General features: G+C 36.4%; 2 protein-coding genes across 3 annotated transcripts in view; one reads left to right on the plus strand and one right to left on the minus strand.

Annotated features, from left to right (window-relative positions):
* Window positions 1-6,242: 6,242 nt before the first annotated feature.
* LOC145680742 (S-phase kinase-associated protein 1) lies at window positions 6,243-40,958 on the plus strand. 2 transcript variants are annotated; one of them, XM_081751703.1, is made up of 4 exons: window positions 6,243-6,397; window positions 16,856-16,958; window positions 31,247-31,455; window positions 40,205-40,958. In XM_081751703.1, the coding sequence occupies exons 2-4, from the start codon at window positions 16,856-16,858 to the stop codon at window positions 40,379-40,381; spliced, it is 489 nt and encodes a 162-aa protein (XP_081607829.1). In that variant the 5' UTR covers window positions 6,243-6,397; the 3' UTR covers window positions 40,382-40,958. The 2 variants fall into 2 exon arrangements, with proteins under 2 accessions (XP_081607829.1, XP_081607830.1); XM_081751704.1 differs by lacking the exon at window positions 6,243-6,397 and adding an exon at window positions 6,576-6,734.
* A 22,313-nt stretch (window positions 40,959-63,271) lies between these two features.
* Window positions 63,272-72,089, minus strand: part of LOC145680745 (uncharacterized) — a 12,723-nt gene continuing 3,905 nt past the window's right edge. Inside the window, exon 2 of the mRNA XM_081751713.1 lies at window positions 63,272-65,055. Coding sequence (XP_081607839.1) covers window positions 64,812-65,055 — 244 coding nt within the window. The 3' untranslated portion in view covers window positions 63,272-64,811. The remainder of the gene's footprint in view (window positions 65,056-72,089) is intronic.

The following is a 72,089-nucleotide window of genomic DNA, read 5'->3' on the forward strand; positions in this document are numbered from 1 at the left end:
GTATTCCATAATAAATCACCATCTGATAAAAGTGCAGAAGCAGTATGGCAACATCTGCATCAGATGACATTTACAACGTTTATCGATGCAGTGTGATATAATTCTAAGATCTGCTTCCTCAATGTCAAATTCCAATTTAAAATGTGATTTTATTACAGAATTACAAATGGATATCGCTGGGGTCCTTGTAGAATTTGTTGTTGTGCTACTGATGTACCTAGATATGTTCAAAATTCTAATTCTTATGCCTTTGCAATTATTATATCTTTAAAATACTTTTGCAGTAACTCTTTGTTCCTAGAAGATATCCAAAATGTTTCCATCTGCACAGGACAGCCTGTACAGCCATCAATTGTTAAGAGGTCATTGTATCAGCCACATTTCTTCTCTATCTTGTTCCTTGCTTTAATGACTCTTCTAGGTAGCTGTCCAACACAAAGTCTACTCTACATGATTTCCTTTTCTTTATAGATATATCCAAGACCGTTGTGCACATTTCCTGAAAAGTTTTAATTTCTTAGTTGCTCCATCACATCAACAACAATACAAAAAGGTTTGCTGATACAGTAGCAAACATACAATCATCAGGTACCAAATTCTTGAGTAGCTCAGATAATAGTGTGTGTTTCGCAGTTGCTAAAGTGGAGATCTGAATAAATAAATAAATAAACTATTGGAAAGTGTGATATTGTACTTCAAAATTACATCAATATCATAGCCTCCTTCCTTAGTAATTTCAAGAATCCTATAGCATTTTGTGTTCTCCTTCAAAGTTTTTTTTCTACCATAAGATTGTTTATCTCTAACTCGTTGATCTCGTTTATATCTTGGTTCCTTCAATCTTACAATAGGATCAGACAGCAGTTTAGATTTATTTACAAATCTATCAAGAAAATCTTCGAAAGCTTTGACTCCTCTCTCTAGAAAACTCAAAATTAATTCTGAATCTAAAGAAGTCAGAAAGTTATGCAAGTCAAGCTCGTAAGCGATCAATGTGGTGTTAGTCAATTCCCTAAAAGTGTTGCATATAAACAGAACTTCGTGGTACACTAATCCCCATTCTGCAACATATTCTTTTTGCCGAGTTTCTCTAATTATCCCACCACTGATTTTTTCACTCCGGTTTATTGTTTGTTCTAAAGTCATACCAGTTCCACAGCACTGAATTGAGTATTTGCACGCCGAACAACAAAATGGCCTTCAATAAATCTGATGTAGTTGTTTGGATGATCACTGCTCATCAAATTCATAGTTCCCAAATACAATGAGCACGATCTGACATAATTAATATAATTGAAAGTTCTAAATATTGGTCATAACTGTTGTACTATCTCAACTGTAGTAGCCACAGTCCTTTCCTATCAGCTCAAATGAGATTTTTTTTAGAAGTGTTATCATGTGCGAAAATCCATTCCAATAACGAACCATTTAATTTCTTTTCATGCAATCTGAGACAAAAGCTCTTAATTTGTGACAGTCAGAAATTAAATCATTCAGCTTTTGATGTTCTTGAGCATAAGGCTTGTTCCTATTATGCACTTTATCTAAGAGGATATTTGCCTCATTTTTTTAATTTTTAAATATGCTCCCCAAACTTCTGAAAAAATTATTTCCATTGTATACGTTCAATAGATCTGCTACCATTAAAAATGCTTTTAACGAGCAATTGTAGTTGTTACATTTTATAATTGCTGACACGATGTTGACACCGAATACCCTTCTCTGTAAAAGTATGTCCAGTTCCAGGACCTGACAAATACTTTCCAAAGCATTTCGTAACAATTTTGGACATGCGGAACGATCCTAACATTAAAATAATATCTTTAAATTCATCTGGGTTTAGGAGTTCTATATTTGCAGCAATATGATAGATTCCTTCGTCACAAACAGTTGGTAGTGCTTCTTGTCGCAGCTGTTTACTTATATCTTGGAAATTCTTCATAACTCTATATACAGTTGCCTCATTTGTTACAGGATATGGAATAATTGCAAAAAAATCTACTTTTTTCTTTGGAACGTTGGCCGAAGATATAACAGCATTGAAGCTATTCCATGTACGCACAGTGGAATCATACTTGTTCTCGACATGAAGCAAGGCTCGGCACAAACTGACAATTTTTTCTTTGTTTGCTACTAAGTTGCTCTCTTCATATGATGTTCGCAGGTATTCTGGAAATTTCATTGTTTTGGGCAGTGTGCGAATTGAAAAATTTTCCCAGGGGGGATGAATTTCACCCATATGCGCACCCAGTCCCCCCCATAATATAATATACACTAACAACTACAAAACAGTTGAAATATGAGATCTTTCATAAATTTTCACTCAAGTAATGTTTAGGTTAGCCACTCAAAGTAAGAATTGTTTCCTTTTTCTATCTTATCTTTATGTCCATTTAAAAATACTCCAGAGGGGGGAAAAGTTATCCCTGCCAGGGATAAAATTTTTCTTCTCCAGGGTGGGAAAGATTTTTGTCAGGGGGGGAAATCCCTGGCATCCCCCCCGCCAATTCGCACCCTGGTTTTGGGGAGATATAATATCCTTTCAAGATATTATAGGTGCGTTAGCATTCTCTTGCTTTTATTATCTAAATTCATGGACGAAACACTTGGCTTTGTCGGAAGAGTCGTTGACGCATCTTGAAAGAACACCATGATAATGTCGTGTGTTCTATGTAATCCAGATATAGTATCTTTCTCATCATCAAAATTATCAAAATTTCACAGTTGACGACATTTCTCTTCATATTCATAGACAACATGATTGTTCAAATTAAGATATCTGAAGTAGATATTCTGCGTACCGGGCGTAACCTCAGAATCGCCCATAATGGGAAATTTTGATTACTGTGAACTATATTATATGTTATATGTTACACAACGTTTCCACAGTTGCCAAATTTAAAAAAATCTGTAAATTCCCTTCTCTTAAGTAAAGATAAGGATACTGGTAGCACATGAGGCATCTTCGTTTTACCAGATTATTAATAACCCACATATGAACACACAACCAATAGGTAACCTATGTTAATTTGTACAGCTTATATATTCATACTTCTTTTACCGCTATAGGCAATATGCAATTTAGGTTTTCTCCATGTTATTTTTGTTTCCTCTATTGTATATTATTTTCAATTTTTGTTTTTGAAGTGTTTAACCATTTTTCTTATTTACGAGGGCAAGTCAAGAAAGACTTGGACTGATTTTTTTTCTAGGCAATTTATTATTACTCAGCAACAGGCACATGATCCTTTTCAAAGTAGTCCCCGCCCATTTGAATGCACTTTTTCATTCGAGTCTTCCAGTCCTCAAACACGTGTCGCAGGCCATTCTTTGAGAGGTCCTTCAAAACCGCCTCCGATGCCTTCAGAACCTCGGAATTATCGGAGAAGCGGCGTCCACGCAGTCTGGATTTTAGGGCAGGGAATAGAAAAAAGTCGCACGGTGCGGTAGGCGTCTCCACCATCCTCAAACCTTTGCAACAGCTCCCTGCAAGTCTCCACTCGAACGGCCTTCTGCTCTGGTGTCAGGAGTTGCGGAATCCATCGCGCACACACTCGGCTCATGTGGAGGTGGTCATGCAAAATTTTGAAGGCACTGCCATGAGATATGCGTAGTGCGGCTGCCAGATCGTCGATACTGATGCGGCGATCTTCTCTAACAATGACTGCTGCCGTGTTAATGTTCACCTCGGTAACAGCTGACGCTGATACACCTGGTCCACCAGCTTTCGTGATTGTCATTCGGCCCTCTTTAAACTCTTTGAACCACCAGAACACGGTACTTCGTGGCAGAGCGTCATCTTTGTAGGCTGCTTTCAACATTCCTAGAGTTTCTGTTGCACTTTTCCCCAGGCGATAGCAGAACCGTATAGCTGCAAATTGTTCATCTCGTAATGACTCCATTTCTTCTACAGGCGACTTCTAGAGGCGGCGCAGAACATCACCTGCAATAAAAAGTCGTGGTCACCAAACATGCAATGATTCCTTAACAACATTTTATATATATGCACAGCAAGACCCACCCTACTTGTATGCCAAACTATGAAGCTCCAGCGTTAACAGAACTGCCGGGAAAAAAAATCAGTCCAAGTCTTTCTTGACTTGCCCTCGTAAGTAGTATATTCTTTTTTATTGTGGTTCAGTACTTTTCTTATTCTAATTGTTAATATTTTCTATATATTGGTGCTTTTTTTTTTAAAAAAAAAAATACGTAATGTATGCACGTGATTAAGTGCTCGGAGAAGGCTGCAGAGCCTTAACTTCGCCACGTAATAGAAGTCATAAATAAATAAATAAAATAAATAAATTTCCCCCCATATATGACGCTACAACATCTATAGTCGAATTTGAATTATATATGGACAAGTTAGTTTCATTTGCGTAGTGGTAGTGGAGAACTACGGAAAGAGGAGGGAGCTCCATAAGCCTAATAATAAATGTGCTTCATTGGCAATATTTGCTTTCTAATTTTTCTCTTGCTTTGTATTACACCGATCTGCATGATTGTTGCGTATGTTTTATACAAATATCTAATTTAAACTCCAGATTATTTTTGTTGGCGTACAGTAAGCGTAAGTGTTGCCAACTGCCCAAGAATTAAAAAAACAACCTATTTTCTCCTAAATTTTAGGATTTCTTCTTCTAAAATTTAGACAGTATGAGCACAAGTTATATATCGTTTGAATCTGTGTTTTATGCCCTTTCAAACGATGTATTACTTACGACAATCGGATGATTATAAGGGGCACTAAAATGCATGTCTGCGAACTTTGACGGGGGTCAATCGGCCATTTTTCAAAATGACGGATTCTGAAGTTATGCCCGGGTCACAGAATGTCTACCTCATATTTTTTTATTCAAATAATAAATAAACATGTTTTCCGCGAATATGAAGAGAAATGTCGTCAACTATGAAATTCCTACAGAGGTATTGCTAGGGACTCGATTATACAAAGAAGAGTGACAGCTGACATCCTCCGTAGGACTAACTGAAAATTGCGGGAGGTGAATACGCGTAGTACTGGTTGGGGAAGGTTAACACTGTCTAGAAAGATCTAACAAAGGAACGAAGAATTTATCGCAGTCATTGTAATGTATACGTTTGCCCTCTCACATGATGTCTAAAAATTTTCCGTGGGACGTAAAACTCAAAGATTTTCTAAAAATTTTCTAAATGCTCTAGTCCGAAATTCAGAATTTTCCGTTAAATATTTATTTTGCTTTCCGTTGTCCGTATAACAGTTTCCGCTTAATGAAGGGACTTTTACAGTTTTTTTTTTACTGCAAATTCACGGGACTGTGAAATATTTCCGTTTAAGACAGTTTTCCGTTTAATAAAGTGTCATTTGAAGGCAGATTTTACTGTATTACAATATAAATGTATTAGATATTGCTAAGGTAAACAGGCGCTAATTTACGCACTGACCTGTTTATCATTTCTCATGAATTTTAAAAAACCGAAACCTGTCCCGTTTTAGCTGAAAATTTTATGGTCACCCTACTTATGGATACATAGGCCTATACATACAGGGTATTTGATTGATGACAGTGGGAAATTACTTTTATAGTAGTGGTTATGCTATTTATCTACAATCTACATAAAGAGTGGAAAATATATTTACTCTTTATTGGATCTTTTAGAGTTTATATATTTTTCAAAATTTTTGGGTAGGCCCGTGCCTTCCCGCTAAAACCGCTACTGGTGAGTGCATGCTCACGTTCACATTTTTCAAAACGAACTAGCTCATAATAGAACACGAAAAACGAGCGCAATCAGGTAAGCTAGTTCATTTACAACCCTGAGACATACAGCTTAACGTGAAATCCGAATTATGTGAGCTACAACGTGGAATGGAACCCGTGTCTCCCGCCCCAAAGGCACGTATACGAACCATTTGGTCAACCCTGAACCCCTCAGTGGCGTAGCAGCTGCCCCCGCAACCCCCACAGTGCGGGGAGGCCCCGAGGTATAGGGGGCCCCGAAGTCTTGCGATGAATAAAGATTTAAAGAAGTAGAACCTCAACCTTACTTCTATCGGCTTTACAACTAGGGCCCCTTCTCTATACTTTGCAGGGGGGCCCGCAAAAGTGTGCTACGCCACTGGAACCCCTCTAGGAAGTTCTGCAACACCTAGTGTTGCATTTCTTATTAAACTTCTGTTTTCCCTTTTAAAACAAAAAAAAAATGACGTATTCGTTAGCGAAAGAATATATTTTAATGTTTTAAAATATAAGAATACAAATAGTTTTAGTTGTCTTTTGTTGTAATTATTTTGACTAGTTATTTTGAGTTTTCAATTTGATTAAAATTGTGCTAGCACCAAAATAGACGAACAGCGGACGGACGACGGACTGTTTCATTTGAAGAAAGTGGAAGGCTGTGAGTTAAAGGAATAGAGGTAAAAAAAATTGCTTTTGTGTCTGTAACTCTATATTCTTTTAATTATAACCTTTAGTTTCGTTACAGTGATGTTATACAATTTTTAAACTTAACTATAATAAGTAAAATATATATTTTATTTGTTGAAAGAGCTACCTTAACAACCATGTTGGAAACAAAAGCTAATCGCTGGGAAACTTCATTGGTGAATGAACGTTGAGTTGACAAAGATAAAAGTTTTAGACCTATAATGTAATGGTTTTGGTCGTGCAGAAGAACTATTTAAATTATTAAGCTCAAAGTATTTTATGTCTGGAAAACTTCGTTGATTTTGATTTCTAATTGCAGGTTACAAGGTAATGTTCACCTTTGTTCTTTTTGTTTGTGCTTGGTCTTAACCTCTGGTCATTTATAGCATTGAATCGAAAAAAAAAAAAAAAAAATGTACTAATATAGAAGCCAAGTAAATACTAATTTAAATTAAGTTTCGAAGACAATTTACCTAGCTCAATCACGTAAAAGCATCGAACGGAATGAAGGAATATTAAAATTAACCTGAAATCGTAAGTATAGATGCACAGCTTATTTTTAGGGAAACTCAGACAATTAATTTATTAAAGTAATCTGACGTTTTTCTCCTGAAATTTTTAACAAAACTTAGCTGACTACTAATAAGTACAGCAGTGATTTTAGATAGAGGTTAAGTGCCATATCGCCGGAAGGAAATTTACCGGGTCGGTAACTCTTTACTTTGGGCAAGGCAGTGATATCCTGTCACTGTTAGTATTATTCACAGGTTGTTACTAATTCCCTGCTGTTCCTTATTCACATAGATATTTTCTCACTAATGTCCTTTTTGTTCCTGATTCACATAGTATTGCCGAGCGGGCGTTAGCGAGTGAAGGCGGGTTAGAGCCCCGCAGGGCATGTTGTTTTCTGTCTTTTGTTCTTGGAAACTGTAACTGTAACAGCAGGAACCGGTTCAGATGAGCGGTTATTGTCACTGCCTTGTCTAAAGTAAAGATTTGCCACCGGGTCTATTGGAGAATTTATGTAAGTTTGTGAGGAGGGATGAGTGAAAGTGAAGTAAGTGAAATAGTAAAAGTGAAGGAAGTTGTTATTTTTGTTGGTTGTTTTTGATGATACAAGCGTCACAGTATGTGGAGGCGGAAGGACTATTTCGGAGGTACATTCCTTATGATATAGTAGCACGAAAGGCATGGCGTTGGGGAAGAAGGAAGAGCATTTCGAGGGCTGTTTAGCGGAGTATTTATTTAAGAAAACAAAAACCCGGGTAAATTGTTGTACACGATTTTCTTCCTGAAATTGGAAAAGTTTACAAGCCAAAGTTTTGAAGGTAAGTGACTTCTAACTGAACGGGGATGTATTTCTGCACGGTGCACAGAAGCTGTATTGTTATGTTAACAGTGAAGCGTTGCAAGTATGAAACTGACAAGTGCTATTGAAGTATCTATGACCGCCAAAACCCACATGTTGTCACTATCCTTGCTTACGCGTATACGCACCGTCGCTGACGCGCCTACTTCCTTCGGAGGCACCCCCTCGTTCCGCTCGGTCCCCTTGCTCCGCTCCTGCCCTCACTCTGTTACATAGCATCCGTGCTTTTAGTGGCCACCTAGCACAGGTTTGTTTTTGGACTAGGCCTAGTTTATATGCCCCTAACGTAACTTAATGTAATACAACCGAATACAGTGCATTTTGGTGCTTTTTTTAGTTTTCAAAGTGGTCCGGCGATACGGCACTAATGCCCTTGTTTTACTATACGGATCCATAGATTGTAAAAGAGGCAAGAAATATTTGGGCAAGTCTTTAATTTACCTATTTCATGTCGAGAACAACCCAACTAACCCTGCGGCGCTTCTAACTGGTTCCTACTAATACTTATATTATGATATGTATAGTAAAACTGCACGGCTCGCAACGTAATCGAACGTGACGTAATGTAATCCAACCAAATATAACCGAATGCAGTACATTTTGGTACATTTTTCGATTTTCAAATTGGTCCGGCGATACAGCAGTAATGCTGAAACAAGTGTACCTCTCCGCGAAATAGTCCTTCCGCCTCCACATACAGTGTCGCTTATAATATCAAAAACAAACATTTTCTTAACTTTACTATTCCCCTTACCCGACTTTCACTCATTCTTCCTCACAAACTTAAATAAATTCTCCAATTGACGCGGTAAATTTCCTAAAATTGGTCCGGCGATACAGCAGTTATAGTACGGTCAGTAGTTTTTATTTATTTATTTATTGTCGGAAATATTTGCGCTGGCCCACATTGACAATATTCGTTACCATAGATATGTAGTTCAAGGAGGCCATATTGTTGAAAACTTAAAGGTTAAAGTACCGCAGACTGCGGCCCCAGATATGGCCCACACGACTTTATTTTCATATATCTTACCTACAATTATCCCGGTTTCATTTTTGGCCTTCACTATTCAATATTAACTACATATTTCTTATTTTCACGCTTCTTTTGCTGTTTCCTACATCCGTATAGTATTACTGCGCGAAATTAATACCCTGAAACTGTTAAGTGTTGCAAGCTACATACTACTCATTAATGACTAAAACAATGCGGTCGATTAAATGTCTTCCCAAAGGGTGCGGTTGAAATTACAGTAAAGTTTCACCACCCGTTTGTAACGTAATGTCACGTGGTACGTTTTAGTCCACTCTGCACACACAACTTTATTGATAAATAAGGTGAAATACTTACGTTACGAAACGTAACTCAGTGAGCGAAGGGCTCAGAAGCCCCTCAAAGCTAGTTTTGTTCCACCTTGACCCCCTTGATAATACAGCAGCATATATATCCTAAGTTAGTTAATAACACAGTGGGTTTATAACACTCAGATTATGCTATTCTGCCACCTCACCTCATATTGCATTAATCCGCGATCACCTACAGTCCACAATTGAACTTATGTTTTCTCTCTTATTAATCACCCTACAGTAATGAACTTTCAAACGTTTGTTACTCTCATTAACACATTTAATCTGATTCTGTTCATATCTCTGTAAATTTTGTATTTCGGGGCCGCCGTCTGCGGCGGTTTTCATATAAATATAGCGTCCAGGACATGCGCCATAAAGACAGGACAGGAAGAGCACCCAACCAACTTTACTAGGTGGCCAGTATAAAGCACGAGTGCTATCCGAATAGAGCGAAGCTGTTGACACCGTAAGGAGCAGAAGTATCAGCGATGGTGGATGTGCGCGTAAAGAAGATAGTGGGAACACATCGTGACACTCATATTACTAGATGTCTTACCAGTCAGATAGCTTTGGGTCGTAGAGTAGGTTAGTTTGGATTATATTAGCAGAGTGATATAGTAGTGGGGTAGTTAGTGCTTTTGTGTTGCATTTAAAGGTACCTTAATATGGATGTTCGCAGTGATGTGGGTTTCTATAGCACTTGTAATGTTTTATACTAGTAACGCTACACTACAGCTTTTGTACGCCGACGAAAAATATCTAATACAGCCCTTTCTTATATGCACTTAACTTTGTTAACATAAGATACAGCTGTTCGCCTGCAGAAATTAGTTCGTTAAACTATGTCTATATCGTGGTCTTAAATTTAACCTACACCATTTTACGGGAAAAATCTATTACTTCAGGAAGAAAGTATTTAAGGTATTCATATAAAGTGGCAGACGTGTTACTTATTATAAGAAGTACAGCCCGGATTTATATGCAAAATGCATGTTTATGGCAACACGTGGAAATGTATGGAAAATGTTTTCTTCTTTCCGATGGACTTGCAAGGATTCGTTTGAGACGCATGTGTTGGTGTATATAAGTGCTTATTTTGAGTGAATTTCAATGTGCATGCATATTTCAGAGTATATCACAAGAAAGTAGGGTATATTTAAAGTGAACTGACTCACTTTGTAAACACAGGTGTAGAATAAAATGTTGTATAGAATAATAGAAGACAGTGGTATATCCTATCCTAAATTAGTCCACCTGCCTTGACCTGCACACGGTCTTCATTGCGTAGCAGAAACCATCAGATGCTAATATCTAGCAGTAGACGCGCTTGTATCAAATGTAAAGAAAGTATTTGTAAAAGATTCATCGCGCGTACGTATATTTCGCGAAGTTGCGAAAGATTTTCCAGTATCTTCTCAACCAGTGGAGCTCGTGGCTAGAAATTGTGCCGTATTATGCAGATAACTTAAATCAAGTGAAGACATTTGGGGACTCACTAAGTCCCGATGATGCAGCCGCTATTTATGTGTCTCAAAAATGTTTCTCTACAAGTGACATTGAGAACAAAGTTAAGTACATACACAACCACTTTTCGAGAATACCTGAAATTATCAGACAGTTGGAGTCCTGTAAGAATGCTTTGGAACATTCACTCTCCTTGTTGGGCGAATTATCGAAGATTTTGTCCGATGAAAGAACTCCAGTTGCGAAAGTAGCGTCAGATAAACTTTGCAAAGTATTAGGCAAAGATCCCGGGTACAAAACCATCTGTGCCATTGCAAATGTACTCAATGGTGAAAACGTGGAATTGGAAGGGAACGTAACACAAGAAGACATTTGGTGTCTTTCTAATGCACCAGGGACTTCTGTTGATGTAGAAAGAAACTTTTCTTACTGATAAACGCAAAGGGTTGACAGAAGGAAACCTAAGGAAAATGTTAATAGTTCATTGCAACAGAGATCATTAAGATAATATATTTTTGTGAGAAGCTGACATTTTATTTTCTTAGTTTATATTTCAGTGCATATATTAAATGCATATTTTTGATATTGTTCTTGCATATTTTGAGGTTTTGTTTCTGCATGGAAATCCGGGCTCTAATAATAAGGTAGAAAAAGACGTATTACCTATTATAATAAGATAGAAAAGATATTTTTAAGCGTGACTGCTACATGAGTCTCCATAATACAGCACTGTATGCGTTCCAAGTCAAACACTTTGTGTGCAAAAACTCTTTGAAGCACGGTGGTACTAATATTATATTAATCCAAGGCAGTAGTTTCTGCCTTAGTTCTTTGACTGACTAGTACGACACATTTTACAGAACGCCCACGACATTTATTTTATAGAAATTATAGTAGTGCAAGACGGTAAGATTAAGTACTTACTTTATGTAGTACTGAACCTTGTTGCTGTTGCTGAGGCGTAAACTGATACAGTCTACCTCGCAGTTGATTGTAACTGATTATTAAACCCTTCATGATTTTCAAATTTTGAAATTTCGCGACATACTCTGAGACTGTGTGTCGCTACACAGGTTGAGAACCACTTGTCTGTGACTTCGAATGGTGCCATCTCAGGCCCCACACTTTCAAATGGGTTGCGAAATAAATCGTCTTTTGTAAACATATGTAGCTATGAAAATAGGTCCACTTCAAAGCACCAGGGAAAGAGTTTACCAAGAATATAAATTTGTACCCATTTGTGAAGTTTAGCATTCCTTTTTGGGGTTAAATTTGTTAAGCACCGCCGCGATTACTTACATCATAATAAATTGAACAGAAACTAAACTAACCTAACATGCATATGTTACGTGTTCTCAATATATGGACACTGGATTGTTCAAGCACAGCAGCTAGTTGTACAAGCCATGCGGTCTGAGTGGAGGGTACCAACTACAAGAGAGAATGTGTTTGTTGTTCTGGGAAGCGCACTGGATGGCGTAGTCGTTAACACCAGCTCGAATCTCGGTTCAAGTCACTTTCTCACTCTTGACTACGAAGGCTACGAGTCCACAGATGACATCTAGTAGAAATTCGTTGTACTGATCTTGCATACTTTATAATGTTTTTAAAAGTCACTGCAGAAGGGGAGAAAATGCGCAACGCCAGTGAAATCGCTACAGAGAGTACGCATATACACATTACTAAAATAAATAGATTATTAATAAAACAATGTTACACAGTACAGAAGATCTAATTTCATCCAAGTTTGTTCACTGAGTCGGAAATACTACAATTTAATTCAATGTGAATATCAATAAAGGATGTGAACGAAGATAGGAATCATTTTTCACTCTGACTACCGTTCATACATGTTCATATTCAGAAAATATTTTTAATAAATCACCGACATTCGTGTTTCCTGAATATATAATGTATGAGAAAAGGCAAGATGTCTACAAACTGGAAAGTCAAGGGAAAATTCGTTTCGTCGGACGGTTTGTTTTAATAAATAGAGCATACTTAAAAATGTCAAAAATATCTTGAACTTAACTTCAAAGTTAATTCCACCCAACGCAACTATGCATCGTTGATTTATTACATCGAGTCCCTCAAAGGCTCTCATCTTGGGTAGGAACTGTGCTAAGTTTAAGGCGTGGTATAAAATTTGTGAAAGTTTTATAAATGAAAGCAGTATAGAAAACAAGCTTTATAATCCCACACGAAAGGACCAATTCAATTGAAAAATATTTAGAGTATGATTAGTTTACAATTTTATCAACATTTGTTACAAATAAACCAAGTAGTTCCGTTTCTACAAGCTTGTCATATTAATCAGGACTTGTATTTTTTAGTCTTCAGCGTCTACTAGGGACAGATAAGGAAACAGTACAAGAGTGTGGAGAAAAGTGACCCAAGAAACATTAATAGTTTTATAAAAGATAAAATGTGCAAAGCGAGGATTATTTGGGCTCTTCAGCTTGTGTGCAAAAGTGTGTCATTGTGTTCGTGTTCAAGATGATGATCGTTGATAGTCTAATTTCGTAAGCGTTCACTATTTGACGGGACAAGGTTTCGTGTGTAATTGTTCAGGATTAGGACCATTTTTTTCAAGAGCAGTTACTAGACTGCTTAAAAGCTTGTAAGTTACTGAATTGTTTCGGTGAAGATTTAAAGTTATTCAGATGGTACAAACAGATATACGTGCAAGATTCTGGAACAGATTTTTGTCTCTGTTCCTGACAAAAATGTCTACAGGACTGGTGTGTTTTACCAGTTTCTGAAAGAAATTTTCCTTTTGCCACTGACCAAATTGTTACAAATTTCCATAGATTGTCCAAACAATTTAAACTTCCTTTCTTATCTTCAGGGCTACACCAGAAGGTTACCGGTAAGGCAAGGGAAAAGATCGAGAAATCTCAGTATATGCAGCTTGCATATTACCCGTTGTACGATGAAACTGGTGTTGAGTCAGTGGACTGAAATACTGGAATATTTTCAGAGGGAATTGGGAGAGCTACCAAATACGAGATTTGTAGAAAGCCTGAAGAAGACTGCAAGTCATAAATTTATAAAAGGCAAAGTGGCTTTCTGCAGGATAGTAGCTGTTGAGTGCTAGTCCTTTCTGCATAGACTTGACTTAAAAATCAATGGTTCCATTCGCCTTTGATGCTGTAGAGATATTTCTAAGAGATCTCATGATTCGATATATGAAACCAGAACAACTGAAATGTACAGATCCATTGCTATTAACTATTGATGTGACAAAAGCAGAAAATCTTACTGTAGACAGTGTTGACATGGATTTACTGGGCAGGTTCTAGAACACAGGGCCCCCCTTCCCATTTAGCTGTAATAACGATAGAAAATAACGTGCCCTGCTGGGCTCTAACCCACCTTCACTCGCTAACGCTCGCTCGGCAAAACTAAGTGAATTAAATATTAAACTTTGGTGCAGAAAGAAACCAACATAGCTACTAACCTATATAGGGGACCTGTGTTCTAGAACCTTCCCAATTTACTGCCAGACGTTTTCTTGTACAAATAGGAACAGAGGCCAGGGAACAACAGAAACGGATATTTACATGACATCCGCTGAATCCCAGGGAGTAATCTACTCCCTCCCAACACCCCCCAAATTTCTTTACACACGCCCCTGGATGGAAAAGGAATTCTCCACCAAACCCAATTGTATCAATCAGTACCATATAGGTTATTTATTACATCAAGTTAAAAAAAGTTTAGCGTTTAGGAAAGAAATCAGTATTCTTGTTTATTTATTTCGCTACAAAATACGAAGCGACCTCGTTCTCATGTACGGCTTCGAGAACCACATGACCTCATTGTTTCGGGCGGTGTTTTGATCCAAAAAATTGACAAAACAGACCCGCTCATACCTACCCTCCTGGTCTCCGCGGTCGTTTCCGAGAAGAGAGATAGATGGACAGATGCAGATGACTGAAATTGGCAACGTCTTGAGCGGTCATTCACCTACCTCCTCCTCAATAAGGAAAAATGTTACAATATAGTAATAAGCCTATAAATATACCACATTCAGTTGGTAAGTGCTACTCTGCAAGTGGTGTATCAACGGACGGAAGTTAGAAGGGTGTAGTCATAACGTTTTTAGAAACTAAGAGATCGATTGAAGTAAGAACTATATGTATTTTAGGCCGAGTCTAGTGTTATGCAGAAACGCATTTGTCGCTAGCTTAATTTTTTGTAAAGTAAACTTTGAGCGGATTATTAAAATTAGGCTACATTAAAAAAAAAATGTAATTTGAAAAACTGGATTTATGGAAAACAGTTAAATCAATGAATAGTTTTCTTATGAAAGGTATTCAGAGCCAATAACGTAGCCAGGAAGGAGCAGGAGCGGAGATTGATATCAAATATTACAACAAATAATGCTAACAACAGGGTTAGAATATTAAAATAATGAAATTGCAACTATGTACAGTATTAATTACTAAACGAATGTGATTTCAGCATGGGACGAGGGAATTTTTTCCCAATTAATATTTTGGAAAAAATCACCCACTAAAACTTGCTGGGGGTGAATAAGTTGAAATAATGACAATTTTGCAAAGTAATTACTGTGTAAAATAGTGGTGGTTAATTCCTAATACAGTGAAACCTCTCTTAACGGGCATCTCTCAATAGTGGACACCATAAGAGGACAAACTTTCTTATTCTTTCATGCTGTAAATATGTGTGGTGTGGTGGTGGTGTTACGAGAGAGAACTCTTTTAGGGACACCTCTCATTTACGGACAAATAATCGTGTTCCACCGATATCCGTTTTGAGAGGTTTCATTGTATTATTTAGTTTAATAGTAATAGTAATAATAATAATAATAATAATAATAATAAATGCTCAAATGTGTAAACTTCCTTTATTGAACCTATCATTGAGAAGAGCTGATATTATTATTAATAGTAGTAGTATTGCAATAGTTGCGTAACAAAATATACTGTTTTCTTTGAGCTTGTTTAAAAATGTATATCGCTATTCTCAGAGCACCCCCTCTTTCATTTTGAACACCCCCATGTAAAAATTTCTGACGTACTTGCTGGCTGAATCTTGATTTCCATTATTGCCAAACTTCAACAGAGAGGTTTTTAAAAGTTCAAAACTTTTTAAAGATCTTTCGTCCGTTAGATCCTCAGGTAATTCAGCATTCACGCTATGTTGGTCAAAAAAGCTTCTCACTTATAAATGATCTTCGTACGTCTAACATCCTAGCTGTGTGCTTGCTGAAAACTTTAGGGTAGAATACATCTCATATTTAAGTCTAAACACAGTAGAATTTGAAGTTTTCCCGAGTTGTAACGGATTAGAACTTATGCTGCTTACAGTTTCTTGCTGACACTGAAGAAAACAAACATTTATGGAAGATGATAATAATTGGCCCCTTGTATGGAAATCAATGGTTGGTGGAGGGTTTTCCGTCAATAAATCCTCCTAGTCGATAGTAACACAGTGACGTACTGACAACAGGTACAAGAGGTAGGAAGTATTGAACACGTGCAAATCCCCCCCCGGAAGGATGATGCTTTACGTAAAATATTCCTAGAGACGCTACGGAGAGTACTTCCTCCAGCAGAAGGAAGAGATAAATGGACATAACAAAAAGGAAGCTAAGAAAAGAATGTTAGGTGCAAAACCGAGAAGCTTACAGCAACAGTGGATGTGTCTAAAATGGGAGTGATCGATAGGAGCTAATCGTTTATACCGAACTGTGTGAGATCAAGAAGAAAATGGTTCGTTTGAATTAAATTTTAGCAACTCCCTGGATCAATGTTGTCACGATTTTACGTTAATTATTTCTATGGCAAAGTATAGTTTTCCATTTCTATATGAAATTTTTGGTTATATATTTTTACTATTTTGTATAGGGATATCTAATTTCTTTTGTAGACAGTTGTAAATTCTTTTTTTAAAAACTTTAAAAAATAGTGACTATGAAAATATAAAGCAAAGAAATAAAAAAAAAGACACGTTAAAAGAAAATTGTCTAATTGGTGGGGAAAGGTCGACTGAAGGGGAGGTTAAGGCAGATTTCACAAGAGTCTCATGTGGTCACGGAATTCTTACGAAGGGCCTGGGATATAGGAACCCTAAAAAAAATCTGCATGGTTTCAGATATAGGTAAATTTCACCATGAAGTTCATAGGATTTGTAGCATAAAGTTATTTTCCTGGTTTAGACTTTTTTAAAGAAAAATTATTACTTTAGATTACAACTTTGTTTTAATGTTACTGATGTGTGCTTTCTTTTGTTTTAGATGCCGAACATTAAGCTTCAGAGTTCTGACGGTGAAGTGTTTGAGGTGGATGTGGAAATCGCTAAATGCTCTGTGACCATCAAAACTATGTTGGAAGATTTGGGTAAATACTCAATACAGTTTCATTCAAAATCTATAACTATAGTGCTACTTTGTTGCATGCATATATATTATCATAAATTTTTAATAAAACTCAATTCCTTGGAAAAATTAGGGCTACTGATTTTTCGCAACTCAGAATTAAATGTGTTGTTTTAATGTGAAGGTGAAATTTTGTTGATTATTCTCTCGTATTGTTAATTACATTAGTAGGGACAATATTATGTAAATACTATTTTCTAACATTCTGTAATAGTGAAAAAGGGGCTGGGCAAGTAATAAATCGTTTGTTAGTAGCGTGATTTGATTTAAAACAACTTCCAAAATGTTCTTTGAAGTGAAAGTAGAAGAAATAGTGGTTCGTTCTTTTACTAGTACTGTAAGATATATATATATCGAAAGATTTTCTCCGTGTAAATGATACTAAGCAAAACTTCAATATTTGTCTGATCTTGGCATTATTTTGTTCATTAAATGCACATATTTCTCATTTGCTGCAACACTCGAAAATCGCAACTTTGCAGGAGACTGGTGTAAAGGTTTCGATATGTTATAATTCTATAGATAGATAGATAGATAGATTGAATAAAAGATGTTTAATCTTTGCCGTGGAGATATTCTTATCTGTAAAAGTCGGTAAAAAAATGCATTCTGACATGCTTTTCTTGTAGTAAAATGTCATTTTAAAGACGAGCCATGTACTAATACAACGTTCTTTTTTTAAAACCAAATAGTTTATTATTTGGACTTATTTCGAATTGTGTCAGTTTTGAAGTATGCCCCACACAATGCAAAAGTAATGAAAGGTCAACATTTCAGAAAAAGATTTTTTAATAATTATTTATGCAAGAAGTACTGAGAAATTTTACATGTCTTATTAAAGTTAACGTTATCGTAGAAATGTCCAAACCATAGTGCTGAAGAAAGAAACAAGAATTTTTGACAAAATATTTAAAACAATTCTCTCTTCAGTCCAGATTTTAGAATAACTAGTGCAGTCACTTTACTGTTTTTATTTTGTTAACTATTCAGTGTTTAGTAGTGATTTATAAGTGAATGTTTAGAATCAAAAAATAAATCACCCTAAAATGTAGAATTGAAATGAATGTATACACTACTTGTTTACAAAGGACATAAAGATTGTCCCTTCAAAAGGGAATTTAAAATTCCTATTTATTTTGCAACTTAATTATAACTTATCATAAAAGTGTTTATAAAATGCAGGAACATACTTTTTATTTACTAAGGACATAAGGTCATTCTTTTTCTTCTTAGAAATACCTGGTCTTGAATCAAAGCGTGTTTTAACTGGACGTTTACATGCTCTTGTTTATGACAACAGCCTCCTTGAATTCGATTTCACAATACGAAGTTTCATTAAATATTGAATGTGGTGTTTCCTCGGGTCTAGGGCAAAACTCCCACACTTAAGAAATGTCATCAAAACGCCCACACAATGGGTCATAATTCCCACATAAACGGACAAATCTCTCAAATGCACGAACGGTCATAACTCCCACACAAATGGACAAAACACTCACACGCAGAAATTGTCACAACCGCCACACAAATGGATAAATGTCCCACACTTTGAAATGATTCTGGTTGCACGTCTTGTAAGTTTCACACGCTGAAAATAATGAAAAGAAGTACAAGGGTGTTTTGATCGTTCGTTCATTTGGGAGATTTGTCCATTTGTGTGGGAATTATGACCGATTGTGTGGTCGTTTTGGCATTTCTTGAGTGTGGGAGTTTTGTCCATTTATATGGGGATTGTGACCGTTGCTATGTGTGGGAGTTATGACCGTTCGGGGTTATGACCGCTTACCTGTGTGGGAGTTGTGACCGCTCGTGCACTTGGGAGATTTGTCCATTTGTGTGGGAGTTTTGACCTGTTCCCGTTTCCTCTGTAACTTTCAAAATCTTTGTCTGACAGCGGCACGTTAGCCATACTAAGAGGGCCCATGTCTGCATGCAGCTGTTTTATATTCTGTAATTTTGAAATTAGCTCAAGAATCTTCTTCCCTCGAGAGAACATGAAAGGAACTGTAAAATAAAATGAACAATTGTCGCAACGCGAAATTCAAGAATAGATAAATTAACAACAATAATGATACAAAAGTAAATAAAATATATTCAGGAAGATGTCACAACTACATATATTCTACACTGCTAATCAGGTAACGAAAATATAGTATTTTGTAATAACGTCATAAATAGAAATGTCACAAATCTATATACAATAATATGCTGGAAGAACGATATAATACGAAATATAACTAGTATGAACCAATCAAATTATTTCAGCAATAAAGTTCCTATTTCAAATCGTGCAATCTTACTGATGAAAGTAAAAACGAATTAACACTTATCTTTTCAGCAATAATGCCACTGCGAAATAGGACACTTTTCTACTAAAACTTAACGTACATCCAGTACAAGTGAATCTTCTCAACTTGAGATACGCCAATATTTCAACGAAAGTAGCTAACAAGTCCAAACACAATAACGACACAACTGCTCTTTGTTGACCAGTTTTGCAATTTCAGGCGTGTCACTCTAGCAATAGAAAGTAGATACATACCTAGGTAAAAGACATTTTTCTTCCCAAGAACTCAATAAGGGTCATTTTTGAGTTGTCACGGTTGCAACAAATGAGCGATATGTCATGCTTTGTAATTTGCGTACAACGTGCACAATCATATTAAGCAGAATCATGTAAGCCTAACATTAGCCCACTTCTGTGCATCTAAAATACAGTTTCCTCTCACATTTTATAATACTTTGAATTAGAAACTGTAAATGTTGAGTAGTAAATTTTTCCGGTTCTCACATAAATAATAATAAAAAATAATGTATGGAAATAATTTTGGCACTGCGTTAGGACTTAAGCGGTATTCATTTGTTTAAACACCAGTCAGTTTTTACAAAAAAAATGTATCGTAAGTGGGAAAGAGAAAAGGAAAAAATAGTTATTGCGGTATTTTGTGACATTGTACTGCGGCAAACGGTAGAAGTCTTTGTTTGCTTGGAGAAGCTACGTTTCTCTCCCCCCCCCCCTCTCAGATGATCGATTGTAGCTGTTTTTCTTGTAATATTAAAAGTCTGTATTCAGTGTACGAATTTCTGAAGGGCTTAAGGTGACCAGCCTGCAATTTTAACAAGGGTGTGTGTAGCCAATACATCGCTGATCCGACCGCCATTATTATTTTTTTTTAGACCAGAGCTCGGTACTTAATTCAAGTAGCTGCCTAAACCTCAATTTCCCTCATGATGCTGAGTCAACACCAAAAATGTAAGCTCTCTCGGGATATCGAATCCGAGGCCTGTCACATTGTAAGTGCACACATTTACCACTCAGCCGCGCAAGATCACATAGTTACTATTAAGCCATTATGAACCGAATTTTTCTCTAGTTGTCTTTTGACATATCTACTGGAGGCAGAATCAGTTGATAGCGCGTTGGTTTTATATTTGAACTATGAATCCCAGAAACATACTTCGAACGTGTCCCTTTCAAACTTCTTTGTGTATACTTCTTCATCTTCCGTTTTGACCTCAGTGAGATGCCTAAAAGTCATAAACGCCGCCGATGAATAAATAAAAATTAAATCTGAACAGAATATATATTTTTAGTTAATGTCCCACGATTATGCCTTTTAGACTAAAGAAGCCGGATGATTAATGAAAGTTAATGATTATGTAATTAATTTTTTGTAATCTTAAGGATTACAAACGGAAATCGGACACGGATCCACGTGCACCAAAAACACACGCAAGCTTGTCATTATACCGTAAGGACAAATCAGATAAGGATATTGAGGTAAATTGAATCTAAGTAAGGACATTTACATCAGGGTGGATTGATTTAAATCAGTCTGATTTAAATCAAGATTTAAATCACTTATTTTTTTAATAAAAATCGTAGATTTAAATTGAATTCCGAAATAAATAAATTAAAAGTGAAAATAAGTAAAACCCCGTTTCTGTTCTGTTATTTCGATTTTGGAAGTTAATAATCATAATACAATGAGACTCAAATGTACAGTATAGTATGAAAACAAGTGTCATGCAAAGGATGATTAGGAAAAATCCCGTTTTGAACAGATAACGGAGCAATCCTGCTTTCTTCTTTTCGTAACATTGGGTTTGGATTTTAAAATCGTTAACTATTCCAGCGGGGAAATCACCATCGACATTTAAGACGAAAATTCTTTTTTGTGCGTGTCTTTGTTTGTTCCCAGGTAATAGGGCGTATTTAGAGGGGTCCTAATCTTTTATATATATATATATATATATATATATATATATATATATATAAAACTTTACGCGAAATTTATGTATTTCATGCGCAAGCTTGTTCTGAATTTTTAAAAATAGGCCCCTGCCAAATATCAGTAACATTTGTGAAAAAAAAAAAAGTGTCATTTTGAAAAACGTTGCTGTACTTTTTCCTTAATGCTTAACCTTTTAAATGATATCACCTATTTTTAGGTGATAGGGTAGAATCTTCATTATTCGATTAAAAAAGTACCAAGAAGGCTTTTTACTTTGTTTTCTTCAAGACTGGAGGCATTTTAGAGCATGTTATATATGCTTTCACGCCTTTGTGCGTTGAGGCATAGTGTGTGATGACGTCATAAATTTAAAAAGATATTTTTTGTTATGCGTATTATTATTATTATTTGGCTGGTTACATTTTGCATTCAGAAGACTGAAATTTTGCACACTCGTTCAGTGCACCTCTTAATAATTTTCAGATGTTTTCAGATCTCTGCGTGGAAACAGCGGGGTCCAGAGGGGCAAAAAATGTTTTTTCAAAAAAAAGATATTTTTAACAAAAAATAGCTTTTTTCGTAATTTTCCCGCCTCAGATGGAGATATATGAATGGTACCGTTTGAAAGGCTGTTCTATTCTGAAGAAAATGATGTACGTACTATCAGGGTTGGCTGGTTTAAACCAGCTGGTTTTTTTAAAAAAAAAAACAACTGGTTTAAACCAAAAAATGAAAAATGTTCGTAAAAGTGTAACTATTCGTAAAATCTTGATGAACACATATTTGTGGGTTATCACGTTTCACTCCTATATATTATTCGTACTACATTCAGACCTAAATTCCCCATTCTTTACTCAAAGAGATTATATTACAAAAGCAACTTTTTTTATGTAACTTTATGGATGTTTCTTTTGTGATTTTTTTTTTTTTTTTTATAGTTTGTTATTATTGTTATGCAACAAAAGGAAAATTCTAAACATGGTTTCGTTTTAATAAAGTTTACTATTAATAAAATACATCGAAATACCGTAGTTTTTTGAGGAGGGGGTGTCATACAAAACCCACTGGAGGCAATTATTGAAATAACAAGAATCTTTGGTAACTATTTATGTATAAATGGGTCAGAGCCAAAGTGGACTCAGATAATTCGTATCTTTATTCACTTTTCTTACTGATATGCAAAGTAAGTCGTTATATTTCTTTAACTTGGACTAATAAAAGTCGTAGTGAACTGACTTGGACAAAATGAGTTCTTCTGTACTCTGTAGTACTTTGAAATTGTCCATATTTAATTCTGTATAATGTTTCTACTTGTGCAATTGTTTATCTTTTTGTCCTTCTGTCCTAATGACTCTTGACGATTACATTAACAAATATGTAAAGATCAGTCAACGTATTTTTATCAGGAGTCCTTCGTGAGTGAGTCGGCAGACGTATCGTATTTGTGGCCAATTAGTCCCGGTTTCGAGTTCAAATGGACAATTTCTCTTGGATGTAAGCCGAAAAGCGGTTTGGATTCCGCTTTAAGCTTATGTGACCCTTTCCAGCATAACCCGGTTGTTGCATACTAACACCAAGGTGAAACAAGCTTATTTCTGTCCATATGTGATGTAAATACATAGAGCAAGTTATTTAAACCAAAAAAAACCTGGTTTAAACCCAAAAAAACTTTTTTTTTTGTTTTTTTCAATAAGAACCATGGTTTTTGCCAACCCTGCGTACTATGCTCCTAGCATTAATAGGGATGTTTCAGGAAACTGTTACCTGAGATCCTGTTTTATACGGGAATCTGGGGTATTTGGGAATATTATTTTTTCGCGGGCTTACTTTTGCACCTACAAGATTGAAATTTTGCACATTTACTCAGTGCACCCCTCAGTATTTTTCAGATTTGTTTCAGATCTCTGCCTTAAAACAGGGGGAGGGGTCCACAGAAGTAAAAATTTAAAAGAAAAAAAAGATATTTTTAACAGAAAATTCCTTTTTTCGTAATTTACCCCCCACCCTCAGCCCTTAGATACATGATGGAGACATTTGAAGGGTACGATTTGAAAATTTGTTTTATTCTGAAGAGAATAATGTACAAATCATGATCCTAGGATTGTGGGAATGTTCTTAGCTCATTGTTAAAGAGTTTCCTCACCCTTACTACTCAAGATAGAAGCTTGAAATTTTGTACACACATTTAGTACACCCCTTAGTATTTCCCAGTTGATAGATCTGTGCGTTAACACAGGGGAATACAGAGGGGTCAAAATTTTAAAAAAAGTTTAAAAATGCCGATTACTCTCAAAATTTCCCGCTTCAGGGACATGATAGAGAAATGTGAATGTAACCGTTTCAAAAGCTGTTCTATTCTAAAGAGAGTGATGTATGTACCATGATCCTAGGATAAATAGGGATGATGCTGTAGCTGCTTGACAAAGTCTATAATTTATCTTTAAAAAGAACCATAATTTAAAAGGGCTAAGAAACCTTGTTTGGGATAGATATGGATTAACAGTTGGGGATAATTCAAAATTCAACCCTAATACTTTCACTTAAATAGCATAATTAGCATTTAATACTAATTCCTAATGCTTTTTCTTCAGTTTGCGACTTGTATTATACGAGGAGAAAGATTTGATTTAAATCAAAAAAATCTATTTAAATCAAAAAAATCAACAAAAATGATTTTTTTTTTTTTAGAAAAAATCATGATTTTTTTCCACCTTGATTTACATTGATCCGGTTATTATTTTAAAATCAGGTTACTATTCGTATTATGAAAGAAAAAACGCGTATTCTTCGTTCCTTCGCTTCGTTTCAACAAATTCGTATTTCTAATTTATTTAAGAAATCGATTAAATAAATACCAACAAAAGTTGTCTTTTAAAAGAGCATTATAAATTTTTTCATCCTGTTTTTTAACCATCAAATGGGAAGAGTATACCTGTCATCTTAAAAGTGGATAACATGAAGAATGCAAATTGCTTGAGCCGTAATTTATGGCCATAATGTAAGTATGAATTTGTATTAAAAATTGAAATGTGGAAATATAATGAAAAGTGATCTCAGAATAATCCAGTTCGCTGAAGAGATAGCGCTGTTTTTATTGAAGCTGTACTCACTACAAAAAAAAAAAAAAAAAAAAAAAACCAAATTATTTCGGCAAAAATTTATTGCCCTCCCTAGCACAGATCCTTTCAGAGAGTAACAGACTTATAGAAGTATATCCCATTGATTATCTTCTGAATTCATGTACATCCTGTGGTGTTCAACGAAATTTCCCTATATATTTCGTGCTGTTTTTCAACGTAATTTCCCTATTTTAGGTTTGTAAGTCAGAAGATACAATTTCGTTGAAAGCAATAATGATTTTTGAGTGAACTTCAATACACAGAATGGTGAACATTGTACTGCGAAAATATAACTCACTTCTACCACGATTTGAGATGTGACCTGGGGGAAATTCCCCTCCTCCTTTCTCCGGGCTTCCACTTTAATCACAGAAACAGGTAATTACTGCTTAGTTCTACTATCAGCGTTAGCTTTCCGTAAGGATCTGTGCTGAAGATATTAAATTGTTACTGAAATTTTCCTGAGACACCAAGTCTCCGATGGCCGTGCTGCAGGAGGTGTGGCAGTTTGTATCTTGAACACCCTTCATTCCGCACTTCTGCATCTTCAGATATTTTACAAGTCGTTGCTATTAGTTTTTCTCCAACAGCTAACTTTTTTTTTTTTTTTAAATATATTTGTATTGCTCGTCATGGTTATTTTACAATGCATGATCTGCAACAACTTGATCACCAGTTACCATGACTTGTTGTTCTTGGTGATTTTAATGATTATCATTCGCGCTTGAACTTTTCTATTTGTAGCCCGCATTTGTGTTCCTCTCACCTGCAGTGTTTATCCTGACTAGTGTGATAGTGACCATTTCCCCACAATCATTCATGGTCTACGTACTTAATGGTCCCCTGAAATTCGTCATGCTGTTCTTGCTTGGCGTCGTGCACTTTGCCGATATACACGTGTTCCAACTCATGATAATTTGGCACAGCTTGAACCCGATAGCTGATTAAGCATGCTAAACGTCGGTGCTGGCATGAATGTCTCCACGTTAACTACCTCTAGTTCGATTACTGATGTTTGGCCCAAAATCAGCCGTTTGCTGAGCTCTGATGAACCGCTGTGTCTCCCAGTCCTCCTCGTTGATGACAATTTTGTCACTGATCAGAAGCAAATAGCAAATGAACTGAGTAGTTATTTTACCTGTCTCTAGCTCTTCTTATTATTCCCCAGACTTCCTTCGCTATAAGCAGCAAGCTGAACGCAGGCATTTATCCTTCAACTCTAGTACAGTAGAACCTCTCTAATCCGTCATCTTTGGGACTGGGGGTATGGTCGGAACGCAAAAAAGGATGGATTATCAGAAAATACTGAAAAATACAGATGTACAGTGAAATAAACTACGAGAGTGGGCTGATAAGTTCTCGGCCTGACCCAGAAAGACTTGAGCTGCAGGCATGATAGTGTGAGGCTATTCAACATAGTCCCCTCGAAGGTCAACACACTTGGCACTTCGATGCTGCAACTTCTCCAACCTCTCAAAAAAAAAATCAAGGTTTGCAAAAAACTGTTCCGCAGCTGTTATCACCTCTTCATCACTGTGAAACTTTTGTCCTTTCAGTGCTGTTTTTAGTTTGGAAACAGATAATAATCAGAAGGGGAAAGATCTGGCTAGTAAGGTGGGTGGTCAATGCACTGAAACCCTAGGTCCCTCAGAAAGTCCATTGTTCTGCCAGCCTTGTGGACGGGAGCATTGTCCTGCATGAACAAGACATCTCGTGTCAACTTTCCCCGGCGCTTTTCTTTAATAGCGTCCTTTACCTTAGCCAAGAGACTGCAGTTGGCCCTTTGGAAGGTAGTCTGAGAGCAAAACACTATCCTTATCCCAGAATATTGAGGCAAGCACCTTCCCTGCGGACTTTTGTGCTTTGAATTTTTCGGGCATTGGAGATCCTGAGTGGCGCCACTCGCATGAGTGCTGTTAGGTTTCCGTATCAAAGTAATGCAACCACGTTTCATCCTGGGTAACAGCTGATTCAAAAAATCGTCCTTGGCGTTCACAAAATGCCGTAAAATCACCTGCGATAATCTCACGTTCGCATTTCTGATCCGCGTTCAAACATTTCGGAATCCATTTCCCAGAAAGCTTGCGCATGTCCAACTGATCATGGATTATTGACCCAACACGTTCTTTGGAAATGTGCACTTTGTCAGCTATCTCCTGAAGCGAAATCCGTCTGTTGCTCAAAATCAGGTCATGAATCTGATCCACTTTTTCCGGAGTTCACACTTACACTGACCTGCCACACCTGTTACCATCTTCTGTTGAAAATTCACCACGCTTGAAGTTCGCACATTATTTCTTCACAGTGCAGTGTGAAGGGCACTGTCCACCAATGTGTCTAGCATGCAACCATGGATTTCCTTGGGCGACTTCTGTTGCAGGAATAACAACTTCATTATACCTCGCAACTCCTCTTTGGTGAATTTCACATCTGGCTCCGCCATAGTTCATTCAGTTACCTGTAAAATATAAACAGTTCATGGTAGAATCGTGAAATTTGGTACTTTAACATTTAAAAGATCAACATTTCACATGACATAAATTACATCAGGATAGTACATTCAAAAGGGAGAAGTTCGGACCGAGAACTTAACAGCCGACCCTCGTATCTCTGAGCTCAAAAATTACTATATTGTTCTCTACAGTAAAAACAAACTAACAATAAGCGCTAAAAACTGCACAATACAGTACAGAAAATACGCACAACGGAAGAAAGTATACAAGAGATGACGGAATAATAAAGCGGATATGAGGTAACAGCAAGTAAACAACAATGCCACGACGGCAGTGAACGAAAATGGGCCAAGTGAGTCCCCGAGGAGTTGGGAAAAGTTCGCCTCGAGCACGGTCGGATCAACTGGAGGGCGGACGAGAGGGGTTCTACTGTACTCTGAAACTCTATAATCGCTCTTTTACTGCTAAAGAATTAGACTACCTGTCAACTACTAAGGGTACTGCTCCAGCTCCTGTTTGCATCCATTATGTCATCATACCCTCTTATGGTAAAGCCTGTCTATTGACCTTATTTAATCATATGGTTTGGTGGACACTTTCCGTAGTTTGGCGCGAGGCTTATATTCAGTTTTCAAAACCTAGTAAAGTCTCAACTTGTAGTTCCATATAGGGCTATTGCTTTTAATAGCTGTGTGTGCAGGGTTTTTGAAAAGCTACTTAATCTTCGGTTTATCTAGTTCTAGTAACAGATTCCTTACTCTCGAACCTCCAGTGTGAATTCCGTCCATTTCGTCCGACTATTGATAATCTTGTCCCTCTTGTCATTCATGATGCTTTTTGGCATGGAGAAACATCTAGTGGCTTTCTTTTCCGATCTCGCCACGCCTATGATACTACCTGGCATCCAGCAACAGCTTCATTCTTGGACTGCTTAGCCCTATGCCCCTATTTATTTATTTATTTTTTTTATTTATTTATTTATATTTTTTTTTACAATAGTTTTTAGGCGACCGATATTTTAGAGTATTTGTTGGCTCTACCCTTTCTGATCGCTTCCTTCAAGGGAATGATGTCTCTCAAGGTAGTGTTTTGAATGTGACCTTGTTTGTTGTTGCTGTGAGTAATGTAATGTCTTGCTACTGCTCCTGTTCATGATTTTTCATGATCTTACTACTTTCTATGACCTTCACACACCAACCCAAACAGCTTACTTTGAATCGTTTATGTACCTGGGCAACTCAGACTGGGTTCCGCTTTTCTGTCAACAAAACTAAATGTTCATTTTTGTTGATTACATACTTGTGTTTCTAATTCTTATCTCTATTTTAACGAAATACGCCTGTCGTTCGTTGATAGTGTTTGTTTTCAGGGCTTACAATTTGATACCAAACTCAGTTGGTTTCAACATTACGTAATTTGAGTGCAGATCCTACAGTATTACGACTTTACCGTACTTTCACCCGTTCTAAATTCGATTATGGTTGTGTGATTTATTCTTCTGGTAGGCCAACTGTTCTAAGTCAGCTGGATACGGTCTATCATCTTGATATCCGTTTGTCTATAGGTGCTTTCCATGCTAGTCATATACCTAGACTTTGTTGATGCACATGAACCTTTTCTTAAACATCGCAGAAATTATTTGATTCTGCGTTATTTTATACGCCGTAAAGCACTGATCACGCTTCTTTTGTTCTTGAAACTGGTGACCGCTATAGTCGGTGTGCGCACGTCCTCATGTTTCCAGACCCTTTGGGATTCGTGCATTAGACCTTGTGGATGAATTGACTATTGCTTTGCCGGACTGTATCCCTTGGGTTTTCTTGCTCTTCCGCCTTATTATGTAAATTGTCTTAATATATCATTTCTGTTTTGGCTTATTCTAGTAAGTCTACCACTGGTCAGTAAGAGTTTCGCTCTATGTTACACCACTTCGCTCTCTGCGTTTTTGTACGTATGGCTCGAAACAAGATAGCTAATTGTCTGTGCATTTGTCCTTGACCATGCCCGCTATGGATACTGCCTCCCTTCCTTTATATCCATCTTTGGTGCTGAGCTGCTTGCTATTGCCCGTATTCTGATCGTCTGATTCCAAAAGCGCTCTTACCAGCTTTAGTAATGTTCACACAGACTCTCTTCTGGTTTAACGTATTTTGTTGAAATGCCATTCTCTACTTGCTGCTAGTTCCGTTCTCCAACTTCGTTGTATCCCTAACCATGTAGGTATTTCTAGTAATGAGCAGACGGATTCTGTGGCAAAAGATGTAACTCTTAGTATTAAACTCCTGACACCTCTACCTTTCACTAATCTTTACCCGTATTCAGTTCTCGTCTTTTACAATGTTGGTAGTTGGATTGGAACCTAGTATGAGACAGCAACTTGCAAGCCATTAAACTGGTTTAATAGTTTGGGTCTCTAGTTCTCAAACGTCTCGTCAAGAAGAAATGCTTTTAACTCGCCCGCGGTTTGAAAATGGCTATCTCATGCATGCCTATATTTTGCGTGGGATTGCAGCTCCGAATTGTCCCTGTTATAGTGCATTCTTATTAATTCGTTATTATCTTGATTGCCCTGCTTTGGCTAGACTTCAAGTGCGTTATAACATCCCACTCTGAGATAACTATTTGGCGATAAGCCACACCTTATTACTTTTTTTTTTTAATTATTGCTATTTAATTCGCTTTAAGTTGGTTTTGTTTTGTTTTGTTTTGTCACAGCATTTTTTCGTGGTCTTTTATTTCTTTCTGCATAGTTTAAGCCCTACTAATAAGGGCGAACCCTGCAGACACCTCTCTCTCCTAGCTGGTCCGGCAAGGATAATTATTGTTTTAATTAACTTCCCCTTTCACTATGTATATGTGGTCCGACAAGTAAGTCTTCTTTTCTATTACGTGCCGTGATGTTAGTTTGTCGTTTTATACTTGTTTCGGTGTGATCGTGTTCTTTGACGTTATAATTTTCCCAAATCTTTTCTTGCTTGATTTTAGTTATGGTCTTGAACGGGTATAAATAGTCCTTGCTGTTTGCCACACTCGTACAATTGTCTACTCTTAGTCTTATCCACACTCATGGGGCCGCGGTGGCTCAGTGGTAGAGCGTTCACCTCTGGTGCTAGGGGTCCCGGGTTCGATCCCAGCCCCCGCCAAGTGAACTCTGTGGTGGACAAATACCGTGTGCGTGGGTTTTCTCGGGGTTCTTCCGTTTCCTCCCACTTTCTTCATTCCACCATTTCATTCATTACTCATCATCACCGTCTCCTTTAGCCTAACCGGCATAACCGTGGGACGTAAAACTCAAAGATTTCATTTCATTTCTTATCCACACTTGTATAATTTACCTACCTTTGTCATTTTTTGTATTACTTGCGTAATACCATGGGCAATGTCATACTCGTAATACCCCATTACAACAATGTCTTGGTCAAGCACACACATTATTATTATTATTATTATTATTATTATTATTATTATTATTATTATTATTATTATTATTATTATTATTATTATTATTATTATTATATTTATTTATGTATTTATTTATTTATTTATTATTTATTTCCTATTTCTGATATTTGCACAATTTCTGATGTCGCATTTGCAATTTTTGGCGTGCCGTCTTTTTTATATAGTGTATATAAAATTAATACTTTCGTCTGTATTTCTTTGTAATGAATTACTATAGAACAGTGGAAATATTATCCACACAACACTAGAAAAGTACTGTAAGTACTTTTGCTAAAACACATCAAATAAGGAAGAGAAGAAATAGGAAAAAGATATTAAATTAGAGAACATAAAAATAGTAGGTTATCATTCTGATTGGTGCCATCTTAGAACATCCATCTTAATGCTGTAACTATTTTTTTTTTCCTGCCCCTGCTCTCTTACCTAATGAAGTGTTTAGCAAAAGCGCTTATAGTGTACTTCTTAAGTGTTGTACTGTGGTAAATAGTTTTTTATGGTCACTTCGCGATTCCTTCGTTCCAACTATATATAGTACTTTCGGAATGAATTGGAAAAACTGAAGTACAGTTTTCTGTATGTGTTGAAAAACATTTTCTTTCTGTATTAGGGAACTATTCAAATTGGTCAGATAATGTGTTCATCTTGTTGACTTCACAGTATAATTTGCTTGATTCTTTTTCTAGCCAAGAGCTCCTTCGTAGCTAAGCTGTAAGCGTACGCGCCTTTGGCATGGAAGACCCGGGTTCAATTCCCGGCGGGAGCTCTTGTGGTTCGGATTCCACGTTAATCAGTAGATCCCGTCTCATATAGCCTCGCTGCTGAAAGGGACGTTAAAATCAATTTTTTTTTCTAGCCATATTCTTTGGAAAAATAAGTTTGGATATTTTTACGGAACGTATTCCCAAATTTAAGCATGTCATGAAAGTGTGCTATTCTTCCAGGCAATGTACTAATGATTGAATAAATTTTGATAAAATTTAGGCATGGACGAGGAGGAAGAAGAAGTGGTTCCCCTTCCGAATGTAAATTCCGCCATCCTTAAGAAAGTAATTCAGTGGGCAACGTACCACAAAGATGATCCACCACCACCAGAGGACGATGAGAATAAGGAGAAACGCACTGATGATATCAGCAGCTGGGATGCCGATTTCCTAAAAGTGGATCAGGGCACTTTGTTTGAGCTAATTTTGGTAAGTAGTAAATATTTAGAAGCAGATACTTAGTTTTCGCGAAATAGTACTAAAATTGTAAATGACGATTAAGGCAGTATTTGGTCTTGGAAACCTAAATTCAGATAAAGTAAATTGTGACTGAAACATCGAAAATTGAATTTATTTAATTATAAGCTCCAATATATTTACAAAATAGGGTTACATCAGCATTCGTAACTGACGTGCTTTTGACCAATGCTGGGTTGATTTAGTGAAATATCTAATGAACATCTAGAGTTGAGTGTATCTTTGAACATTCTTTTCTTTTCCAAAGTAACGATATCTAAAAGTTGGATGCCTATATACGTTTCCTGTCTGTTTTCCATGGCATTTGATTACAAAAGTTGTCAGCGTTCTAAATACTAGCTAGGTATGTAGTCGAGAGTATCTGCTGTTCAGTGGGGAAGCTTGAGTCCTGTGTAGGTCGATCATTGAGTTACCATATCCCAGTGTTTTAATTTCCGTTGCCGTTAGACGCAATTTGGTTTCTAATAGCAGTTAGAAAATTAGTCTACAAAACAATCATGTTAAATAAAAAAAAAAAAAAAAACACACAAGGAATTATTTCATTGTGGAAGATAATATATTTTCAGTCGTATATAGTACATTTTAGTTTTTACAGTTGTAATAATTATAACTAGGTATTCGTCTTATTTGGTTTTCGTTTATCAGTGATGTTTGAAGACAAATGAGGTAAGTCAGTAATTGCAAAGACTTCATTTTGTTGTATTATCTGTTCTGGCTTACCTCTAAATTTAGATTAAAAAAGAAAAAGTTCGTTTCCTTCCATTGTTCAAAACTATGGTTGATTAATGATTTATCACTCCCACTTTTGCCTGGGAAGGACCAAATTATACACGTGTATTTTGACACTCCTTTGTCGTGTAGAATATTTGCAGGAGGTAAAAAATCGAAATGTTAAAAAAAAAAAAAAAAAAAAAAAAAAAATCTTGGAAACACATTTAGCACAAGCTGCTTTTCACGACTTGGTAAAGGTTTCCTTTCTTGTATTTTACTACACTCGCAAAACTGGCATTCATGTTAGCCATTTTTCCGACTTAATGCAGAACACATACTGTTTACTCATTCGGCCGAGACCTCTAGTTGGCAGAGTGCCAAGAAGAGTCTATCTTAATAAAAGGAATGGACTGTAAAAGAAAAAGAGAAGGAAGGAAGGCGTTGGTTATTCATGTCGGCGGTAAAGGTATTGTTTGCAGTGTTACCAACCCAGCGCAGTAAATCTATACCTGATAAGATTTTATAAATAATATGAGAATGAAATCAAAGTGGGCCTACAGCACTGAAAGCACAATGACCGATTATTATTGTCCGTAGGACATGACTGGGATCTACGGTGCAAGATGAACAAAAAAAAAAAAAAAAAAAAAATCAAAATTTGGAGGCGGTTTGCTTTCACTGGTTGACGGTATTGGCTCCATCATAATAAAATAACAAAACGACGCGCATACACACACACGCTCATGCAAGCATAACCACAAAACAGATAAGAAAAAGAACTAGAAAAATACAGTAAACTCCACACGCACGAGCGTATGTGTACTGTACAGAAAGACAATAACTGAAGTTCATCCGCGGTTTGTTGGCGCGATCCACCAAATGTCGAAGCCCCTAAAACACAATGCTAGGCTGCATTTAAAATGCGCGCGCTCTGTTCACTGCGTGACATCATCACCTAATAAGAATGTATTGCTGACCTGGGACCAATGGCAACTATGTTTAAACTTCCAACCTTCTTTCTCTCGCTCCCAGAGGAGAAAACGAACACATGTTGTCTGGACATACACATACCCATTTTTCGTAATGGACTCTTCTACTTCTGGTATGCGCAGAAGTATCGAGGGACCTAATGTCCGAGGGTAAACAGCACAGTTGAATTGGCGCCATAATCACTGTTCATGCTTAAATGTAATACTTCTATTATTTCATTAAACATATTACAGTATTAAATAATTTGTGTTATATTTTTGTTACTTAAAGTAATGATTGTTTCATAATAAAAGTAATATTAAAAAGTGCTTAACTATTTTATGGAGAGATACAAGCTTCCTTATAATAACATAAGGTCAAGATCATTGTTATCATGAGAAAATTGAGCAGCGCGTACGAAAGCAGAGAGCTGCTTCTATTCTCTCCATCATACATACTTCGAAAGGCATCAAAGAACTTTTTCATTCTTTTCTTGTCTTGTTTTAAAATTGCATTGTATCACGAGTCACCAGCGGGCCAGCTGACTTGCTCCTGAAACTCCCAGAACATGCAATTATTTAACGAACTGGAAAAATGTACAGTTGAACTATTTATAATGTACTAATACACAAGCTGTAGCACTATATGGAAGTGAAATTGCGTATTCTGTACATGACGTTTTATCAAAAGATAACTCCTTTTTCTCTATATAATCAGAATGTTAGAAGGTTTAATACGAGGAAACAATATTGGCATATTTATTTTCTATATTTTTGTTTAGCAATAATGTAAAATAATTAAATTAGAAGCAAGACTTTAATATGGACTAATTTCCACTATCAACACTGTTGCAAGAGATTTTAGTAGAGGGGAAAATTATACTATTTAGCACTAAACTTGAAACTTCATTCCGAATAGTAGAGTTATCGTAGATCCAGACTTACATACGAAACATATCATATCATGTCTTTTTCTGTCATAAAAGTGTTATAAATATTAGCTGCAATATTACAGTATTTGCACCTAAACATATTTATGAAAGAATCCAAGAAAATTTTGTATTAAACGTTGTGAATAGCAAACTTCTGTAACTATCTTTTAGTATAAACCAGGAAATTAGCCGTGATATTAAGTGCAGAAAAAAATCAAGCTGTAAGGTAGCGAGAAAATGAAATTTATAAAGCGAAAGATCGGAAGTTCGAATCCTTCCTAGGAAAATATTTTTTCATGAATGAAATTATGAAATAAGAAAAAGAAATAATGATTAATGGAAATACTTCAGATAGGTCTGAAAATAACAACATTGACATAGTCTTGCAGTGTCGTCATACACATCAAGGAAACAACTTGCCTCATGCGAAAAGTATTATTTGGACAAAACATCTGTTAGTCTTTGCCAGAAGGTAAAATATAGGCGAGAAAACACAAAGAAGTCCTGACCCCTGAATACATTTTTCATTCTCTGAAAAATTCAGTTTCTCCATAGATATGCAATTGCAGTAATTGTAAAAGTCTTCGATTGGAAGTGTATCCTATTTTTACACAACTGTTAACAGATTCAAATTAATAAATAATACCTTGCATATTATAGGAGCATCTTACATGTAATGCCTTTCTTTCTAAACATATTTTAGTATTTGGAATCAATCGTATGGTTTAAGGATCTCGAACGATCATTGGTGCAGAAACAAATGCTGAACGAATTTTATTCTACATAAAGATCTTGTTCACCTCAACCATAGGTTGGTGGGCAACATGAAAATTTTAAACTTTTCTCTCGCTTGGGAGAGCTGTTTTATACTTTGATAAGGCCTCTTCTTCGTAACTGCATCTAGATATTCTATTCTTGGTTTTCCTTCTGACTTTCCCTCTATCAGCACAGTGATCCAATCAGTGTCGAATAAGATGGCCAAGCATGCTGTTTCTTCTTTTTCCTATTATCTTCATGATTTGTCGTCCTCCATTAGCTTCCTTTAGTACATCTTCATTCCTTTTCATTTCAGTCCATGAAATGCGCAGCATTCTGCGCCAACACCACATTTCAAATGCTTCCAGCTTGGATATTTCAGCTTTTCTCAATGTCCATGTCTCTGATCCGTAAAGCGCCACGCTCCATACCAGTGTCTTAATAAATCGTTTACGAACGTCCAGCGACACATTTCTTGATATTAGCCGTCCTCTTTTCCTATTGAATGCTTGTTTAGCCTGTGCTATTCTGGAACTTACATCTTTTTCAGTTCTTCCGTCCGAGGATATTAGACTTCCTAAATAGGGAAACGTCTTCGATTTTCTCTCCATCTAGCCATACGTTTGCCCCTTCCTGTCCTGCTCTTGTGCACTTTATCATTTTGGTTTTCTTATTTATCTTCATTTTGCATGTTTTTTTCCAGTAGGTCGTTCAACTTTGAAAGTGCTTCCTGCATGTCCTCATCGTTCTCCGCTATCAATGCTATGTCATCAGCAAACATTATTGTGCTGAAAACCTGACCATTTACTTTTACGCCTTTCTATTTTTTATCCAAGAATTCTTTCATAGTGCAGTTTCCTACTAAGACTAGCTCCAAATTCCAAATAAAATTTACCAAACGATACAAGACAAAAATGTTTTTCAAAAATTTACTTGACGGGACAAGAAAGTATTATTTCTTAATTTCAACACAGCAGGAGATCACTTGAATCCTCATGGATATGCAATTTGGTTGTCCAGCGGTTGCCTATGATTGAACAGCTTTGGATGTCCATAAAATGTAAGCTAATAGTCACAAACATTTGGCTATTTCAGTTTATGAATATGATATTAGTGTTGGAATATCTCGACATGATGCTTATTAGAAGACTGTTCATGATAAGACAGTTATCGATGGAATCTCCTTCGACATCATTAGCTGTCCGATAACTAAGAATCGGATGTACACGCATGTCCAAAATGATTGTCGCATATCTATAACTGTCTTCTTGTAAGAATATAATTTGATAATGATTTTGCAGGGTACTTTTAATACTGGTACTAAGTGTATAATCAGAAAATGTATATTCGTGGTAAATTTCGTAAGAAAAGAATTATAAATACGAAAATTAGAATGAGTAAAACAAAATGTTGCTAAATGGACAAGAGAGCTTTATTTTCGTTTCATTGTTCTTATTTACTGCTCTTTTGACATGAAATTTGCCACATACATATCTTTTCCGATTATACACATACTAACATTATAAGAAATACGAGCGAATTCGTTATCAAATTATATTCCTAGAACAACATATTTATAGACATGCGACAATAATTTTGGACATGAGTGTACATTGATCTATATGATTTTGTTCAACTTAAAATATATCGATTGTTATATGATTCATGTTGAGATTTTTTTTTTTTTTTTTTTTTTCGTTCGTTAAACGCTAGTAATATTGTTAAATGTTCAGTACTTACTACTGTACGATGGTTTCATGAATATGGGATTTTCCTTTACTTCTGAATTTACTTAATACGTAATCAGACAAAACTAGTAATTTTGTGATCGAAGCCAGAAGAAATAAAATCAGAAATACCAACGTAGATATGTAACTAACTACTTGTTCCGTTATAGCTAGAAGCTTTTCCCCCGAGATCCTACCTCACAGGTGATACCTTATTCTTTCTTGCTAATGAAATATAAATTCTTACATTCCATATTATACAGGGCGTTTCAAAACAATACCGACAACGTTTGGGAAATTATTCAAAAAAAAAAAAAAAAAAAAAAAGACGAAAAGTATAGACCAACCTGAGTGCTCTAAAACTGGGACCTACCGTAGTCAGGCCAAAACTTTATTTAGGAACTAGTATGTGGCCAGTACAAAAATGCTTGTTTCAGAATCCAGCAATAGTTCTGCAACAATTTTTATGGAGGTAGTTTGTGAGTACTTCAAATTATATGCCTGTAACCAAGCTGCCTTTATAAAAATCGTTGGGTACGTACCTTAGGTTGGGTGAGTACCTTAGGATTCTGAAACATGTATTTTTGGATAGCGCATATATTAGTTTCTAAGTGAAGTATTAATTCGACTATGTTAGGTCCCAGTTTTGTAGCTATGGACCTTTAAACTTCATTTTTTCATGTTTTGGGCAGCCTATAACTCCAAAAGGAAGCATTTGTGCATCCAGCTTGGTCTTTATTTTTCGTCTTATCTTGTCAGGAATCACCTCCCAAACGTTGTTGGTGTTGTTTCGAAACACCCTGTATATTTATTTCTGTTCAGTGAGCTATTCTGCAGATGGTTCTAATAATTTATTGTTTTCAGTACATTGTTATGTATTTATCTCGTCATATATTTAATATATACGTATATTGATTTTAAACTGTGCTTTTGAAGTAATCAAAATTGTGGATATTATGAAGTTCTAACTATATTACGAAAGTCGGATTACTCAGTAAATTTTTATTCATTATTATTATTATTGGCAGCGGACGACTTACTTTTTAGTGCCATAAAAGTTTGTTTTTATTAATTTTCTTGGGAACTACACACCAGAATTTCCCTTAAACAGTGTCATTTTGTTAAGCTCTAAGTAATCACAATTTAGGGCTATAGATCATTAACCACACTGTGTACTGTCATCTTACTAGTGTCATAATAGAGAGCGTACTGAGGGTATCCTTCAGTATTAGTCTCACCTAATTGGTGGCGTAGTTTTCATTCAACGTCAATTTTCAGGGTTAAAAAATAGTTGATTTTTCTCGCAAACTACGTATGAGCTTTTACACTGACACATATACTTTTCTTCAGCTTAATAAGTTCTACCGATTGGTAAATGTATTATCTTTGGATTTTATTTTCATTAAACGCTAGTAATAATGTAAAATTTCAGCTTGTCTTCTGTGGAGAAAAGACTTGCATTCGAGAAAAGGATATTTTTATATGTTATTAAAAGAACAGATATTCTGCTGGGTCTTAGGCTAGGTAACTTGAAAGAATTTTCATGAAGGTCAAGATGCGAGCCTTCCATGTTCCATTTGAAGGCTAAGGGGAAAAACAAGGAATGTCCATGTATGTGGTTTATCGGGTGCTTCGTCCTATCTGTTGGTGACTCTTGGTACTGTTTGACTGTATATGCCATGCATGCGTAGATTTAGAAATGTCCATGTAAAAAGAGGCAAAAAATTTAATAACCCTATCTTTTTACGCGGTTTTCAATATTAAAACGCAGTTTTTTTGAAAATGAAGTTTCGTGACATTCCTTTTTTTTTCCCTTATCCTTCATTTGTAGTTGCTGATTTTCGGTCTTCCGCCGTATTTCGATCGGAAAAAAAAAAAAAATATAGGGTACTTGACGTAAGTTTTTATATCGAAAGTGGATTGCAGTTTCATTATGGCTCTGGATGACAGAAGACGTGAAGGAACGTTTTTGACGTAAATCGGCATTTCAGTCTTCGAATTAAGTTGTAAAAAATTAAATTACAGAAGCTGTTTTAGACACGAAATGTCTGTATGAGATAGTCTATGTTCCGTTTTTAGAAACTATGTTTATAAACGCATCTTACGTCAGCAGGGTGAAGAAATGCATACATGCTTAGAAAAATGGTACTTTCCAATCTAAGTGAAACACAGCATGCCGAAAGTGAAATTAAGGCCATCACTGAACCAAAAGTAAGAGAGAAGATAAACATTTTTGAAACAAAACAATAAAGCAATAATTTTCCCTTGGATGGTTTCCATTAATTCATCACTATGTCCAGGCCCACGACCTGAAATGTAACAAGATTTTCTTCTTTACAGTGATATAATAATTTTATTAAGCATGTAGATAGTTTTTACGAATGCAGTAAGTTTCATTTTAGTTTTGACTTTAATAAATAAAGTCTATCATATTTTAAATATTAACAGCCGCTAAAACATTTTAAAACTGTAGCTATAGTAGTATCGTTTTCTTGAAAAGGACAAAAGTAAATATGTAGAAATCTTCAGAAATGAGCGTTCTTTTGTTAAGTGTCTCGCTTATTGTAGCAATAGGGTTGGTTGTTGAAATGATTCCAGTACACTTACCATCAAAATAGGAATCACAGAGCACAGAAAGAGGTTGTGCGTCACCTTAGAAATACTTGTTTGTCACCATTAGAAAATTAACAAGGTAACAATAGGTACAGTCTGCTTCTTAGAAGTGTGTTTTGTACACATACAGTGCATAATCCATCGATTTATGCTAAATAAAAACTACCGATTACTCAGGGCGCAAAATTTTCTGTCGCCAGGTCGCCATTGGTGACTAGAAATTTAGAGCTGGCGACCAGTGTTCAGTAAGAATGGTTTCTACGTAAACTCACAGGGCTGCACAGTTTCTGTTTCGCACGAAAATAATTGTCACTGAGTGAGAGAAAACACGCAATGTGAAGTCTGGAAAATGCGTTACACAAACGTGAAGTCTCAAGGTAAGGTATTTTTTTAACATGTGTATGAATTGTCCAATTCAGAATTGATTATCCTGAATCTAATTGTCTGGTTTTAAAATTTTATGCCCTAATGTAATCTCTTTCTTTCTCAAACCAAAGGCCGTGGGGCTCTCATAATTAGTACTTGAGAGATACTAGCGACCATTATTTTTGGATTGGCGAGTGCGTCTGACTGAAATGTTGCGCCCTGTATTATTATTAACGAATAACATACTTTTCGGCACCGTAAAAATTAGTTTTTTTCCCTCGTAATTACCCTCAACCATCACAATACGCTTTTTCAATGTCATTTGTTGATTATTATGTCTGATTTTTGGAAAATATTGTAAAGAAAAATTAAAGTATGAGTTAATTGAATCTCTCATTTACCATACTACGTACTGTCATTTTGCTGGTGTCATAATGGAAAGCTTGACGGTAGGTGGTGTGGTTTTCGTACACAATCAATAAGTTTTTAAATAAGAATTATCTAGTGGTGTACGTCTCTTCTTTGGCCTTTTTTTCATTCTTCCTTAAACACTAATAAAATAAAACATTTTTATTTTCGCAACATGGTTATTCCAGTCATTGTTACAATTGTCTTTCTATGTTTGCAGGCAGCTAACTACTTGGATATAAAAGGTCTGTTGGATGTAACTTGCAAGACTGTAGCAAACATGATTAAAGGGAAAACTCCGGAGGAAATCAGGAAGACCTTCAATATCAAGAACGATTTTACGCCCAGCGAGGAAGAACAAGTGCGCAAAGAGAACGAATGGTGCGAGGAAAAGTGAACATTTCGTCCCTTGTTCGTAAACAAAATTTTGCTGATACAAACCAAAAACTTCGCCTGAAAAAAATATTCATATAAATACGTACTTTTTTCTTTTCTAATTATTTCTTCGTTAAACTTCCCAGAAGTTACATTCAAAATTCTAAATTTTAGTGTGTGTGCTTTGCAAATGAATCATAATCAGATGATAAATTGGATATTTGTACATTTCAATGAAACAGTATCAACAGTTAAACGTCGAGCTATTAAGACTTCGCCATAACGAGACTAAGAAGATTTTGTACATATATATATAAAGTATTATCTTATGGATTAACTAGATGTCATAAATAACATGTACTTGGTTTTTCTGTTAAATTACATTACCTGAACATATTTCATGTGCATTTGAAAATGTTGGCAGTTACACAACTCTCAGGTAATATGTAAGTTTTAATTTTCACTTATACGTTTCCATTCCTATTCAAATGACCTGTTCTAAACAGAAAAAAAAAAAATCAGTTTAAATGTAAAAAGGATATTAAACTTCAGTGGTGTATATTATAGTCGTTATACGAATAAATAAGTCTCGTAATATATTTATTTCTCGTTATTAGAGGAAACCTTAGGCCTGTGGAATAATAGATAATGTAGTATTCGTTAAAAAGTGCTTATCCTAAAAGCACCAAAAACTGTCTAATTGTGAACGTTTGAACAAAATGTTATTTCCTTCTGCAGCATATTATATATTTTCAGAAAACTAACGTCTGTTCAATTACTTCCGTTAATTATCTTCTTCCGAATAACGTAACTTTTCTTTCTTCCAGTAGTCGTCTATCAAATTTCCCTTGTATTCGGAAGAAGATAATGAGATGTATATAGTCCACAAACAACATTAGCTTTCTGAAAGAAGATAATAACTTTTTGCCGAAACATTCACAATTAGATCGATCATTTAATAATTTTGGGGTCTTGGGATAAGTAATTTTTTAATTAATATTGAATATGCATCCTATCAAATCAAGTAGGTTTTTATTTAACCTAGTAGTAGAAGTATTAGATGAAGTCATCTTATTGGAGAGAATGAAAAAAAAAAAAAAAAAAAAAAAGCTAATTTGAAACTTTATTTTAATTTTACGTGTAATAAACTAACAAAGTCATATGTAACCTCCAGTGTATTGAGAGAGAGCCACTCGATCACTTACTTTTGAAAGCAGCGGAGCAAAAAAGGAAATACCAGACTTCGGGTTCTGAAGTCAGGTATTATTTAGACGTACAATAAAAGAAAATATGGTCGGAAGATGGGCTCATATCTACGACAGTCTTTTCATAAATAATGCACACTGATTTTTTTGTGACTCTCACCTTTATTGTTGGGAGAGGATCTCTTTACAAGCCTTCAATATTATCTCCCTGCTTGGCAATGATGGAATCCCAACGTCCGAGTAGCGTCTGTATTCCATCAAGGACGCCATCTTTGTGAAACTGTCAAATGATTCCGGTAACGGCTGCAGAAAGCTCTTCCAGAGATGGAAACCTTCCACGCATACGTTGTTTCAACTTTGGGAACAGTTCGTAGTCTGGTGCACTCGTATCCTTACTGTAAGAAGCATGAGGTAGCATTTCCCAACCGTATTTGCAAAGGTTTTTAGGCACAGTATTAGTGGTGTACGGGCGAGCGTTGTTGTGGAGAATCAGCGGACCCGCTCTGAGCAACTGTGGGTCGGGTTTTGTGCATTTTTCTGCGCAGTTTTAGCAGAAATTCACAATAATACGCAGTTGTGACTCTTCTTCCACATAGAGCTATGTCCGTTATGATAATGCCTTGGTGATCGTAAGCAAAATTCATCATTTGCTTAACCTTTGACTGAAATCGGCGACACTTTTGTGGTCTTGGAGAAGATGGAACTGGATTGTGATGGAGAAGATGGATTCGTTGGATTGTGATTTCAACTCTGATCCACGTTTCATCAATAGGAATAGTGCGACGCAGAAAATCCTCACCTCCAACGTTGAATCTTCGTTTCAGCACCGTTACATTGTCCATATGTGTGTGTACTTCTGTTCAGCAGTCAAGAAGTAGGGGATCTATCGGAAAGAAACTTTCCTGTTCTGTAAATCACTTGTCAGAATTCGGTATACGCAGATGGAATCCCTGTGACGTCAGAAAGTTCCTTACACACTGCCGTCCTCAGGTGCATCTGCCACAAGCTGCAATTCTTTCATCGGGTGGTGATTTCGGCCGCCGTGGTCTTGCATCATCCTTTATACTCACACGACCACTACGGAAACGAGTAGCCCAACGAGAAACTACACTACAGTTCACCACAAACTTCACGTAAGGCTTTGTGAACTTCTGTGGGCTTTTTGACACGTAAAGTTTCAATTATTGTGTACGACCTCTAATCTTCAATAGACACGTTATCCGAGATACCTGCCGCCTCCATTTCCAACACTTGTCAAAGTCATGCTGTGTTCACTAGAGAGCGCACAAGCACGGGTCCTGCTGCCTTAAGACCTCAATTCAACCAACGAACAGTGATGCTAGATCTTCAAGGTGAAATTTCTCGCAGGAATGCTAAATATTTTCTTTTTTAAGATAAAATTTCCCTAATTTATTTTATATGTGGGGCTTAATATCAAAACGTCCCTTGTCCACCCAACAAAAAATTTGGCAAATCGAAAAAAAAACTAATAATTATTTTAAAAGGTTATTAAATATTGTAAGATTTGGTGTAGAAATTCTTTAAACCGTTATTGCCTTATTTTATAAACGAATTCCATTATTCAAGACACAAGTAAAGATATTTAATTTGGATAAGGGACATTTTGAAACTAAAAAATGGACAAGGGACGTTTTGAAAGCAAATCTATCGGATAAGAGAATTTTTTATGCAAAATAATGAAAATGTATTTTATTCACTTTAATATTGCGTATATTTGTAGATCGAAAACCAATATATACGCAATTATACTCTCTATTTTTTAACCATTTTACAATGATTACAATAAGTTGTATTCAAAACAATGAAAACAATGGGATATAAAACATTACTGAAGCGTTCATTTCCAAAACGTATCTTGTCTGTTCTTGATTCAAAATTAAGATTTATTTGTTAAATTTTGCTATTATTTGGTTTCAAAATCCATAGGAAATCTGAAAGTATGTTTAAGGATTTTGAAATTAAATCAAAGTAATCTCTTCTTTGCAAAGAATTTAATATCTCTTCAAAACAAAATCCACATTAAAATAAGATATCCGCGCGCATGCCTTGATGTCATAATTAACCACGCGTGCTATGGAGGGCTAACCCTTACCTAAATTTTGAATTAAAAATGGACAAGAGACGTTTTCAAAATGAACTCTTCAATATAAGGTTATCTCACAAATCTTTTGTCAATTATCTTGGTTGAGCCAGTAGTACCAACCAAAAAGTTTGTGGACTTAAATATCCATTAAATATTCTAGAAACCAATAATTAATGCACTTTTGTGTCAAGTAATTGCTGAGGAAAATCCTAAGATAAGGGACAGTTTGAAATAAAACAGCAAGAATTGTATTCAAGTGGGAATGGACATAGGACGTTTAGCTTCGAAACTATTGCTGTAAGGTGTCCGCCATTTTGCAGTGGACAAGAGACGTTTTGAATGCAAGTGCATATTTCAAATTCATTTTTCTCTTCGTTCTAGGACCAGAAATAAAAGTGCAAAGATGTAGACAATTATTCAATGATTCCGTAAATATTGATATCTCGATTTTCAAAAAAAAATGGACAAGACTTTTTTATAATAAGGTCCACATATAATATAGTAGTGCCTTTTCAAAGCTCGCCTTATCCATTTTAGTAAATTTTTCAGAAAACGTAAAAAAAAAAATCTTTATTTTCTAATCTCAGTACACGGAAATTTGACTGGTGCTTCTCTATAATCCTAGAAATGGCTTTAGAATTTCATTTTAAAATTCAATGCGCGTAAACTTTAAAAAAAAATAAATAAATAAAATAAGTTTTGCACAGACAATATGGATAAGACAAGTTATGTCGCAGAAATTTAGTTAAGGTTTGGTAAATATAGGTAAAATTAAATAAAAGGGTTTTGGTCAATGTGGTATTTATTAAGTTTACGCAACATTGTCTTAATAAAACGGGTTTCTTTAATTTTAGTGTAGTTCATAAAAGTACACAGTTAAATACTGTAGGTAGGCTATATTGAAACAGCTATCCTTAGTTTGGTTACAGTAAAACTCAACGAAAGTACTGTAAGGAGACTACAGTGAACCAGCTACCATTAGTTTGTGGCCCAGGGATTTATAAAGCTGCAAAATCAATATTAGATCATAGATTCAAGACAATCTGGGTCACAATCTGATGGTTCACACGCGGAATTTTCACAAGAGTGGTGGTCTTCCTATGCAGCGATGTCTTTAGTGTACAACTCAAAGAACATTTTGTGGAACTTCAGGACATCAATTGTGCTGCCCTAGTTTCGTCATAATACGAATTGGCAGTCACTAATGTGATGACAGCAAAAACTCATAGAAGCAAGATTATCGTCTGCTAATAGTCATTGATCACATTGCACTACCCACAATCTCTGCTCGTTACAAGCAAGCCACCTCGTTGGTCGAAATGGATAAGACAAGTTTTGCACTGGCACTGCTTGGAAATATAGCAAGTTTTGTACTAGCAACCATAATTCAAATTCGAATTATTGTTATTTGTAGCCATTATTTTGACAAGAATGACGACATTTGAAGAGAACATATCCAATACTACTGAATTCAGTTAATAACTCAAAAATGAAAAAAAAGTGGACAAGGCGACTTTTGAAGTCACTACTATATATATATATATATACACCAGATGTGTTAGTTGAAATTTGCCGGGTTTTTCGAGAAAGAAAATACTTAATATTCAGGGAATCTCACAATTTCTTTATTCAAAACAACGACCATTGGATTCTACACACTTTGCCCATCTTTTAGGCAAATTATGAATACCATCCCAAAAAAACTTTTTCTCTTTCGAGCCAATTTTCGACGTCTTCAAAATTAGCGAAGCGCTGCTCTGCAAGTGAGTGTCCCATTGAGGCGAAAAGGTGAAGTCCGACGGGGCGAGGTCTGGAGAGTACGGCGGGTGCGATAATATTTCCCAATTAAGTGTTTTTAATGTGTCCTGCACCAGTTTAGCGGTATGAGACGGCGCGTTGTCAGGTTGCATGAAAACCTTGCCATGTCTTCGGGCCCATTCCGGCCGTTTTTCGATCAACGCATGATTCAAATTAATAATTTGTTGTCTGTAGCGATCCGTATTCACTGTTTCACCAGGTCTTAATAACTCGTAGTACACCGCACCACACTGGTCCCACCAAACACAGAGCATTGTCTTACGGCCAAAGCGATTTGGCCTTGCCATCGATGGGTCGGCTTCACCAGGCGCAAGCCATGATTTTTTTCGCTTCGGGTTCTCAAAATAAATCCATTTTTCGTCCCCCGTGACAATTTGATGCAAAAAAGATTTCCTTTCGAACCGTTGAAGCAGGATTTCACACACGATTTTTTGCTTTTCCATTTGTCTATCCGTCAGTTGGTGTGGCACCCATTTTCCATACTTCTGGATCTTTCCCATGGCATTTAAACGTTGGGAAATTGCTCCTCGAGTCACATTTAGTGTTTGTGCTAATGTTGCTTGCGATTGGGTTGGGTCTTCATCTAATAACGCCTGCAATTCCTCGTCTTTGAACTTTTTCGCTGCACCGGGATGTTCCTTGCCTGTCAAATCGAAATCTCCACTTTTAAATTGACGAAACCATGTCTCGCATGTTCTAATCACTGGAGCATGTTCACCGTAGGTTTCTACCAGCAACCGATAAGCTCCAGCTGCTTTTTTCTTTTGATGGAATAAGAACAGCAATGCATGCCGCAAATGCGATTTACTTGGAACGAAACTCGCCATATTCACTGAGGTAAACAACTCGGACGCTATTCTGTTGGCCGAATGTGACTTGTGTGTTTTTGAAGGTTAATGTTTACAGAAACAAATGACGTACATGCCGCATCATAGAAATGTATACATATTGCTAAAGACATCTAACGGTAAAACCGGCAAACTTCAACTAACACACTTGGTATATATATATATATATATATATATATATATATATATATATATATATATATATATATATATATATATATATATATATATATATATATATATATGAGTAGTGCTGCTTACGTCATGGTACCAGAAGTAAGCGTTTTTACGTGATGTCATATCGTGATATCTCTGAATCGTATTGAAAGCTTCAGTTAGTCTTTCCGAAATAATTTAGTGGAATAGTGAAAGGAAAAGTGACAAAATAAGTATGTAAAATTATGTACCATGTACCAAATTGTATTATTATTATGGTACGTTGTTTTGAGAACTGACGCCTAGGTCGTAAGAAAAATTTTCGGGCATTTCCTCTTGTTCATGATGCTCTTTCGGCAGCTTAACCATCTGTCTGCCTCTATTCGCTACAGCTTTCTTCAGTTCCAAATCACCGGGTGACCACGAAAGCATTTCATTTGTAGAAATATAGCAAAAATAAATAAATAAAGCACTGTATAATACGATTCTTATGGCATTAAGATAAGAATAATTGTAGCAATGGTGCGAGGTGACAAATTGCTAATATGTATAGTAAATAGTAGAAACAGTGTAAGGGTGTAGTAGGATACATTTTTTTTAAAGGCTACAGATTAGAGCTTTTCGGTGCAGAAAGTGCTAATTTGTAGCCGTAGTATAGTAGCATGGAGATTAACGACAAATTTTCAACATAATGAAAGGCTATTAACGGTATCTTAGATACTCTCAACCTGCGCGTTATTTAATTTTAATTGATCACTTCCTTAAATTCCATTACTTAGATTCTTACCGCCTTATGCAGTCATTTTGACGTATGATTAGCGTCATACTAAAGGCCTTACTACTGCAGGAAATATATGTTAGTCGAACCCATTAGTAGGGTACTAATCACGCGTCTGAACGACTCTGCATATGGGCTTTAATGTTTTTGGTCAAATACTATAAGGTAATTTGCTTATATGTATCTGAAATATTTGTAATGATAGAACATTACAAATGATTTTTAATGAATTTTAAACTAGGAGAATAAGTCTTTATTAATACGTTAGTTTTACATACTTATTTTGTCACTTTTCCTTTCACTATTCCACTAAATTAATTTGGAAAGACTAACTAAAGCTTTCAATACGATTCAGAGAGATATCACGATATGACATCACGTAAAAACGCTTACTTCTGGTACCATGACGTAAACAGCACATTTTTCCATCGTCTGAAGTGTCGTATCTCCGTAACTGAGAAATATTTTTCTGAAATTTTTGGTGCCACAGCCTTTAGCAAGGGAAATGATGCAAACTCAGAAAGAAATGTATTTAGAACTCATCAAAACTTTCGCAGGAGCACCTACTGGGAGTTTAAAGTTATGTGATGCGACTTCGGTCTATCATTACGACCTTCTTCAAAGAGTCAATCAATGAAATGAACCCACACAAGTCGCCAGCCAAGAAAAGGCTTTCCCTTCCCAAAATCAAAATTATGACTTCAATCTTTGGGACTAGGATGGCTCATCTTCATAGACATTCTTGTTTCTTAACAAAACATCTTCCATCGACAAAATAATGTATATCATCAGAAAAGCTAAAAAATACAATTACAACAAAAATGCCAGGTCTAAAAGACACACAAAACATATTTCATCAGGACAATGCGAAACCGCACACCTCGTATCAGATGCTGGCACACATTGAAGTATATGGGTGGACTTTGATGCCTCACCTAATCTACAAATGGCTCCCTCACATTTCTAGCCGTTTGGTAGAATGAAGAATTTTCTAGTGGTCGAGTATTTGAAAATTATGACAAGTTACTCCAATAGGTTAGAGAGTAGTTTCGAAAGCAAAATGTAGCAGTTTACTAAGATGGATTTGTGAGTTTGATAGAACCCTGGACCGAATGTGGGGAATGGTTGACATAGTGAATGATTCTTATCTGTAGCCAATAGTTAAGCTCATATGTACAATACGAAGCAAGAAACCTGCAACATGAAAGTTTTTCATTGTGAAACTACGCCTAACAACATAGGCAACCAACCTAACGTCTTTGTGGCAATGATCACGCCAGGATAACCTTCAGCTTCGTCCCCCTGCACACTTCGTTTGGAGCAAGAAATGCATAGACCACGTGACTACAAACCACAAATTTTTCACAAGATGGAGTAGTAGATAGAGGTTCTTCTCATTTCTCTTCTCATTTTACATCCTTAGTTTTAAAGAGGGAGAAAGAGAAAAAGGTCAACGTGATAAAAACTAAATAAAGAGGAATATGAGAAATATAAAAGAAAAGAAAACGTGCGCATATATTGACAAATGACACATGCACTTCAAAGGGGATCACCACAAATTTTGTTATGAATCATATATAATAACTGTGAGAATCAGCAAACTACAAATACATAATTACACATAGTAAGTGTTATATAACACATATTTATTTAAATAAATAAAATTGCTCGCAGAAAGCTGAAATGTTCTTTAAAATCTCAACCATAACTGAAATAAGAGATTACTTCTCTATTGTTTTTCTTCTTAGCATCCATCTACATGGAGAAATGAGAAAGACAGAACATCTTAAGAGATTCGCACGTATAAAACATCGGAAACTGCTAAATGGAAAAAATTATGGTCTTTGGATGGGATTCGAACGCAGAACCATAGCATTAGAAATCCCACACTCTACCGATATAGCTATTCTGACATTAAAACCCTGTTTCTCCATCATTACCTATGAAAGACGGAATGGAGTCTGCAGAAAACTACGTCTAACATGTCCATGACAAACCACCTATAACCTATGTGTAATTGGTACTTTAAAACGATAGCTATACACGTGCATAGAAAAGAAAAATCAAATGAGTAGTTAGTACACATCACTTGATCTGTCTCACTCTATCTCTGACTATACAAATTGAGGAAGAAGAAAAAATATAGAGGTGAGAGCACAGGAAGAACAAGCCAAAATAAAAGTTGCAGGAAACTGAATATCAAGGAGAGAGAGAGAGACAGAGACAGAGAAAAATAGAGGGAACGGAGCAAATGATGTAATATATATCCGAAAAGAAGGTTCACAACTGTGCCATACATTTAATGTATTGAATACTCCGTTCCTTCTAAATTGCTTCCTAGGTGACAAACATTAATTTGTAAAAACGTAGCAACTGCCCACGTTGTCTTGATTTCTTACTGTTTCAGTAATAGTGAAAAATGTGGTTTATGCAACATAATAAATTACTAATTTTACCACAACAACCATGTAGTTGTCGTTGGTGATTTTGAGTTTAACGTCGGTTCAGCAGCGAGGCTATATAAGACGTGGACCTACTGATTAACGTGGAATCCGAACCATATGAGCTGCTGCCGGGAATCGAAGCAAATATGTAGTGTTGGTAAGGAATTTCTAAGCAAAAGAAGAAACTGATCAGCAAAATACATGAAACGATACTCGTGCAAACTATTACTTAAAGAGAATTTATTGTAAAATCAATACATCCATGTGGCGGCATATAGTCGCAAAGTAATTAGAGAACTTGATATTAAACTGTCGATCACATCGTTTTACTTATTTGAATTCAATGTCGTATAGGTTCGGTTTTAGCTCTAGATTTCAGCGTTCTCACTTCGATTCTTAACTTGTTGGAAATATGCATTAATCGAAATTATAAAAGTATACGAAATTTAACTAGTTAAAAGAAGAGAATAACATAAAAATCCGGATTAGAATATTACAATAAACATACATATGTGTCTATTCTCTGTTTGCTTTTTTTCCTTGTGCTTTTATAACGAACGTTTTTTCTATAATTCCTATAAGCTATGACTTGCAAACCCTAAACAAAATACACATGTTTATTGTAATATTCTAATCCGGATTTTTATGTTATTCTCTTCTTTTAGCTAGTTAAATTTCGTATACTTTTATAATTTCGATTAATGCATGTTTCCAACAAGTTAAGAATCGAAGTGAGAACGCTGAAATTTACCGAAAATAGATGTATACGAGGGTCATTTTGTAAATAATGCACACATGACAACACTGCGGAGTGAATGTTGAAAGTGAGATAAACATTTCGTCAGCAGTGATGCTAGTTTGAGAGAAATTTCCCGCGGCGTAGGGAGATTTAGCCAAGATTTTTTAAGGGGGAAAAGGAAGATTTTACGAATATGAGATAAAATGTAGGAAAAGTTAGCTTTTCAACAAATGTTATATTACTAAGCACTGCTGCAGTATGACGAAAGACGGTGGCATTCTTTCCAGAATCCCACAACGTGACAATTTTATTTTTCCACAAGCCTTCCGCGGCCTGGCTTGAAGATGTCATTATACAAGATAACATTGAAGATCAAAGCACAAATGTATGTTGTGGAGATGGTTGGCCAAATGTGGGGATATGAGCACAATATAATAATCCATAGATACACAATAATGCTCTTTTTTAAACAATTATTTTATATTGTGCTCATTAAGGGTGGTTCTTAATTTTTGAGTTCTGAATTTCTTAGGACGAACCCCCCTAAAATGGTTCCATATGGGACCAAATTAAGCCAGGAGAAAAATTAGATCGATTGAATAATATTAAATGGTGCCTCAAGAGACCTAAAGTTTTGAAGCCGATTACAATACATAACATATGAAAAAAATCTCGAATAAACTCTTGTAATTTAGAAACGGCTTAAGGAATTGTGAAGATATCCTGGATAATGGAACTAGAGGAAGAAACACACCTAATGTATAGTATTGTCATAACGGCCATCTTAAAGTCCGCCATCGTGGATTCAGGTCAAAATTTTTAAATAGGAAGAGGGTCATGTGACATTTCGTTTTGAGGTAGCGTTTCACCAGAAGCACAAATCTAACACTATTTTGAAGATAGCTCTAGTCGTCTAAGAATTATTACTTGTGAAAAAAATTCTCTTTTTTACAGACAATAATTCTTACACGACTAGAAGTAAAGACATGAGTTTGGCGCGAAAAGAACTAAAGGGATATGCACGGTTTCAAACGAAAGAGGAACGCAAAAGAAAAATGCACTTCTGAAAATGATTTGTTAGAATTTAATACCTCCATTTTGTACATGGAGGTAAGCATTTCAAGAAATGAAGAGGAAAACCCAGTTGAGTATGTTAGATAAAATGTAAATATGGATGCGTGTGTGTGTCCGGACCCTGCGAGAGATGTTAAAGGGGGAAAAACTAATTTTATTAGGCCTACTCCAAGACAGGTTGCTGCTCTCGATCTATACAAGGCCACTGATAGAGCAACAATACATATTCTGACAGAAGCATTAGGCCATAATGCAAAGGAATTTGTAATAAATAGATCTTCCATTCACCGATGCTGAGAGAAAATCCGTAGCGGAGTTGCACAGGAGAACAAAAACGATTTTGGAGTGCATCAAGTGCATTAGTTGTGCAATGGGACGGAAACCTACTGCCGAATTTGAGTGGTAGAAAGATTCAACAGTTTATCAATAATTATTACAGGATATGGTCATAAGAAGCTAATTGGTGTTCTCAGTTTGTCATTATCAGGAGGAGAACATATTGCTTCTACTACAGTTCATTATCTTGAAGAATGGAATTTGGTAAAGTTCGTGCAGGCAGTTTGTTGTAACACTACTCCCTGCAATATGTCATGTCAACGGTGCCTGGATTCTGCTAGAGCAGAAGCTCCAAAACAATCTTCTATACCTTCCTTGAACACACTACATTTATGAATTGGTTTTAAAATGTGCATTTGACTAGTATTGTGTTTCGTTTGCATCTGGACTGGATGCTCCCCTATTTAAGCATTTTAAGAACGAGTGGTCTAAAATAGATTGTACCAATTTTATTCCAGGAATTGATGTAAGGAACAATATTTCCGATGTAAGAAATGAAGTGTTAAATTTTACTATCAAACTTGTAGAAGCAGGACACTGCAGAGAAGATTACAGGGAATTTTTAGAACTGACCATCATATTCTTGGGTGACCTCCTTGAGGAGTTTTCTTTCGTTGGCCTGGAGCAATTCACCATGTAAGGTGTATGGGAAAAGCAAGCTACTATTTAAAAATACTTCTCTTTCGCCAACAATTTCGTTTAATGAAGCAAACAGAGACGGGTCTTCGGAGAGTATGCATTTTTCTAATACGACTATATGTGCAAGCTTGATTTAAATGTGATCAAGCCTCGAATTAATCCATTACAAGACCTGCAATTTTTGAAAGGTTTGTACAGTTATAGACAAAGAGATACTGAATTATCTGAAGTGGCTCTTTCTAAATTTTCTCGGCATCTCTGGTACTTGAAGGAGGAATACGTAGCATTGGGGTTTTTTGATGATGAAGTTAACATAATGGAAAAACAAAAATTGGTTGAAAGAATTAAAAACTGTAAGGGGAAACCGTGAAGCAGCAAAGAGGTTTGACGCAAGAGTTGACACCATAAAAATTATGAAAAGAGAAATAAGTCATTTTGTTATAACAAAGAAATTTTTCTCGAGAGATTTAAAATACTCAAAGGGTTTCTTGAGTGCAATCCGATTCCATGGTTAAATAACAATGACTATCTTCAAGGAAACACAATAGTTAAATTCATCCACGTAACAAACGATGCAACAGAAAGGCGAGTGAAACTAATAGAAGATTAGAACAACGTTCTTACGAAAAATGAGGAGAATAAACAGTTTCTTTTGCATATAGTTAAGGCCCACAGACAATCTTTTCCTAGATGTGACAAAAGTGAACTGTGTAGCAAATAAGATTGAAAACTTATTGAAAACTTACCATAAAGCTACTACATAAATAAGGGATATTTGAATTTCTTCCAAGCTATAATTTTTCTTTTTCCTCATAATGGTCTATGAATCATCTTGATGGGAAACCTTATCTGTAGTTCATGGAGAAACAAAGATTTAACTTTCCCTAGTAGTTTGTTTCCAATTTATGTAAAATACTTTTAAAAAATCTTACAAATCTGTGGTCCATAACTATAATAAAATAACATTACATCGTAGCATTTTGTTTTTCACACGTAATAACTCTTACATGATTATAGGTAGCGTAAACATAATGCCAGATTTGTACTTCTGGGAAAACACTACCTCAAAACGATGTCACGTGGCCCTCTTCCTATTTAAAAATTTTGACCTGAGTTCAAGATGGCCGCCATGATAATGCTATACAAGATTAGTTTGGTCTTTTCCTCTAGTCCCATTATGCAGGGTATCTTTCCATTCCCTTAAGCTGTTTCTAAATTACAAGGGTTTATTCCAGATTTTCCCCATATACTATGCATTGTAAACGAATTCAAAACTTTAGGTTGCTTGAGGCACCATTTAAAATTATTCAATCTGTCTAATTTTTCTATAAGTATTCTATCAGGCCTTGTTCCCATTTTCTACTAATACACAATAACACACTGAGCAAGGCTATGTTATAATATGTAAAAAACACTATAATGTAACAGTTTCAACACAATAACTGTGTCTTCATCAGACTTCCACTCCTTCTCTCACCAGACTACCACTAATGTTTCTTCTGGCTTAATTTGGTCCCATATGGAACCATTTTAGGGGGTTCGTCCAAGGAAATTTCTAAATTTATTTTTTCCCATATAAATAAGAACCACCCTAATATAATATATATATATAGGGTGAGTCAAAAGTCCTTGGACACCTGCATAAGTTTGAAAATCGACGGGAAAAGTAAAAAGTGATGATGGGAACAGAGGTTTGATGAGGGGCCGCAACTTTTGGGGTGTATGTCATTCATGGCCGCCATCTTGAAATCCGCCATTTTGGATTCAAGTCATTTTTTTAAATTGGAAGGGGGCTGCATGACACATCAAATAACACTAGCTTGAGCTCAGGAATTTAGTGGTGTAATTTGTTTTTTTTTTTTGTTTGTTTGTTTTTTTCTATCTTGTACAGTTTAGAAGTTATTAAAGTTCAAAGGTGGGAAATTACCTTGATACTGAATGCTACAACACATATTCTACGTGTTGTCCATCCTGTGCAATGCACAACTGTAGTCGCCGCAACCACTCTGACTGCACACGGAGGAGAATATCTCCTGAAATTTGGTCACAGGCTTTTTGGATGCGTTCCTCCAGGTGTCTCAAATCACGGATTGTCTTAGCATACACTATCTGCTTAAGATGTCCCCATAGATAAAAATCAAGGGGCGTTAAGTCAGGGGATCTGGGCGGCCACTCCACGGGATCACGACGACCAATCCATTTCCCTGGCAGTTGTTCATCCAACCATTCACGGACACCAAGTCCATAGTGTGGAGGGGCTCCATCGTGCTGAAAATAAGATGGGAAAATGCCGTCAGCGTTCAGGTGGCAGGGAACACAAGGTCCTGCAGCAGCATCAGATACTGTGGTGCAGTTAAGGTGTTGTAAAATGAAAAAAGGCCCAATGATGCGGATGTCCCATATGCCACACCACACCACCACCTTCGCTGGACTATGTTCCGAACTATGTCAACCCAGTTCCGATTTGCGTCACACCAGTATCGATAATTATGTCAATTAACCTCCCCGTTCAAAGTGAAATACGCCTCGTTTCTGAACAGTATGCCCTTGGCAAACGCAGGATTCAGTTCGTGTTGTTCAGTAGCCCACATGCAGAATTCCAAACGGCGATCAGGGTCATCCTCGTTCAGTTTATTTTGCATGTGCAGCTTGTAAGGATGCCACTGATTGGCGTGCAATATCCGGACAACTGATTGGCTTATTGCACATGCTATGGACGCACAACGGGTACTTCGTTTAGGACTTTTTACAAACGACGCAACAACCGCCGTTGCAGTTTCCTCATTGGTGGCAGTCTTTGGTTGCCCACTACGTGCCCTATCTTGAACAGAGCCCGTCTTCCGGAATTTGGTGATCACGTGAGCCACCGTGCTGTGCGATACCGGTTCTCTATCTGGGTGCCGTCTGTTGTAGTCTGCTGCTATTGTTCGGTAGCTGCGTTCCCCTGATATAAGGATGATTTCGATCTTCTGTTCACGTGTCAGACCCATTTTAGATCACCTGGAACAAAGAGAGAACTGGGTCAGTATCAAGGTAATTTCCCACCTTTGAACATTAATAACTTCTAAACTGTACAAGATAGGGAAAAAAATACACCACTAAATTTCTGAGCTCAAGCTAGTGTTATTTGACGTGTCATACACTCCCTTCCCATTTTAAAAAAATGACTTGAATCCAAAATGGCGGATTTCAAGATGGCGGCCATGAATGACATACATTACAGAAGTTGCAGCCCCTCATCAAACCTCTGTTCCCATCATCACTCTTTACTTTTCCCGTCGATTTGCAAACTTATGTAGGTGTCCAAGGACTTTTGACTCACCCTATATATATATAATATATGAGTAGTGACTTCAAAAGTCGCCTTATCCATTTTTTTTCATTTTTGATTTTGTAACTGAATTCAGTAGTATTGGATATGCTCTCTTCAAATGTCATGTCATTCTTGTCAAAAAAAAATGGCTACAAATAACAATAATTCGAATTTGAATTATGGTTGCCAGTACAAAACTTGCTATATTTCCAAGCAGTGCCAGTGCAAAACTTGTCTTATCCATTTCGACCAACGAGGTGGCTTGCTTGTAACGAGCAGAGATTGTGGGTAGTGCTATGTGATCAATGACTATTAGCAGACGATAATCTTGCTTCTATGAGTTTTTGCTGTCATCACATTAGTGACTGCCAATTCGTATTATGACGAAACTAGGGCAGCACAATTAATGTCCTGAGGTTCCACAAAATGTTCTTTGAGTTGTACACTAAAGACATCGCTGCATAGGAGGAACACCACTCTTGTGAAAATTCCGCGTGTGAACCACCAGATTGTGACCCAGATTGTCTTGAATCTATGATCTAATATTGATTTTGCAGCTTTATAAATCTCTGGGCTACAAACTAATGGTAGCTGGTTCACTGTAGTCTCCTTACAGTACTTTCGTTGAGTTTTACTGTAACCAAACTAAGGATAGCTGTTTCAATGTAGCCTACCTACAGTATTTAACTTTGTACTTTTCTGAACTACACTAAAATTAAAGAAACCCGTTTTATTAAGACAATGTTGCGTAAACTTAATAAATACCACATTGACCAAAACCCTTTTATTTAATTTTACCTATATTTACCAAAATTTCTGCAACATAACTTGTCTAATCCATATTGTCTGTGCAAAACTTGCTATTTTCAATTTTCAAATTTTTTTTTTTTTTTTTTTTTTTTTTTTTTTTTTTTAAGTATACGCGCATTGAATTTTAAAATGAAATTCTAAAGCCATTTCTAGGATTATAGAGAAGCACCAGTCAAATTTCCATGTACTGAGATTAGAAAATAAAATAAGGATTTTTTTTACGTTTTCTGAAAAATTTACTAAAATGGATAAGGCGAGCTTTGAAAAGGCACTACTATATTATATGTGGATCTTATTATAAAAAAGTCTTGTACATTTTTTTTAATTTTTTTTTAAATCGAGATGTCAATATTTACGGAATCATCGAATAATTGTCTACATCTTTGCACTTTTATTTCTGGTCCTAGAACGAAGAGAAAAATGAATTTGAAATATGCACTTGCATTCAAAACGTCTCTTGTCCACTGCAAAATGGCGGACACCTTACAGCAATCAAGTTTTGAAGCAAAACGTCCTATGTCCATTCCCATTTGAACACGATTCTTGCTGTTTTATTTCAAACTGTCCCTTACCCAATGATTTTCCTCAGCAATTACTTGACACAAAAGTGTATTAATTATTGCTTTCTAGAACATTTAATGGATATTTAAGTCCACAAACTATTTGGTTGGTACTACTGGCTCAACCAAGATAATTGACAAAAGATTTGTGTGATAATCTTATATTGAAGAGTTCATTTTGAAAACGTCTCTTGTCCATTTTTAATTCATAATTTAGGTAAGGGTTAGCCCTCCATAGCACGCGTGGTCAATTGTAACATCAAGGCACGCGCACGGAGTCTCACTCCGCAATATTTATTTATCTTATTTTAATGTGGATTTTGTTTTGAAGATATTGCAAAGAAAATATTAAACAATTTAATATGTTTTTGACAATTGCCCATGTATATTTTACAGCACAAAGTTGTCATTCCGCTACTTTTAAGGGCTCCAAACTTTGGGATGGGTTTTATTTATATATATAAAATAAGAAAGTTTCCTCTTCTGGGGGGGGGGAATTGCTCCGATCGCCCCCCCCCTGGATCCGCCCCTGACCTATCCTAAAATCCCTGGAGGCTGCCATGAACCGAGGTGGTCTCCTAGGACCTTAACCTGGAGTTGTTACAAGACACCCCGATGTATGCCATGAGCGAAGGGGTTCCCATATGAAACGTTACTTCCTTCACTCTTGGTCATAAGAAACATTCTGATATATTAACTTTGTAAAACACGAAGACTATTTCGTGTGTTTATAAAATAAATCGGTGAAGGGACCATTATTGCTTCTACCTACTCAAAATATTGCAATATACATAATCTGCATTGTACTGAGAAAGCAGTGATGTTTGAATTATATTACAGCTTTGTAATATACAGGGTGGCGACAAACCGAGTAAAGTCAGAGAATTGTGTTTCGAGTCAGGGAATTTCGAAGTACAAGATTTTATAAACATTTAAAATGAAAATTCTAAGATAATTTCTAATGTGGTTGAGTGTTCGTTTTTTAATTGCCAACTTCAAACTTAAAAACTTATCTGTGTTTTTCAGTAACGATGTGTAAGTTTGTTATCAACAACTAACTTATTGATTGCTAATGATGTGTAAGAAACTTACGTTCTGTAGTAGTTGTCCGCATTATCTTCTGCTTTCGCTTCTGTAGTAGAATATCATATTCGTGTATCGTCCACAAAATACATTTGAATTAGCGATCCAATGGTAAATTCATTTTCGATACACGCGTCTCATTCTAAAGCTACAAATTTGGAATAAATTGTCATATCTCAACAACGACTGGATTCCATGACGAAAGAAGTCTGGAATCTTCTAAGTGAAGAATTAGTGAATCGGGTGTTGCACTGCCCGATCATCAGGGAAGTTCTTCAAGAATGAATTCAGGATGGTGTTGGCCCATCCTTAGCCTTGATGACAGCTTCCACTCTCGCAGGCATACTTTCAATCAGGTGCTGGAAGGTTTCTTGGGGAATGGCAACCCATTCTTCACGGAGTGCTGAACTGAGGAGAGGTGTCGATGTAGATCGGTGAGGCCTGGCACGAAGTCGGCATTCCAAAACATCCCAAAGGTGTTCTATAAGATTCAAGTCAGGACTCTGTACAGGTCAGTTCATTACAGGGATGTTATGGTCATGTAACCACTCCGCCACAGGCCGTGCTTATGAACTGGTGCTCGATCGCGTTGAAAGATGCAATCGCCGTCCCCGAATTTCTCTTCAACAGTAGGAAGCAAGAAGGTGCTTAAAACATCAATGTAGGCCTGCGCTGTGAGAGTGCCATGCAAAACAAGGGGTGCAAGTCCCCTCCAAGAAAAACACGACCACACCATAACACCACCACCTCCGAATTTTACTGATGGCACTAACACGCTGACAGATGACGTTCACCGTGCATTCGCCATACCCACACCCTGCCATCGGATCGCCACATTGTGTACCGTGATTCGTCACTCCACACAACGTTTATTTACTGTTCAATCATCCAATGTTTACGCTCCTTACACCAAGCGAGGCGTCGTTTGGCATTTGCCTGCGTGATGTGAGGCTTATGAACTGCCGCTCGACCATGAAATCCAAGTTTTTTCAGCTCACACCTAACTGTCATAGCACTTGGAGTGGATCCTGATGCAGTTTGGAATTCCTGTGTGATGGTCTGGATAGATGTCTGCCTATTACACTTTACGACCCTCTTCAACTGTCGGCGGTCTCTGTCAGTCAACAGACGAGGTCGACCTGTACGCTTTTGTGCTGTACGTGTCCCTTCACGTTTCCACTTCACTATCACATCAGACACAGTAGACCTAGGAATGTTTAGGAATGTGGAAATCTCGCGTACAGACTTTTGACACAAGTGACACCCAATCACCTGACCAGTTCGAAGACCGTGAGATCCGCGAAGCGCCCCATTCTGCTTTCTCACGATGTCTAATGACTACTGAGGTCGCTGATAATGAGTACCTGGCAGTAGGTGGCAGCAGAATGCGCCTAATATGAAAAACGTATGTTTTGGGGGGTATCCGGATACTTTTGATCACATAGTGTATGTCCTATATTTGAATCTTGTCCTATATTTCCTATATTTTTCAGTAATTGAATTATTAAAAGTACAAGTCAAGGACAGTTACAGTGATGATTTAAATTGCTACATATTAGCAATATGCTAAATAAGTCATAGCATTTTTTAAGACTAGTCACTAATCCTCACCATTATTATTATTATTATTATTATTATTATTATTATTATTATTATTATTATTATTATTATTATTATTATTATTATTATTATTATTATTATTATTATTTTAATTTGCTCTTTCCTATCCTCCTATGTCCACTTTTTTTCTGTGTTTCCTATGTGCTTATTCTTTCCCCAATGAATCTTGGCTGAGAAACCTTATCATGCTTCAGTCTCTTATAACGCAAGCTGTGTTAGCATTTTCTTTCAGCAGTGTATGCAGCAGCATTGGCTAGGCATTGAGGTGTGTTGGTGTTCACCAACATATCCCAACGTCTTCCAATATTACTGTACATAATATGCAGGATTCCCACGCATTCTGAAAACTTAGAAAATAAAAGTTTCGTCGAAACGTCCTGAAAAAGACATCGAAAGCAGAAAAATGGTAAAAATCCTGGAAATTATTTATGAAATGGAAATGTCCTGAAATTTATGTTGTATATCAGTTGTTAGAAATGTATATATAATTCGCAGGATTATGAAGAATGAAATGCTGTTACATTATTTATTTTAGAGGGAAATATGTTGATCAAATAATTTATCAAATATTTCATTACACAGTCAGTAGCGTAGCCAGGATGTGTTTGGGGGGGGGGGAAGCAAGTGCAGTTATAAGTACATATAGAAAAATTACAAACAAAAAATATATAAACATAAAAATATACAAAAAATTACAAACATCAAAGTACCAAAGTATATTGTCGGACCTCTTTGGGGGGCGGCCCCTCTGTCCCCCCTTCCCTACGCCACTGTACACAGTTATTTTTTTTGTAATAAACGTTGCTTTGTTCAGTAATTTGTTTTTCAGTTCAAGTTTAGATAGCAAAACTAATATGAACCAGTTAGTTAGTATATCAAGTCATTTATTTCAATCAGTTTCCTTTCTCAAAACAATACAGCAGGTCTACTAAGTTTAAAAAGTAAAATGTTATACAGTATATACAGATGGTGATCAGAAAAATGGAAACACCTGTAGTTGGCAACATGTCAGATGTATGGGTTGGCAGTGGTGTCGTGGCGCCCGCAGCGCCGGACCGCTGGTGGTGGTGTGTTAGGTCGGTCTCCATACTACGTCAGGCGCAGTGGAACAGCAGTGTCCAGTGGCTGCAGGAGACGGAGGTAGTGTAAAATGGGAGACCTCTCAGATTTTCAAAGAGGGCAAATTGTTGGTGCGCGGTTATGTGGAGTGAGTGTGACGGCAGTGGCTACTGTGTTAGGTGTATCGCGTGGGATAGTATCGAAGGTGATGACGGTCTACACAACACACGGGAAAACCACATCGGGGAAGCGGAACAGTGGGCGGAAGAAAATCATGAGTGACAGGTCACACCGGGCCACTGCGGAGCAAGTGACGGAGGAACTCAATCAGCACCTCCCCCACCTTGTTTCGACAATCACAGTCCGCCGCAAATTACATGACATGAACTTACGAGGTCGTGTTGCACGGGCCAAACCGCTCATCAGGGACCAAAACGCTTTCGCACGCCGCAAATGGTGCCGCGACCATGCAACTTGGACCATTGAGGACTGGAAACGTGTGATATGGTCGGATGAGTCATCCTTCACCCTATTCCCAACCACGGGCCGTATTTATGTGTGGAGAACGCCCAAAGAAGCTTATGGTCTGCAGTGTCTCCGCCCAACTGTGAAACATGGCGGCGGCTCGGTGATGCTGTGGGCCGCCATATCATGGTTTTCGTTGGGTCCTGTGGTCACACTTAGCGGACGAATCACTGCCAACGATTATGTCGCAGTTTTAGGAGACCACTTGCATCCTATGGTCCGGATGTTGTTCCCGGACAATGACGCCATCTTCCAGGATGATAATGCACCCATTCACACAGCTGGCGTTGTTGCAGCGTGGTTTGAGGAAAATCGGGATGAAGTTCAACACCTCCCCTGGCCCACCCAATTCCCAGATCTCAACATAATTGAACATCTGTGGTCCGTCTTGGAAACACGACTCCGGCGACGATTTCCACCTCCATCCTCTCTCATAGAACTGGCCGATGCCCTGCACGAGGAATGGTGTAAAATTCCACTTGCTACCATTCACGACCTCTATGCCTCCATCCCACGTCGCATCAAGACTGTTCTGAAGGCGAAAGGTGGCCCGACACCATATTAATCTGGTAAGTTGCAATTTCGTTCAGGTGTTTCCATTTTTCTGATCACCATCTGTACTCTTATTCTGTATTAATCTAAATCTTGTTACCAGTTGCCCATTGGAGGGAAGGGTTGCTTTTTCTTACATTTTTTTCTATGTTTCAGTACATAATATTATATTGTATAAACCAAACTGTCCTATATTTTTTCAATGTCCTGCTGGGAGGTCTGTCAACATTGTAACGATCTTCAGTGAAATCAAGCCCTTAGTGCTGTTGACTGTCTCAGTCATAAGCACCATTTTTTTTCATCAGTGCAAATTAGATTATTTATACGGAAGGGGGTGGGGTGGGGGTAAAATGAGACCGAACAGACATAGAGATATGAAGGTGCATAAATTTAAAACGAGACAAAAACTGCCCTGTCTCTCCTCCTAAAAAAAAAAGTGATTATCTGACATTTATAAACAAGAAATTTATTAAATTAATAAATTCAACAACAATAACTATAATAACTATTCCTGGTATACCCGCACCTAACCTTCCCAAATGCGCTTCAGTATAGGACTGAAAGTATCTTGCTTTGTATTTGTAGACTGTAAGACGCTTGCAATTCTTTTACAGGACTTCCTTATACGTAGTTAGTATAATGTCGTCATCCAAATTCACCTCTGATGATGGACTGAAATGTATGAAGATACAGTCAATTGACAGCTACAGACACAATAAAATATTTAAACTGGGCGACAATGAAAACAGGGGAAATAATGTGTATATTGTAATAGAGTTAAGTGTAAAATTAGAAGTCAAAAACGTAAGTGCTTTACATTTTTCATTTCGGAAGCAACTAGCAGATCAAAATTACATTAAAGCACAAAGGCCAGTGGAATTTGACAACATACTAAAATTCTTTATCACTAAACATATTTTGAGTGGGATAGACGCATTCAAAATATTACCATACTTATTTGCAGTGGAACTATTTAGCCGGTTCACACCGGTTTGCTAGAACCGGTTGCTAAAATATTTCGAGTTCGCAGAACCGTTTGTTATACCCAGACATAACAGTAAATTTTATCCAGTTATATCCAGGAACAAGTAAGTTTTAGTTTGTTTAGCTTTGTTCTTAGAAATTCTTAAAGCTACAGGATTAAACATATGATCTCTCAGAATAAGGTGTAAGCGTGTATTTCTTAATCTCAAATGGTTAGATATCAAGAATGAGAACTGGGATCACATGAGTATAGTGGTGAGGGTTATTTATATTTGAAACGCGTACATACCATTATCAACAATTGTTAATCAATTGCTAGATTAATAGCTTTGCAATACTTTTCGATAAACATCTATTTTGGGTAATTCATTTCCAAGATATTCGCAGTGCTACCTAATTTCGTCACAACACTTTGTATTAGAATGCTGTGTAAGTCTGTACTTGTCACTTGTAGTATCCAGTAAAAATTTGCTTTTGTCTACCTTGTATGGTTTGTTTCCTAAGAGGGAGAAAGAGATACTTATCTTTCTACCTATCCATCTACTATCTCTCTCTTTCTTCATTATGTATATAACCGGTTGTTAAAAAATTAGAATAACACCACTGCTTATTTGTGTTCCAAGCGATCATGGTTTAACTCCCGGTAATTGTACAGGCATATTCTTTGTTATTGTAAGATTATTTCAGTATTCTATTATAACATATCGTTCACCTCAATGAGGCTTTCCTTTAAACCTGTGAAGAAAGTAACTTGTAGTTTTACTGTCTTGCTTTGCTACTGCTTAAATGTCAAACTCAATACTGTAATTTGTTAGAGTTTGAATTTTATATCATTTGTCAGAGTTTCAATGCATACTTTCATAATTGTCAATAATCACTATTTTAATATTAACTATTGTAACTTTCTTCATGTGACTATTACCTTGTAATCCATTCGAATATTAAATATTGCTGTTTATGACAAGTTGAGACCCAAATCTATTTACATTAATTAACTAATAATAACCATTTACGTATCCACATTGATTTGAATATTCGCACAAGTACCTTTTCAAGGATTATATGACACATGCATTAGGGAATCTTACCTTACGAATTCTTGTATATGTGCTAAAGTATTACAAAGAAAATGGTTTTAAAACTCTTGTAAGTTGAACTAACTTTTAACAATTTTTTAAAATACAAGCTTGATCAATTATAGTATACATGAGAACGCCGTGATCTGCGTTTCTTCTGTGTTCTATTACCACTTCTACATGAAATACCATAAATTTTCTACGTAGTGCAATAGTAAGAATTATCCATGTGCAGAAGACATGCGATATGCGTTAAATCCCCCCCCCCCACACACACACATAGTCATAGATAAAGTACAAGGGCACTACACATGCAGATATAAAGTACAGGTACGTTCTTTTTTATTTTCGTATCAGTCGATAAGTAAATCAAAGTCGCTTTGTTACCCCCTTGTTAAGTTCGTAGATACTCAATGAATAATCCCTAAAAGTATGAGCGTCCAGCTCCTTCGGGAACTGACGCGGCTTTACGTATACTATATCCTTCTGTTTAATGAAATTTATGTAAAAAATATCAAGTTTAATTGGTCTCATAAATATTACATACATACATACAACCTACTATGTTGACACTTATTTTCTGAAGTTTTCATGCAGTTCTTTGGCATGTATAACAGTTACATTTTTTCAGAAGAAAAAGCGAGAAACAAGCTCTGTATTTGTATCCCTCACAGATCATATCCTCTTCCATCCAGATGGAGCTGCTATTTTCAAGTTCAGTTATCTCTCTTAATAGGTGTCCTCTCCATGCATTTTGTATTTTAAAAACCAAGGGAAAAACCAATTTCGTATATCCCACGAGTGGCAATTAACACAGTAGCGTGTGCGTGGATTAGGAAAATTTACTCCGATGCACATTCCGACAGTCAGCGACATCCACATCATTAGGAGAAGGACCAGAAGAAAGGAAGCCCAGATAAGGGCATTTCTACCCCTGCCGTTAAACCATCCACTAGTATCACTAACTTCTTCACTGCAAGAAAGAAAGAAAGAAAAAATGAATGAATTATGATATAATTTTAGATATTTCTTTTTTAATACGATGCTATAGAAAAGCACGAATGCCATTTATGTTGGATGTTGTCTATAGAAGCAATGTAGAAATTAGGTTGTTGATATTGATAAAGGGGGATAAAATGAGTCGTAACAGGACACAGAAGTATAAAGGTGTATAAATTCAAAGTTAGACAATGACGCCCTGTTAACCCTTCTAAAGAAACACATACACGAATATAGTTATCTGGCAACAGTGATGAACAAGAAATTTATTAAATCAATAAATTCAATAACAATAACTAAAGTACTTATTGCCGGAGATACCCGCACCTAACTTTCCCCAATGTGTTTCAGTGTAGGATTGAAAGTATTTTACATTATATATGTGGAATGTAAGACGTTTGCACATTTATACAGGATTTCATTATACGTACTTAGTATAATGTCGTCATCCAAATTTATCTCTGATGATGAAGTGAAAGTTATGAAGATACGGCCAAATGACAGACATAGGCGCAATAAAACAGTTAAACTGGGCGATGGCGAAAGCAGGGGAAATAATACTATATATATTGTGGTAGAGGTGAGAGTAAAACCAAAAGCCAAAAATGTTAAGTACTTTTCATCTTTCAACCCGGAATACAGCTAGCAAACCAAAATTACATTAGGGCCGCGGTAGCTCAGTGGTAGAGCGTTCACGTCTGGTGCGTGGGGTCCTTGGTTCGATCCCAGCTCGTGGCAATTGAGATTTGTGATGGAAAAACACCGTGTGCATGGGTTTTCTCGGAGTTCTTCCGTTTCCTCTCACTTTTTCATTCCACCGTCTCCTTTAGCCTGCAAGGCATAAATATGGGACATACAACAGAAAAATTTCATTTCATTTTTTCAAAATTGCATTAAAGTACAAAAACCAGTAGAATTCCACGATATACTAAAGCTTTTTTTTATCAACAAACATACGTAGTTTGGGGGGGGTAACAATACATCCCTGGCAGGTATACTTCAGCATGTTTCATTGAGGGGGATCAAAATGCAATACTGGGGAAAATCCTGCGCATCCCTCCCTTCCGGTACTTCGCACAATGTATACATGTGTCAATCGACAATAGATGACAGTTACCACTAGCTTTCTACAGTTTTTGACCGACAATAGTCACAATAGTTCAGTCAAATCAAGAGGTCTATGTCTATACTTTATTGAAATTTAAATTGAATAATTAATTACAGTGTTATTATCTACGGGTGTATTTTTACGATGTTCTGTTACATTTATTAAGTTTACATATTGGAAGCATTTTGCTGTCAAGGGACGTATGCGAATCGTGACAGCTAGATATTTATGAAAATTGGTACTCTGACTAATTGTGGATCGCTAATCTTCGTGGTGATGATCACTCGGTGCGGAAATGCATTGTTTACCCGCTACGTATAAAACATATACCAAACAGTGATCGGATGAGGTTGTACCGAATTATATCCTAAAAACGTCCGAAAAAGGCAGAAAATGAAAATTGTATGCAGGTAACCTGACACCTATGGTAGGGGGACACGTGACCAAGAACACGACAGTAGAGTCACAAGCAGTGTTCCCATCCAACACAGACTTATAGTTTTTCAAATAGAACATATACCGTTCTATGTCATTAAAACAAACGTCAAAGAAAACAAGAGAGCGATGGGTCACCAGTTTTGTCAAAGAAGGGAGATATGAGGCTCTAAAGTTGAAAAATCTTGGGGTCCGTACAGAGAAACGAACAAATGTACAACAACAACAAGACTGCAGAAGGAGCAAATGTACAGTAGGGAGTAAACCACTGTATATACAGGATCCAGTGACTAAACGGGTTGATGCTTCATATCGAGTGTGTGTCTAGAGCGAAAAAAGTTCATATTTTGCCATACTATATATGTTTTTCTGTTGTGTCTATTGGTGTATTATGTTAAAATATTCTCCGCCTCTATATTACTGTTAACCTGAATGCAGGTGTTTTGTTTTCATTGCTTTACATGTTAACGTTTCGTATACTCTTGACTGATAGCTATCACAGGTCATTAATTTTTGCGAATCGATTTCGACGCACTTTCTTGTCATAGGTTTGTTACGTTTCGTGCCACAGCTTTTCTGTAATCTTTTCAGGCACTTGCCGTCGTTTCTGTGGTTTGGATGAAATGACGGATTTTATGCAGTGTTCCAACCTTAAGACAGTTCGTTTTGTAGCTCCCGGAAATGCTCGAAATATTGAGTCCTCACAAACGCCATTGGAATTGCTGCGCTACAGTAAGACATCTTGTTCACATTTCCGTATTGTCTCACATGAGACTTCTACTTTCTACAACTACTCTAACATATGATCTTTCGTGGGTGAATCCTGTATCAAGCCTGTTAGTCACTGGGTGCTATGCATGCTGTGGTTTACCCCTTATGAACATTTGTTCTTTCTGTAGTACCGGTATTTTTGTTGTTGTACATTTGTTGGTTTCTCTGTAAGGACCCCATAATTTCTCAACTTTAGAGCCTCGTATCTCCCTTGTTTGACAAGACTGATAACCCATCGTTTGTTTATTTTAGGGTATTTCACGTTTTATGCCAATTGGCTTAATGCAATAAAATGGTATATGTTCTATTTGAAAATCTAGAAATTTGTGTGGTGGTGGCAACACTGCTTGTATGACAATACTGCCGTGTTCTTGGTCACGTGTCCCTATACCATAGGTATCAGGTTACCTGCACACAATTTCCATTTTTTGCCTTTTTTTCGGCATTTTTAGGGTGTAACTCTGCACAGTCTCACCCGGTCACTGCGTGGTATATGTATTATACAGTAGCAGGTAAACAAGGCATTTCCGCACCGAGTGACTATCACCACGATGATTAGCGACCGACAATTAGTCGGGGTACCAATTTTCATAAATATCTAGCTGTCATGATTCGCATACGTCCCTTGTGAGATTAGAGGATCATAATTTCAACAACTAAAAATTGTACTCCTAAAATGATAATTTCACAATATAAGAATACTACAAAATGAAAATATGAAACAAACCAATGTTTATTAAGCAGTTAGAAATATAATAAAGCAATGTGTGTTTCAGCATAACTCTGAAACACCTGTTTTTTTTTGTTTTTTTTTTTTTTAAGTTTAACGTTCCACGATTATGCACCGTGGCTGAGGTAGACTGTAATGATGAGATGGATGTTAACAGTGGACTGACGACAGTAAGAGGAAGCGAGAGAACCCGGAGAAAACCCATGCACACGGTGTTTGTCCACCATAAAGCTCACTTCGCGGAGATGGGATCGAACCAGGAACACCACGACCTGAAGCAATTTCAACCAAACCTGGTACACACATGATTTACAATTTGGACACAAATACGAGTAAGACACCCTACCATTACTACGGTGGTGAAGAGGGGATAACATAAAAATAATCGAAATGGGGAATCAAGATGGCCACCAGACAGATAAGTGTGTGAGCGTAACGCTCTCTTTTTCAATTTTCCATTGTTAATCAATTTTATCTTTAGACAATTGTAACGGTTTGATACAATCTTTAAGTTAGCACAACAGAACTATGTCCGGCGCCACTACTCCCATTGTGGGGTGACCAATTGCTAATATGCACTGCAAATAGTAGGATACGAATTATTTTAAAGGACATTAGATTTTTTTTTTTTTTTTTTTGTGCAGCAAGTGGTTATTTGTAGCCGTAGTATAATAACGTGGAGATTCACGACAAATCTTCAAAATAAAGAAAACCTATAATATGGTGGCTTAGATATTCTCAATCTGTGCGTGATTTAATTTGAATTGATATAGTACTTCCACTCCTAAAGTTTTTGGTGTAATGACAATAATAAAGTAATCCTGCTTTGTATTTAAATTATTTGTAATGATAGAACATTACAAATGACTTTTAATGTATTTTAAACTAGGAGAATATGTCTTATTAACACGTTACTTTTATATTCTGTAAGTGTTTTACTTATTCCGCCCTTTTCTTTTCACTATTCTACTAAATTTATTTTAGTTGATAGTAAGAAACTGCAATATGAAAGGATTCCCTGAAGCTTTCAATACGGTTCGGAGAGGGATATCGAGATATGACGTTACGTTAAAACACGTGTTTCTGTTGCCGTGACGTAAGCAGCTAATTTTTGCATTGTTTAAAGCGTTCTCCGTTTCGAAGAAATAGTTTCTGAGATTTTTGGTATATAGTATATATAAGACTAGTTTTACATAATGGTCTCTTTAAAAGTACCATTGGTCAGAAAGGAAATGTCTATTGTAACAGCGTGTAGGTCTAAGTTTCTGCATCTTCAAATAGTGGCATACGCAATGGAGATTCGGGGTTTTAACCTCTTTAAGCAAGATACAGTGAAACCTCTGAATAAAGACACCAGTGGGACATGAATTTTTGCCCGTTACTGAGAGGTGTCCGTTACAGAGAGGTTATTGTATGCAGTAATATACAGTAAATACATTATGTATGTGCGTAAAAACTTAAAATTCAATATAAAAATACTCTATTTAGTACGTATTTGAATTACTGAGAGGGATGAAGGAGAATTCATTTCTGTTAAATAATATTATTACTGGGGAATGTGTTAATATATTCGTATACTGCAAACGGCTAGACTCTTTTGCTTAGCGAAGAAGGCATGCTTTTTCCTCTACAAGGGTACTAAAACTCATTATCAAGTGTCCTCTGAGAATCCTGAGTACGGTTGCGGAAGAAACATGTGTGTGTTTGTGTACTGGATCTTCGTTAGCGGAATGGATGAAAAGGCAAGTTATTGGGAGTGCACATGTTTGTTGACCCAGCCCCAAACACAAAGAATAGCCTCTTAGAGAAAGTGAGAAAGGAAGCTGGGAAAACTCCAACCCAGACTTATTCCAGTAGCATTATAAGTAAAAGAAAAATATCACTTTTCCAAAAAAGTAAGAGAGGAAATATTGCTCGTTGAAAAAGTTATTGTAAATCAATGTTTGTTTTATTATCTATGAAATTGTCGGGAAAGATGCAAGACCCAGAGGAAAAAAGGACTAAATTTGTTAGGGAAGGGAAGATTTTTCGCATAGAATTCTTGGTCATATGACTAACTCTGCATGAGTGTTATTGCTTATTGAAGATTTTCTAGGGTTTCCATCAGAAATCAGTTTATTGCGGGCAGAAAAAAAAAAAAAAAAGAATTTCAAGTTCAGCTTGAAGGTGTTTTGTTTGATGGTTCACCAGGTCTAGACTCATGATAGACACTTGCAGGGAAAAGATTTGTCTGTCTACTGTAATATATCGCAGAACCAAGAATAATTCCTGTCCGTTATGAAGAGGTTATTGCAGTGTTGGGTAAGTTACTTGTAAAAATGTAACGCGTTACAAGTTACTTTACTTGCCCTCCAAAAGTAACTGTTACCCTACTTCGAAAGTAACGCGTTACTTTTTGGTCCAAAACTTTGAATATGTGAAAAAAAATCGTATTATTTCGATTTTCGGTACTAATACTGCTACCACGATAATAATAATAATAATAATAATAATAATAATAATAATAATAATAATAATAATAATAATAATAATAATAATAATAATAATAATAATAATTGCTATTATTATTATTATTATTATTATTATTATTATTATTATTATTATTATTATTATTATTATTATTATTATTATTATTATTATTATTATTATTATTGCATGTTCTGAATCTCTTTATGTAGATACAAGAACAAATTCTTACTTGACACCTATATGAACATTTTCATATAATGTAACACTGACTAAAATGTCATACTGCGTTACTCGAGTTCGAGCAAGTTTTGTTTGAAAATCGACTCAACTCGAAACAGACATCTTTGAGCTCGACTCGAGAACTCAACTCAAAAAATTTCCTCCAAGTCGACTCAAATTTGGGTCGAGTTTCGAGTCGAATCGAGTCAAATCCCGTGTGTAGTTTCAAGTACTCTCTTCAAGTATCCTATATAGACGATATGATTATTATCAATGATACTATTACAACTTACTATTATTTATTTATTTATTTATTTACTTATTATAACAAAACTGTGTATAAACACGAAATATTCGGGTTCGAGCAAAACATTGTTAAAAGTTATAGAGCGCTGACCACATAGTTCAAAACTGCTCGGCCCGGGTTTAGGATTGTGAACGACTCGAGCAGCTCGGCTCACAACTCATTCACTATCGAGCCGAATCGAGACGTGAGCCGAGCCAACAGCTCACCCAACCGAGCCGGCTAGGGCCCTCGCTCAGTTGAGCTAAACTGAACAGATAGTTAATCCCAACCAACCCGGCTCGAGCCGATGGTTCACTCCAAGCGAGCCGACTCGAGCCATCGGCTCAATTGAGCGAGCCGAACTGAGCTCGTTATAAAAATCTCTTATGGTCTAGTTATCAAGACGAGACGAGATGCCAGCCGTGTCCCCTCTCGTGAGCAACACTAAAAGTATTCATATTACTGTTTACATTTCTCATGGCTTTCGCTTCCCAGTATAATCAGGCCATGATTTCAAAACGAGTTAAAACGAGCTGAACGAGCGACCAATTTATGAAACTCGATTCGACTCGAAACTCGACGTCATAAGCAGTGAATCGGCTCGGAACTCGACTCGAGAAAATTACCTTTGACTTGACTCGAAACTCGATTTGAATTCGAGTCGAGTCGAGTTTTAGCTCGACTCGTGCCCATCCCTATGCGTTAGAAAAAATGGCTGCTTATTATTATTCTGTTAAACTAATTATATAATAATAACAATGTTGTTATGTAAAATGAAATATTCAGAATATAGAGAAGCATTACACTACAACTAATAAAATAACACGTGAACTGTGGACGAATCAACACTTGCCAGTAACTCTAAAATCGATACATGCTTTTTAAAGCTAGTTGTTCCAAACTCTATAATCAACGGGACTCTAGGATACGCAAACTGATCTGAAAGAACACCAATATTACACACCATCAACAAACTATTTTCTAGTGATA

Source organism: Thermobia domestica, chromosome 3, assembly GCF_964235325.1.
Source record: "Thermobia domestica chromosome 3, izTheDome1.hap1.1, whole genome shotgun sequence".
Classification (NCBI taxonomy): Eukaryota; Metazoa; Arthropoda; class Insecta; order Zygentoma; family Lepismatidae; genus Thermobia; species Thermobia domestica.

Excerpts from the sequence above, each read along its gene's own strand:
- LOC145680742 (XM_081751703.1), top strand. The coding sequence starts at position 16,856 with ATGCCGAACATTAAGCTTCAGAGTTCTGACGGTGAAGTGTTTGAGGTG. Across the intron at positions 16,959-31,246 it reads AACTATGTTGGAAGATTTGG|GCATGGACGAGGAGGAAGAA; the intron begins GTAAATACTCAA and ends GATAAAATTTAG. Across the intron at positions 31,456-40,204 it reads CTTTGTTTGAGCTAATTTTG|GCAGCTAACTACTTGGATAT; the intron begins GTAAGTAGTAAA and ends CTATGTTTGCAG.